This window comes from Nanorana parkeri, unplaced genomic scaffold (genome assembly GCF_000935625.1).
Source record: "Nanorana parkeri isolate BGI_ZX_2015 unplaced genomic scaffold, ASM93562v1 scaffold119, whole genome shotgun sequence".
NCBI lineage: Eukaryota > Metazoa > Chordata > Amphibia > Anura > Dicroglossidae > Nanorana > Nanorana parkeri.
Genome location: NW_017306387.1, coordinates 148,390 through 220,478, shown reverse-complemented (window position 1 = coordinate 220,478; position 72,089 = coordinate 148,390). Strand labels below are relative to the sequence as shown.

Here is a 72,089-nt window from a genome sequence, read left to right as displayed (position 1 = left end):
CAGACATCAGGTTTTCATGCTGTAATTCACCCATTCACCCTACACAAGTCCTCTACTTGTGTACATGTTTGCTGCATACTGGTGTGTAAGCATCTTGACCCTGGTCCATTATGGATCATGTTCATTTGGACAGCTGCTTACCTCTCCTTCCTGAAAAGTTGGACAGGTACCTGAAGACCAAAAACATTGGAATGCAAAAAAGCTTTGAGGATATTCATACATAGAAAGACTTATCAACTGATCTGGTTATAGTAAATAAGTCTGGTTGTTAAGGTTTCTGTTTCATATACTCACAGCTTTTAGCACTGCTTTACAGAACAACGCCAACTGGGAGCATAGATTAGGGATGCACTGATAACGTTTTTTCAGTATCGAGTACCGATATTTTTTTTCGGTACTCACAGACACCGAAAACCGATGGTTGAAGTTCCATTAAGGAAGCCAGGCGGCATGTAATGACCCGCCGCCCGGCTTCCTGATAAGCCGGGAAGCCATCTCCATGCTGCCTTGTCACCAGGTGAGCTCCAAATCACGGTCTACAAATTAATCAATGGTAATTATAAGGGCGATAGCAATTTGATTAATTTAGGTCCCCAAAAAGGACAGGAGGACACAATTTAATGTTGCAGGAAAGATTTAATCCAAACTGTGGAGGGGGAACTTTATAGTCAGGGCGGCAAAAAGTGGAACTCCCTTCCCCAGGTAGTGGTAAGAGCTTGGAGCATTGACAAATTAAAAAACTTCCCCACCTTAGCAGATGGCACTGCCTGCCAACATGACATACTGTATAATTTTCACCAAGCAGAAAAGCTTCATAGCTGCGGCAATCTATACAGTGCTGTCCGGCCACAATTCTAACATTGCAGCGGGCGGCTAAAGAGCGTTAAAGGAGAACTATGGGGTTCTATCTTTTCTTTATTATTGCATCCCTTAGGCTAAATAAGTAAATTGTGTAATTTACAACTATTAGCTAAAATGCACCCTAAGCCTGTAAACCCTTCTTTAAGATGGTGGGCGGGGCTAAGGGCCGCAATGAGGAAAGATCTGTAAATACTGTCGGGATCCTCCCCACTAATCTTCGTCACTGTGACTGACAGTGATTCTTGAGAGCTGCTGTGCGTCCACGAATATATGGACATGCGCAGCAGCTCTGTGCACGCAGCTCTCTCCTTACCTGCATGTCCCCGTCCTCTGTGCCAGCCTTCCAGACACGCTGCTGTGTAGCCCTTGATCCCCTCCCTCCTCCTCTCCATCTGCATCGCCTACTTCACGTGTAGTGTGCAGTGCACTGAGAAGATCTTGTTCCGGGTCAGAAGCTCTCTCTTCATAATTTATCACAGATGGGCAAATCCATATATGGTGAATGATGTCACTGGAGATCCCTGCTGATCGGATGCTTGCCAGTCTGCAGGGATCCCAAGTGACATAATTCACCAAATATGGACTTGTCCATTTGTAGTAAATGCTGAAGAGAAAGCCCTCTTTCCCCTCTCTCATCAGCGATCCCCAGTGATTTGATTGATGTCAGCGTCACACAGGGCAGGGAGAGAGAGATAGGAGAAGGACCCCCTCTCTCTCTCTTCATCATTTACCACATATGGGCTAGTCCATATATGATGAATGATGTCACTGGGGATCCCTGCTGATCGGATGCTTGCCAGTCTACAGGGATACCTAGTGACATCAGTCACCATATATGGACTTGCCCATTTCTGGTAAATGATGGAGAGAGGGATGGCTCTTTATCCTCTCTCTCTCTCCCCGTGTGACGCTGACATCCTAATTACTGGGATCGCTGATGAGAGAGGGGAAAGAGCACTGAAATGTGCAGGGAGGCTGAGTCCGTTTATTTCTTTCAGTCTCTTGCTGCTGCCTTTTCACTTCAGACTTAGCGCCCCCTAACAGGAAAGGAGCTCGGAGCAGGGCTGAAGATGGCCGTTTACTACAGGTTTTGAGAATTTTATCCGTGATGTGCTGCGACTTTAGAAAAAAGGAAGAATGCTACCGTACTACAATCAAGGTAAGGGGTATTTTTATTTGCCCTTAGGTCATAATTCTCCTTTAATACCCCGGAACAACCGCCTGGGTTTACTGCCCCTCAGCCACTGGTCTAAACAAGGCCTTAGACAGTTGTCACCAGAGAATATGTCACTACTGAAAGATTTGCCCTCACCGTTTTGACATCTGTACAATTTTGGATTTCCTATTACTTTCGGTCCTCTTGAAAATGGTCACAAGAACAAACCAAGAGGGAGTATGTCACCACTGGGAACAAAGACACATGTTAATTAAGATAACAAAGCCATTATTAATGATGGCTATAGGTACCTTTATTGTGAGCATGATGTGAGTTAACCCCTTTAGCACTTCAACTGCCTTGCTATGGCTTATATCTTCAAAGTTAATTCCATTGGCCCCAAGAACCTGATCGCCGACTTTAATACCCCTTTCTTCTGCTATTCCACCCGGATCAATCCTGCAAAAAAAGAAGACACAATTGTTTCTATATAACTGTAAACACATTGCTTTGGATTGGGGAACCTAGAGTAATACTTCAAGAAAACAGTGGAGATAAGAAGCAGTCACATTTAAAAAACTAAAATTATGTCAAGTTGTAGATATTGACACTGCCCAACCAGTAATAAAAAACAGAATTTATACCAGCCCATAAGAAAAGTACAGTTTATGCGCTGGCACTGTAGTCAGCTAATTACAGTATAAAAGCGGAAATACAGGCAAGCAGTCAAATACACAGATGCAAAACACACATATACGATTAGGGTCCATCCAGCCTTGAGATTTACAAAGCTCTACCACACAGCACAGTTCTGCTTTGCAGAGGAGGGGACCTGATCTGATAGACACTGATGAACTTATCTATCTGACATTCCGCTCTTTCCCTATCAGTATGCTCCTTGCACGGTAACACACCTGCTTGTGCTGCTCCTACTTCCCTCTCTCTGAACTTTGCTGCACAGGGACTGCAAGAGGCTGATACCAAGTCATATCCATGAACTTACAATGTTTACATTTAAAAAATACATTTAAGGATGCATTAATTATTGCATAGCAGCATTTTTGTTATCTGTCTGGAGTTCAGCTTTAAGGTCCCTATGCAGAATGTAATACAGGGGTAGACAGGACTCACCCTACATTATTTGGCTGCCTCATTATGTGGATGCCCCAGAGGGTGGGCAACCTTTGCACTCCATCTGCTGTAATACTACAGGTTCCAGGAGGCATTGCAAGACTCTGACAGCCACAACCATGACTCCCAGAGGCATCATTGGATTTGTAGTTTCACAGCAGCTGGAGTGCTGAGGTTGCCTATTCCTGATGTAATACAAGAATGATTATGCCATGAGGCATTGCGGCCTTTCTGACAAATGCCAGATTTGGAACATTCCCTTCCCCCTCATGCCCATAGGGAAGTAATACAAGAAAATGACTGAACTGTCCTATGAGATACCTGTCAGCAGCTGTAGAAAGATCTTCAATATCTTAAGTACATGAAGATATGTCTATTCTGCCAGGCTCCATTATCTAAAGCATATAAACACACAAGTAAGAACCCCAACATTAAAAAATGCCATACACATGTACACACATCATTGTGCCAACCTCATGGCCCATGCCCGGCACTGGATTGGTAGCACAAAAAAGCAGTGCTGATATACAAAGAACAAGAAAGTCCGAATAATTTATACATTCTACGTCCAGTGAAATGGCATTTATTTACTGTACCGCTGTAAGCCAATGAATTATTGGAGTGCAGGGTACTGTATGTACATTTTGCAGCCTCATTTAAACAGGGATGATTACAAGAAACTACTGGACAACCCAATCCTCCTGGGGTTTTTTTTGCCAGGGTTGCCAACTGGCAAATCCAGGCATTGCAGGGTATAGTACCCAGCTGTAAGTGGTTTGGATCGGTCAGTGTAGCATACAAATTATTGTGCATTGCATGGGAAGAATGCTTTACCTAAGGACAATAAAGACAGCCCAAGTGCAGTGCCATATAACACTAAGACCTGATCCTCAGGAACTTGTGAACCTGTTTTTTGGATAGTGAGTTTTTATAAGGAAACTAATGCATTACGATTGGATCAGGACTTATTTAACCACTTCAGCTCTTTTATCTGTATACCCTTTATGGTTCAGAGCAATTTTTACATTTCTACTATGGGTCTGTTGTCTTGTAAAAATGATTTAATTTCCTATGCAATCTACAGACAAAAAATGCACTTTTTCTTTTTTTACTTTGAGCAGTGTTAGTTTAAAAAACAAATGTATATAAAAAGCATAAATGTTTGACTATAATTTATCCTGCTAACAACGACACTAAAATTACAATACTGGTACAAAGCAATGTAAAGTTATTTACAAATTAAAGACTTTTTATTTTGTAATTTTTTTAATGCAACACAAAAAATTGAGGAACAAAATAAATAAAAACGATACAAAAAAGTGCACCTTAAAGGAGAACTATCGGGTTAAGGCTTTTAGTAGCCGACCTGTGACAGTCTCATTGTCACAGGTCGGCTAGAACTATGAGTAAACCTCATACAGTAAACTCCCAGTTATCCGATACCCATGGGGATTGGTAGATGGCGGATAACTATAGTTTGTGGTTGCTTGAGAGTTACTATTACCTCTCAAACAACCCCCCCCCCCCCCCCTCCCCTTTCTTCTCAAAGCCATCCACAACTCTGCTCCCGGCTATATATCAAACCTTGTCTCAAAGCATCATCCTAACGGTCCCCTCCGCTCTTCAAAATACCTTCTGCTTTCCAGCTCCCTTGTCAACTCCTCCCATGCTCGCCTCCAGGACTTCACTAGAGTCTCTCCCATCCTCTGGAACTCTTTACCCCAACCTGTCCATCTGTCTCCCACTCTGACTGCCTTTAGGTGATCCCTTAAGACTAATCTCTTCAAGGAAGCCTATCCCACCTCAAACTAACCGCTCAACCATCACGTTCTCAGACAATTAATCCCTACAAAGCTACCTCCTCATGTATCACTTCCCCCTCCCTTTTAGATTGTAAGCCCTCAGGGGCAGGGCCCTCCTTACCATCTTGTCTTGAATTGTATTGTGATTGTAATGTCTTCCTTATGTTGTAAAGAGCTGCGCAAACTGTTGGCGCTATATAAATTCTGAATAATAATAATAATATTGCACACACCCACTGCCCATTGTTTACATTCACCTACCAGCTGCGGAATCTAGCCGTTGGCTGCCGCAAGATGTAAACAGAGAATTTTCTTAGCAACTAAATACATTTAGTGTCCACATGTCTATCAAGCAACTGGCAAAAACATTTTTTTTCTGAGTGCTTGGGAGTTCTGTTTGCTTGAATCCTGGGTAATGGGGAGTTTACTTTTAGATAGGGGGTGGGGAAGATTAGAACTCCTATCAGGATTTTTACTCCTACTCTCTATCCTGGTCTGTTAGAGAGATTTACCCTCACTTCCTGTCCTGCTGACTACGGTTTCATGGGGAAAATTTAGATACGATGAAATAGGAACAAATTATATTTAAAAAGAAAAAAAAATATCCAAGCACTTTTTTTTATTACTTGCAAGGTTGCTTTAACTGACATCATATGCATATTTAAGGTCACAGCACAGGAGATTTTCAGTTTTCCGAAAATATTTTCTTGATAGAAATATATTTTTTCTTTAAAGGAAGAAAAAAAAGGAATTGGATTCAGAGCATGGACACATGCTGTTCAGTACATATAACTGCTGATGTACTTGGCTCTGTGCGCTTTCGTGGTTCCCTGGCATCAGTGCTGGTAGTTAATAGTAAAAATAACTTTTTATTCTCGTAATTATTACAGTACACCTACTTTGAAACAAAGATCCCCAGTCCAAATTCCTTCCCTCCTCGGATGTTAAATCCCCAACAAGTATCATCAGATGATGTATAGAGGTGAACAATCCTTCTCATTCCATCCTCAGAGCTGCTGTCTGATGGCGTCGAGCTGCCCTTCTCTACTATTAGCCTCTTCCGCAGCACATCCACCCTGGATTGAAGAAGATGTTATAAGACAGATCACCATCTAACAGACTGTGGTGGAGATTTCCAAACAGTAACTGGGGAGCTACATGCATCTTTCAGCATCTTATGATGTCTCTCACAACAGCCTGTCATGGTATAAAGAAGCTTATTTTATTTATTGTTTTACTAAATACAAATAATATTTTAATTGGGAATAAGTAAATCAATCTGCAATACCTAAAGTGCCACTAAACTCAGGAGTTAAATCTTAAAAATGCGTTCAAAGACCTTAACTATGAACAAAAATGTATTTTATTTGTGCATCACTCAACAGCCAAGTGATGGCCGAAAAAGTTACATTTTTGTTAAAAGTTAGTGTACTTGAATGCATTTTTAAGTTATAGCTCCTGAGTTTAGTGTCACTTTAAAGGAGAATCATGGGGTTAGGGCTTTTCCCCATAGTTCTCCTAAGGGTAACGGGAGGACACAAACTAGCGTCCTCCCGTCACCCTAAGCTCAGTATACCGCGAGCTACAGCTCGCTATATACTGAGACGCCGCAGCTGAAGCGGATCCCGACAATTATGTCTGGATCCGCCCAGCTGCGTGAGTGACAGCTGGCTCTGCCTATCTAGAGGGAGAGCGAGCTGTACCCGCCCCCTCCCCCGTCCGTTCCGCAGTTCAGTGCTGGAGGATCGGAGCGGGGAGGGGGGAATCCAGTCCCTCCCCTGTCACGGCTCTGTGCTGTGACAGGATCGAGAAGTGAGCGAACGCCGGTATGTGTTCGCTCACTTCCCGATCTACTGAGCCGACCTGTGACAGTTTCATTGTCACAGGTCGGCTAGAACTATGAGGATGAGTGAAAAGCACTCGCCTCATAGTTCTCCTTTAAGATTCGGGGAATCAGGGGAAAATTGAAGCACAATTTTTCTAATCTGCCATGGATTAACCAGGATTTATAAATGTTTACATAGCCAGAAAGGGAAGGGAAACTCTCCAATGGAGACATAAACATTTAAAAAATAAACAACAAGTCTTTTCTATGCTGTGAACTATGAACAACATTGTGTATGCAGTCCAGTGCAGTGAGGAGTGCTCAGAATTGTATGTCGGTGTAACAAAACAGCAGCTACACCAGTGTATGGTACAGTGACAGCATAGAAGAGCAAAACCCTCTGGTCAGGATTCGGCAGTATACCTACATCTAAAGGAAAAAGGTCACTCCTTTGAAGACAGTCAAGTACGCATCCTAGACAGGGAGGATGACTGGTTTAAAAGCGGTGTGAAAGAGGCCATTTATGTAAAAATGGAGAAGCCAAGCTTGAATAGAGGTGGTGGTGGGGGGTGAGACATCTATTGTCTGCCACATGCAATGCTGTTTTAACCCCTCTCTCTGGGAAGGTTAATAACACCTCCTAGACTCCAATTATTGCATTTGCAATCAACACTTGGTTGCGATTAACAGATTATGTGGATTGGAGCAACATTCACCATATTTATTCCCAGATAATTTTTGTACAAGTCATTCTGAATTGAGAAAGCTGGTTGGATGACCAGTGAAACGTCTTCAAGAAAAGTACAGCAAGTGAAGTTGCCTTGACCTATTTTTTACAGATATACCATGACCTGGAGGAATGAGAACCTTCACAGACTTAGATAAAATAGGTTCCTTTAATTTCCTGTCAGTTTACAGTGTTAGGGCAATCAATGTAAATCTGTGACTTGTTGCCATGGGTAACCTACTTCCATTTTATTAAATAATAATTGTGTATAGGGGGAAGGTCCAGGTGACACTGCAAAGTGTATATAAGCTGCATGTCATCCGGTCAGAGTTCACACAGACACGAGCCCTTGTGGTGAAACTCAATATTGTGATCCTCTAATGAACCTGACACGCTCTCTTTGGTCCATAGAGGTGATACATTGTGATTTTTGGTTACCTAGAACGGCTAACAATAGCCGGTAGGATGTGAATGAAGAGGGCAGCTCTGCTTACCATGTGGTCTTTTCTCTGGAGAACTTAATCCCTGGCACTTTTCCCATCCGTCTCACCATCATACGTAGACGGTTGTTCCCAGTGAGTACTTTGACTGCACTACCCATAGTTATACTCTCTAAACTAACACCATTCACCTCGGCGATCTTATCTCCGACACACAGACCTGCCAGATCTGTAAAGAGATCAGATAGATGTTAAAGCTTAGTCACAACAGGACATGCCATATCATTATTTCTAAGTAAATATTAATTATTCTTGAAGTAACTAAATGTAATACATGGCTTACTTACTACTGTATATTATGAGGACACAAGGATTCATTGAGATTTTCAGCAACTATATAAATGCAATGGGCCACAGGCCAAGAGCATGTCTACAATTTAGGGAACTCCAAAGGTAAATCCTCTCATCCTCCAAGCTGGGCTCTGGGCTGGAGAAAAAGTTACCCTTGCAGTGGGGTCCCCACTGCACCGCAAGGAATAAATGCTCTTTTTGTCTATGGGGATATAAAAAAAGGTGAAATAATTACATTTCTCACTCCTAAAAACACTCTCCTCTTTGTACGACTGGTCCCATTAAGCAGTTCATCTTTTATGACCGACCAGTCGCAGCTCTCCAATGTCATCATGTACAATGCAGGATCAGTGGTCCTGTGTTGTACAGGGGTACGGCGAGGACCCCTCCATATCTCAGGAGTGTTGGAGAGAGGAGCAGAGAGCCAGCTGCCAGGTGAACAAGACATAAGGAAAGTATTGTGCTCATTCTTATCCCCCAAAGACAAAATAGACATTTAAAAAACAATATTGTGCCGAGCTAATAATCATACATATCTAATAAATTAAAACATATATAAATGAGTCACATATATGAGCCTTCAAACAAATGAGGCATAAGAAATATCTACACACATACAAAAAAGCAATATAGGCAAAAAAAGTCCCAAGGAAAAAAACAAACGCAAACAATGGTGATTGTGCAAAAAATTCCTCAGATGATTCGCAGCCAATGTGCATATAACTCTCAGGTAAGGATGATCACACAATGCAGGCAGACCTTCACCTCCACCCAGTGAGTGATGATAACAAGTGAATATGTTTTAATTTATTAGATATGTATGATTATTAGCTCGGCACAATATTGTTTTTTCACATTTTACAGATATTTAGTTATATCCTTAGTGCTTGGTAGCTCATATTTCCACATTACACTTACTGGCGCTGATCACCTTTAGTGTTTAGTTTTAAAATAGACATTTAACCTTTGCAGTGTGGAAGCCGCCCCACTGCAAGGGTCATTTTTTCTCCAGCCTGGAGTTCAGCTTTAAATAAGAAATCCAATCGGCATCGACACTCATTGACTCATTTTGTTCTTCCTACAACTGTGTCCCAAGTTTTGATGGGGCCGTAGACTGCTGCCCGAGGAAGCCTCAACTGGAACTCCAGTTTGCTCCATACTACTTTGTACTGTTTATTCTTAGTGGCCTAGTGGCCATTACTTGTACTCTTTGAATTTCCTGAGCACTTTTGTTCTTATTGTTTTTTTTACATTGTTATACTTTGTTGTATTTTGAAAATTTGAATAAAATCAGATTGGACTAAATAAGAAATCCAACCTTTACTAGATATACTGAATTAGAAAACTGGTTCTCCTCCAACCTTGCTTCTGATCCCTGTGCTGTTCTGCAGAATGTAGGAAAATCAGTAGATCTCCATAGGCGTCAGTAAATGGCTACTTTTATTTAATCACTGCAGAGCGTGGCAGGTACCAGAAACACTGCAGGCATGGGGAAGAGCCAAGTGTATGCCTAATCAGTTCTTGACAGGATCTGTGAATAGATAGACTACCACAGCAGAGGGACTTGTACTACTCAATGCTTCCTCCTGTCTCTTAGCTGAAAGCCCCCCTCATTTCCCCCTCCCTTTCAGATTGTAAGCCCTCAGGGGCAGGGCCCTCCTTACCATCTTGTCTTGAATTGTATTGTAATGTCTTCCTTACATTGTAAAGTGCTGCGCAAACTGTTGGCGCTATATAAATACTATGTAATAATAATAAAGTCTGTACCTCGGTATGGACGTGGGCTAGGAGGAAGAGTCTGTGGGACTCAAAGCATTGTAACAGTGATCCACTGATTGTGGTTTCAATTAGGGATGCACTGATACTGATACTACTACATGTAATGACCCGCCTCCCAGCTTCCTGATCGGTCAGGAAGCCATGCTGCCTAGGAACAAGTGAAACCGGTTTCCTAGCCAATCAGGGAGCCAGGAGGCGGGTCATGATGCGCGGCCTGGCTTCCTGATTGGCTAGGAAGCCAGCTTTACTTTTTGGTAGGCCAATCAGGAAGCCAGACGGCACCTCATAACTCGCTGATTGGTCAGGAAGCCAGGCAGCCTCAGCAAGTGAAGCCAGTGTTCTTTCGCTAAAACAATGGCTTCACAGGCAATCAGGAAGCCGGGCAACGGGTCATGATCCGCCGCCCGACTTCCTGATAATCTGGGCACACGGCACCATTACTCGGTATTGGCGAGTACCTAAATTTTTTTTATCAGTACTCGTACTCGATACCGAAAACTGGTATCGGTGCATCCCTAGTTTCAATGCTTTGCAGACTTGGATAGTCTTGGATTCTCAAGTGCAAAGATCTTGCCATATCCAAACATATGAAAAATAAGCTCTACTTATTTTCAAACTCCACTGCACATTACTGGAAGTTTAAAATAACCACTACATTTGCTACACTTAAACTCACTTCACCTTCAGTCCACTCATATGTGTATATTGCTAGCTTCCAGATTAAAAGATGGAGTTGTGCAGCATTAGAGAACTACTACCATAGTACAGCCCACCAGTTATGCACTGTATATGGCAGACTGTACTATGGCTGGTTAGCGGTTACTACTTTATAAGGAGCAGTTTAAACTCAGGATTTACAGCTACAAATAATTGTTATGCTCTGCTCTCAGGATGCGCAGATACCAAGTACCATACTTGCTACAGGTACAAGTGCAAGTACAGATACTTTCCCAGCTACTAGACTAGAGAAAAACCCAAAAGTTAGGGGGCAGCTGTCATTTTTAAGGATACTGAGCTCCTGTGATTTGTGCATTCCTGTTTTAGTGTATGATTTGTTATATATACTGTACATATAGGTATATATATCTATAGATATATAGATATATATCTATGGATATATATCTATAGATATATATATATAGATATATATCTATAGATATATTGTTCACACCAAATGCAGACCAGATATGCATGAGTTTCTGCACATGCAGGGCAGTGTGTTATACCGCGTTTTTGATGCGTTCTGGGCCGTTTTGTTTTTTTTAGTTTAAAATGGGCCTTCAGTGCGTTCCAGGGCGTTTGTATGCAGTTTTGATGTGTTTGCATGCGTTCCAGAACATTCCAGTGCGGGTAAAGTAGGGCTTGCAACAGTTGTTTTACATGCTCTGTAATGGACGCTGCTATGTAAACTAGAGCCCAAAATACCATTAGAATACATTGGACGCAAGTTTTGATCCGGTCTGTAACTGCTCTGCTCCTGAAATGCGCATGGTGGGAACAAGCCCTAACTCTAACCAACCACAACATGCACAATGGCTGTGAGTGAGGCATAAATAGATTTAATACTATTTAACTTCAGATTTTATTCTATTTCAGAAAATGCACAGCTGTACGACAGACCACTATAAAGACATACCCTCCTGTGTACTGGCATAGCAGCTTGTGTTAAACTTTAATACATAAGTCTGTTTATATTGTTCATTGGCTCATTTAACACCAGGCAACCAAAGGCACACAGGGCAAGCTGAGTGATGTGCATGCTTGAAGGACAGTCTTTAGCTACCATGGTGTATTTCTCTATTCCCTAGGTGGTCAAATTGGAAACAAAGAAAGACCCTGGTAACTGGAGATTCCTTCTCTTCAGCATCCCCCAAGCATCACTTATGATGAAGCCCATTTTGTCGGTAGCCAGATACAAACAAAAGCAAACAAAATAAGAGATATTCACATCAAAGAAAGCTTTAAAACATGATTGTGTATACAATGAGAGACAACTTATGGGCACATCACTCATTAACATATACTGTTTGTCTTACCTGCACTGCTTCCTTCTTCCACTTTACTGACAAAGATCCCAAGGCCGTGCTCTGATCCCCCTCGGACGCTGAACCCCAATTTTCCATCTGGAGTTTTGTCAACTGTGATGGCAAGGATTGAATCACTCTCATCACTGTTGGCTGCAAAGCAATTAAGACATATTAATCTATATATTCTACTAATACTAAAGCTGCCCTATTACCATGCATTATACACAAAGTATTGTAACAGTAAGTCTGGCCATAGGTGGGCAGATCTATCATTAACAGGAGATCTAATCATCAAGATAAGGTCATCACTGTACTATCATGACTTTCCTACTTGATTCTGGCGATGTTTGATCTCTGTTGTGCACTTGGTGAATAGAGTATTTAATGTCAGAGATTTTCCACCACACCAAACTGGACTGGCTATGAAGAACCTTGCTGCCAGATGACATAGCTGATGATACAGCAGAGATGATTTAACTATGCTTCACAGTATGGCTGGTTTACAACCATCAAAGCAGCAGAGATTGCCATGGATAACAGGTGAAAAGTTGAATCAATCTGAAGTAAGGAGGTCATGGTTGCCAAACATGTAGACTAGAGGCAAACCAGCAACATCTGTATGTATCCACTCACTGCCAAGTCACCGAATTGCCAGGCAATCACACATCCCTGATGACCAGAAGAAGTTAAAGGCATTCTTAGTTTTTCCAATTTTGAAATATCAGCCAGAGAGTCAAAATTCAAATGAAGTCGGCTACATGTCCTTGCATGCTGCAAGCTCCGAGCATGAGAAATCTGTGTATGAGTTTAGGCAGTTAACAGGCCAGCCCTTGTCATTCCTCTTTAATAAATCTTTCACAAAGCAGGGCAACTCTATCATAACATATAAGAAAAAGATGCAGAAGCAGAGCTATAGATTCACTGTTAGGCACAATAGGCACGTGCCTACAGGTGTCAGACATTCAGCTTTTTTCTGTATAACTATTGGACACACATTTTCTTCATTAACAGTAGTAATAGTCAAATAATATAAGGTTATGTACTCATTTTTAAATTATTCTGTGAAGGAAATGTCTTCCTGCAAAAAGGTGATCTAACATAAGGATGTTACTAAGGGTGGGAAATATTGTGTGGCTAAAGGTTTTTATAATGTGAATCTGAGCAGAGGTTACAAAACATACCAACTCCCTGTAATGTGCCCGCCACATTAATGGATAATATATATATAATATATATATACACACACACACACACACAGTATCTCACAGATGTAACCAGATTATTTCAATAGGGACAATTGTTCCAGTGACAACTATCTAATGAAGAAATCCACCTTACTTTGTGGAGATTTCCGTTTTACTTCCTATTGTGTCTCCAGAACCGACAATTAATCTCCCCAATGGGACACATACAGCAAAAAAGAAACTGACAGGGGTTTTAACCCTTCCTTATTCTATCCAACAGTTTTGGCTATACTAATTTGGATAGCCCATATAATCAGGACATCAACACAAAATAAAAGCTTTAACTTACCGATATGTTTTTCAGATATTTCAACTCTGCTAATTAGCCATAAGCAAACACAACCCAACAGTCTTGCATCTGCTGGAACCATACTGGGTTGCTGTGGCTGGGAATGTGCTCTTAAATAAGCATTAGTAATAATCTAAATCTCTAATCTTTAATTGTTTAACAGTGCAGGAATATCTCTCATGAATTGCTGTTTGTCCAGTCTTAGCAGAAGTGACCCCTCATTCTCAAGACTGACAAGATGTTATCTGCACTAAACTGAGGCAGGAGATGAAAGAGACAGTCAAGAAACTGCCATCTAAAGCCCAATTAAACTTTCAGTTTAAACCAGCTAAACACATTCCAGGTGCATCAAAGCAAAAGGTGTGCAGTCTTGGGAGTCAATTTATCAATGTTTTACGAAAACATTGATAAATAGAGCTCTTATAGTTTGCTTTCTTTAGAAAGCAACCACAGCATGGGTAGAAAAGTCTATCTCCAGCCAGCACGATGCCAAATGGGACCCTTGCTCTCTGTGGAGAAACAGTGATGTCTCTGCAGAAGTCAGACATGCCCCCTACCTTTGCTCTACAATCAGCAATGCTCATGCCCCCTGCTGATTGAGGGCTCTGTAATTATTTCAGCAGGAAGTGTTAGACATCTGCAGACAAACCCCTGCTTACACACAAAGAACATGAGTCCCACTCTGCAGCATGCTGGCAGGGGGCAGGCTTTTCGATTAAGGCTGTGGCTGCTTTTTAAAGAAAACACACTTTAAGCCAATTTAAACTGAAAATGTACCTTGGCTTTGACAAAGGTCATGTCTAGAGTGCATGAAAGAAACCTAAATGATCTGTCAATTGACAGATTTTCTCTAGCCTAGAGATAGTGTTTACCTTCACACGGGGCTCACACAGGAGAAAGGACAGCCTTTGTTGGACCGGCAGTCACACTGAGAATGCACTACACTGAGAAGAAAAGAATGTATCTCAGAATGAAAGCAAATACTGTAGGTATCCTTGGTTAGGCTGCGGCAATAATCTAACTATTATAAAGTATTACAAATGCCCTTAAAGGTTTCTTGAGAGATCCTCTTTATGGGAATCAAATGTACTCTGGGATTTGATCCAGTAGTGTTGGCAAGTTTTTGTATGATTAAAAATAATCGTACAATAACTCACTACGGATAAAAGAGGAGTTTACCTTCTAACGGTGAGTTTATCAGGATGACCCTTCCCATTGGTGAAGTAGCTCGAAGCCCTTTGGGGTGTCCATTCCCCGGCCTGTTCAGCCTGCGGAATAGGTGGCGGGCCTTAAGTGAAGAGTCTCTCCTGGAGCTTCCAGGGTAATCATCTTGGGTCATCTCATTGTCATCCACTTCAATAGCATGTGCCATGACGGCAGTATGTGGCAGCAACTCATAGGGATCCTAGAGCCTGATAAGTGATCTTGATGGAGAAATGAACATCAGTGCTGTTAAATGTGGAACCCCTTCATGTTATCTCCCACCAAAAGAGGTAAATAACGAGCATACTGAAGGCAAGCATGTCTTCAGAACATTTCCTGAAATTCAAAAGATTCCATTTCGCTTACTGGAAATCGAGATCCAGCCTTTCTTGACCTACAAAAACAGGCAATACATAGTTAGAATTTTCTTTTCAACAGGTATATGCTCTTTTTCTATTTATTTTGCTTTAAATTAGCTTTTAGGTATAAATTCAGTACAACGGAAGTATATGTGGACTTATGTATTTAGCTATTTGGTGTTCACATCAGTGTTATATAATAAACCTTAACGTGAATTTGCCACATTAACTATTAACAATCTATTAATTGTAATGAAGTTCAGACACCAAAAGGAGTCCCTCCTTCCCCACCAGAGCTAAGCACCCGACATTCACAATTTAGTGGTTCTAACATTGGACTTTTGAATGTTTTTTTTCAGTGGCCCCACTGAAAGTGGAATCTTCCCAACAGGTAAACAGAGTTTGTAACATTTTCCCTTTCTATGATAAAAATACCTTTTATTGCTGTTTGTGTGTTAAAGCAACCCTGGCACAACACTCAAATATTACAACCGTAGAAACAGGCTTTATATTTACCTTTCCACTAGGTAAAACACAGTAGTGACGTATGGGTTGACTGCAGGAACCATGATGCCCATTGTAGGGGTCACTTGTATCATAAAACCTAGCCTTTAAAAAACAAATATTGTTTTCACCTCAGTGTTGCTGATCTCCCAGACCTGCTTCCTGTCCACATGCATGTACTCCAGCGATGGTATTGTTTAAGTCGGATTTCCTTAGAGCAGTGGGCCATGCCTTGCAGAATGTGTGTTGAAATGGCCACTTGTAATCTCCATCCTAAGTTCCTGTGACAGGGTAACAATCCAGGTGCACAATTGGGAGGCAGGTACAGATTGTTGTCACCCTATACAGGAAGTTCCTTAACATTCAGGGGAGGATCACCAGGTATTATTTTAATGAATGCTGCAGATTTAAAAATATTGAAATTACATTAAAGGTTAAAGCCCAACTCCAGGGAAATTGAAAGTTTTACTTTTCTGCCTAGGTGACAGGAAAAAGCTGATTTACTTACCTGATCCCTACTCACCTGTCAGTCAGCATTCTGCTCTTCTCCAGCCTCATGTACAATGCAGAGATATGGAGCCTGCATTGTACTTGATGACGTCACCGGTCCTTATACCTCTGGAGTGCAGGGAAGAAGATGCTGTGGGACAGGTCTAGCAGCCTAGAGGGAGCCGGTGGGAGTGGGGATCAGGTAAAACAGCTTTTTCCTGTGTCCTAGGCATAAACAAGCAGTTAACCCTTGCAATGCAGGGGCAGCCCCAAGTTTAATTTTCCTGAAGTTGGGCTTTAAAGCTTACATGATAATTTAGTGATTGGGTTTACATATAGACAGTATGACAATTTTGTTTCATATGTCCATTCAACCTCTGACTTAATACAGTATATCCACTGCAAACTGCCTTAGTTTGCAACTTTGAAAGAACAGCCTGGTCACATGTAGGAGAGGTGCTTCTGGAAGATATACCTGACCGAATGGATTATTAATGAGGAACTTTGCCTTGCTGTACCTGGCTGTAAGCAGAGCTGATCAACAGCTGTGTTTTTGGTTCTAAAATGTGCATTACAACCCACACTCTTACATATCAGCTTGACCCTGATCTAACGTAACCAAGTACATATCCCATGCAAAAAATCATTACATTGTAGCACCATCTTTCTAACGAGTCTGACATTTTAATTACGTTTTGTGAAATAAACTTTGTAAACAGCAGTTATTAACAATTTGGTTGTCTTACGAGCACGCAGGCTCCAAAAGCATTTGGGTATACCAGCCAACGTTATGAGATGAGAAAGAGGGACACCTTTCACTACAAGGTTTAGTGTGGTATAACATTTTTGGTAGATAAATGGAATACTTTTTATAGAGGTTTATAAATCATCACAGCAACAGAGGACAAAAGAGGGACAGAAAGATTGGGCTCCAAATGAGGGATAGTTGGGAGCTATATCTACTGTGCACAGTGAGGAATGTTTCCAATTGCTTGTTTCTGTATGGAAACTATAGACACATGAGGCTCAATTCACAAAGCTTTACACATAGACAAGCCCTGTGGGAAGTTGTAAAACCTGGCTACACTGGATATGATAACACTAAGATAATATGTAAGTTCTCACCTAAAGATGTTCTCTGGACAGATGAAAAGTTAATTATGGCCATGTTTATACTCTCTGAAAAGTGATCTACAGTGGAATGTTTTTTAGAGGGCGGTAAAGCAGCAGCTGTCCGGCGTTCAGAAGCTCCTGAAAGCGCTTTTTTTAAATCCAAAGTGGGATTTTTTTATGGAACTACTGCCCTGTAACTGCATTTGCTACATGGTTGCGGCGCAGTCCCATCCTCCTCTATAATTGTGTTAAGCAGACAGCACCTTCTGAATAATTTTTGCTACGTTGCAAAGCAAAGCATCATGGGCACATGATAATGTGTACAGTAACGTGTACAGCACTGTCTGACTACAATGCTGACTTTGCAGCAGGTGGCCAGGGAGTGATAAATACGTGATCCAACCCCTTGCTTTTAAGACCCTTCTGCCACACATGTAAAAATGGCCTTCATGAAACAAATTGCTAACCTTTTCAGAAAATAATATTCTTTTCTATGTGAGTGCATCCATTCTTATGAAATCCTTTGTTAGAAAGCTGCCTGCTAGGTGTCCTGGTCCTGCATTTTCTGTTATGGGGACTGGTAACCTCAGTCTGGTCTCTGCACGCTCGGTGACCAATCACCTCAAATACCCCTTGTAGTTCTATTCCCCCCACACCTGCTCCTCCTTACTACACCTCCCCGTGTCCCTGTGCGAATCGTTGATGTGGGCGGGCGCTGAGTATGAGGCGGGAAGGAGGTGCAGCGTGTAGAGCGCGGATGCGGGTGGGTCTGGCAGCGGTGGCCGCAAGTTGGGGTGCGCACGCGCAGGCAATCAGGAAGCCGGGCAACGGGTCATGCAACTAATCGGAAGCCGATTAATCGATTATTGAAAAAGTTGACAACTTTTTCAATAATCGATTATAATCGATTATGTCGATTAGTTGTTGCAGCCCTATACTTCAGGCATCAAATCAGTGCCAGGCAACATAGGACATGGCTGGCAAATCACAACAATCAGGTAGCCAATGCTTCTTTACAGCTGTACAGCCTTACTTTAGAAGTTTTATTTAGTTGTCATTGAGTTGGCCCATACATAATTCCTGCTTGCTCCTGGATTGGACACACTGGCTCTTGAATTTAATATTAAAGTAGTATTAAACTCTCAAGCTTTTTTCCAGTATAATGAATCCAGATCAAACAAATATATTACCCAACAAAGTATTTCTTTACATTTTTGCCCAAGCACTTACAGTCATCAAGTTTCTGAACAGCTCCAACTATCTCAGCTCTGCTTCCTGAAACGTTCTGTCCAGTACAAGAGAGAGCAGTCTCCTGCTTCTGTCCATCTACTAGCTTGGAGAAGAGAGGGGAGTGGATTGGTTTGCTGTGCTTGTGTTTGTGCCTTGTGGTGACATGCACAGCTTACTACCACACACAAGGGTGGCTCCATAGAACCCTGCAAGGAGAGGCACCCCAAAAAAGGATATCAGAGCCAATGCTCAGGGGACCAGCTAATTCTGCAAGAAACTAAAACCTTTAAACATCAAGGAGCAGCATCCATTGTAAGTGATTTCACCAGCATTTGAAATAGCTTAAAAATTCTTTGACTTTAATATCACTTTAATTTCCACCCCTGAAGGAGGTTTACAGGATGCAAAGTGCCAGCCTTTCTCCGAGACCAGCTCTGCTCCTATCCTCACCTGTCTCTGGATCTCCAAGCATTTTCTTATCACAAGGTTCCTGTATACAGCGCTTTCCTTCCTCTAGCTCTATCCCCGCAAACCCAGCTCTCCCTCCAACTCTACTGATAGCTTCCTCAGCTCCCCGGTACCTAGAGAGGAGGTACGCTGAGCAGAGAAGAGGAAAACTGTGGTAACAGGGGAAACCTGAACAATAATAGACCCACCAGAGAAAACCTGCACATTCCACAATAATAGAGCACAGTGCACAGTGGTGCCCTGCCGTTGGCCTTTACCGCTTTAAACACATCTCTTCCCTCGATGTCCTCTCCATTTCCTCAGCATATCTCAGCTTCTAGTTGTCAAAGAGGGTTTCTCAAGTTTGTGGGTTTCTCAAATTTCACTGCAAAGGTTGCAATACATTTTAAGGTGGCCATACAATGTGGTCAGGTAACATGGGCTATTAGTAAGCAGTGTAGGCTCACCAGGTATTCAGTGTTTCCAACCAATGCATAGTTCTAATTCTAATACATCAATCCACAAAATCCCTGGGAGTTCATATCACTGTTATTCTGGGACTATCCACATTTTTTATGTAATCATGGATCAAAAACTGCACAACGTCTTGGGTAAAGTTATCCCTATATCTGGTGCTTAATACACTAAACAACCTATAACTCCTAGAGACCCCCTTCAACCTCCATTAAGGAGTGGGCACATACTTCTCTCCAGAGACCTCAGACCGACTGGAAAAAATAAGAATGTTTATACAAAAATCTACCACTGTATGGCCAGCCTTAGGGTGCTCAAGCTACAGCATCCACAAATGTTAGTACTCACATTCATTGTATAATGTATTAAACACTGCTGAAGGGCCAAATTTGCACAAAATGTTGTGCAATTTCGGACCTGGTAGACAAAATAAATCCGATAATCCTGGAACGGCTGTGATGTACTCCTAGATTTTTTGGGTTGACTTTAAGGTGGCCATGTATACAGAGATCAGCCAAGGGATCAACTCTGACAGGGTGCCCATTCTACAGCAGATTTAGCTATCCATGTTTGTTCAGTACAGATGCTGTTACTCACATCCAACGTCCGGACTATAAAAGGGATAACTGTAATGATTGTACAAGGAAACATACGAGTGTCCACGTGCCTCTCCTAACAGCACACTGACCTTTCCAGCTAATTGATACCTAGAAGGATACCTGTCAGGTTCAAAAGTTGAGGATAGCCCATACACACCCTAAGTATAAAATGACCTAGCCTGTCTGATATTTTCTACAGGGCACCCTTAATATCAAAGGATCAATATTTAGCAGTACTGCACCTAGAGAGCAGGATGCACCCAGATAGAAAGCTTACGGCACTGCAAACTGACATCTCACAGGGATGACAAGTCTGTATCATATGACAGGTTTCTGTTACACTGAATAGCACTGTATACCAAACATCAAACATGGTGGCAATTTATCGATCATCTGGTAAACATGAAAACAAACTTACCTGCTGGCTGGTCGTTATACACTGTGCGTGGACACAGGAGTAGCAAAGGGTTAACAACAGTCACAGAGAGACAGCCATTTTCTTTGCATATTTAGTTAGTGCCAAAATAGTACACATTGACCTTTACAGTGTATACAAAAACATTCCCATCTGTTCTTAAAGTCTAATATTCCAACCACTCTTATACAAAGACACTAGAGCTGTTTGGTTAGATGCCAAATAACCAACCGGTATGTCTTTGTCTTGTGAGATTAAAAGCAGAGCATCTGGAAGAAACCCACAACAAATGGGGAAAGCATGCAAATATCATGCGACGTTGTCCCGGTTTGGAGTAAAAAAAAAACATCCCAGAGCTACATGTCACCAATGCTAACCCTTTAGATGCAGTCACAGGCACAAATAATACACTGGGATAACCAAGCCTTGAGAAGGTTGGTATTACTCCAAAGAACTCAATCAGGTCAAAATGAGCAATGTCGCTGTCTACTGCAGCTCTAAATATGATTGGTGGCTATGAGCAACTACACACAGGTCTTAATAAAGACCAGGGATGGGCTGAAGGGTAGGTGGAAGAGGTGGCTGCCTTATGTGTTTCAGCAGGAGGGGGTGTAAAAATGGCAGGACCCTTCTTGACAATTGTCCGATTTGAACTGATGTGCTAAAATAAAGCAAGTGTTGTGAAGGAGTTACTTTCAAGTTATTAAAACCAGGCATTAGGCCTACAGGCTCAATAAAGGGAAACTTGGATTCTTACACCCACCAGTGTACTGAGCAAACTGAGTCAGTACATGCAAGTAGCGAAGTGATGTTTGCCTTGAGGGATACCAAAATGAAAGTGGCAAACAGCACTCAAGTTGCACAGTGATTTCCTATAGTTTTCCTCCTTTGACAGAATGATTTGCCAGGAAAGTACTTGGGTTGTGGAGCATAAAGTGGCCAAAAAACCACATCCAATGCTGGCTGCTCTTCTGAATCCAGACTAGTGTGTTCTACACCAACTGAAAGCCTTACACCAGACATCAGCCACTCCTAACCAGCCGTATGACTGACCAAACAAATCAAGGTAACCTGCCACCAGTCAAAACCTTTTACTGCCACCAAACTACAGAGCGCATGGCCAGCATACAAGTACATGTTTTCCAGCCCCATTCACATAATCACAGGTAAACCATTAGAGTGGGTCCTCTTGAAGGCTACTGTTACACCTGGACCTGGACGTCTGAGAAACATAACCTGACCTGTAAGTGATCCCTGAGGACTCGGATGGAGAAGGACTGAAATAACAGAAAGAAGGTGATGGATATCCCATTCTAAAAATAAATATAAAACAGTAAATACAACATACTATAGAAAAGACAGCACCTAAATATTCTGGATTTTACAACTTTGCAAGTTTTATTACTATTCTCCAGTTCATGTTTTTTTTCAGCAACAACAAACAAACTTGCTAACAAGTGACTCAAATCTCACATGATAAAGACAAAAGTTAAATTATTGGTAAATAGTGTCATATTATGATACCAAAACACAGTGAAATCTATATATGTATTTCTATCTATCTATCTATCTTACACACACACACACACACACACACACACACACATTTACATCAGTCCCTGCCTTCAAGGAGCTTACAATCTATGGTCTCTATCTCTTATCTAGCATACATATAGGGTCCGTTTGTACAGAAGCCAATTAACCAGCCAGCATGTCTCTACCTCAGGCCTGTCATCCATGCTGCACCATTGCAGTAAATGGAAATCTGCTGACCTGTGTGCACTTGAAATACATGTCAAAGGCAGGAAACCAAAGCCTGTCCACGCAAACCCTAAATTAGCCGTTTGAAATAAATATATGGACACATTTGTATTTGTAAAGGCTTCCTCTGATAAGATGATGCTCAAGCCATCTAACACTGGTCAAATGGTGGAGCGACCATATAACTACAGGCCACACCTATCCTTCAGATACCCGCCTGCTTACTGTTCTTGGGGGAAGAACTGGTTGTCAGGATGGATTTACCTGGACCATCACTATAGTTCCCCCGTGACTCAAGTCTTCACTGGAGTTGTCTGAAGTGGATGTAAACATGCATTCATGACTGCTCTGATTATATATATATACAATTATTGTTAAACAGAAGATACATGTGGTGGTCATATCTTTCAACAGCTTTTGTATGACCCAATACAAATGATTTTGGGGTTCATATTTAAAAGCACCATGTATAGCCAGGACAGATGCTATTCACACGGCACTAGCACCTATAGGAAATTCCTATATTTATAAATGAACCCGTTTGTGTTTAGCAACAGTCAGCTATTAGCCTCTTTCAACCTAAAATGGTCACCTACAGAACCGTACAGAATAAATATGTATATCACTAAAAAAAAAATACATTTTTTTTTTTACAATATGTACAATATGGTATGTCAAGTCCTGCGTTTATTGCAATAAAAATACCTGCAATAAAAAAATAAATTGCAGGCAAAGCAGGTAAAATGCTGCATTGGCTGCATTTTGTCTTCAAAGGCAGTATTTGAATAAATAAATAAATTGCAGGCACAGCAGGTAAAATGCTGAATTGTCTGTGTTTTGCATTGAAACGCAGAATTTGTGCAGCACTGCAAACACAAAATGTAGCAACAACACCCGTCTGCACAAGCTCTTATTTCACTACCTCTTCTGCGCCATATCGGCCAGATGGCCCCAGAACCTTCTACTCTACAAATATACTTTGTATCAGAGCTGAGTCTGTGTACAATTAGAAGTGTACAGAATTAGAAGAGCAGATATCTGCTAAAGGGAAAAAAGTTTTCTTCTAGTCTCCAGTGTTCAGTTGCTTTGTTCAGTTCCTGTGTATCAGTTCTCATATTCAGCTCCAGATCAGGCGCCTCTAGAATGTACTGGCACAATCCCTTTACAATGTGCAGCAACAATAGATAACAAATGCCAAACAAACCCCATAAAACTCAAGCATTTATCTCAGTTTGTAAATTCTTCAAATGTTTACAGACCAATCAATCACACTTTGCTGATATACACAGGATTGCATGTGAAACAAAATACCATCAGCTGCTTTTTATGATATTCTAAACATGAAGGATTATATTAGAGTTGTTTAATAATATTTTACTATACAGGTGTCATAGGGAGAGAGCAAGCAGCACAGCATAGGCGAGATGAATCCTGCATATGCACTAATAAAAGTCTATTCCTACAAGATCATATCTCTAGAAATGAAACAAAGTTAAAGGAATGGCATGCAGGTGGAAAGCACACTTACAGTAGGTGGATGTCCGTCCATGCAGGAGGATAATCTATTGATGTCCTGTGTGCACGGAATGCCATGACATCACTAACCTGAGATGAGACTCACAGTCAGCGCCCTCTAGTGGTCATGACATAAACCTGATGTATTTGGAGAACTGCAGGCAACAACATCCATTCAACTGATGACATGGCTGTATCTAGAACTCTTGTCCCAAATTCATAAAAGGATTGTGACAGTTCTATAGTTAATGCAGACACTTGCAACAGGTTCACAAAGTTCTTATCTGTGACACTTTTCTAATATGTTGCTATTGCTATAGCTGTGAAAATTCATTAACAAAATTACGCCATTTCAAGGTTACGAAAAATGAGGGTAATTGAGACCGATGTGATTTTGGATTAAGCCGGGATAAGCAAAACTCCCCCCTGTTACTGGTTGGCTTAGATCATTATGGGTTTCTAGGACGCTGCCGGTCCACAGTGTCATTGGTTGCTAGGGCACTGTGGGCATACAGCATCACTGGTTGCTAGCATGCTGTTAGCCCATGGCATCATTGGGCATTGGGTGTTAGCATGCTATTGGCCCACAGTGGCACTGATTTCTAGGGCGCTGTTGGCACACAGCAGCACTGGTTGGAAGGACACTGTAGACCCACAGTGTCACTGGCTGCTAGGTTGCGGTCAGCTCATAATTTCAAGGATATTGGGACATCTCAGGGTTAGATTAAAAAAAAAAAGACGGCACATTTAATCTCCATATTGATGAAAAACTTGCCGGGATTGTTCCCTATTCAAATAAGTTTGGGAGGGGATGTTTGAATGGGTGGATTTCCCTAGGAGGTAATGTAAGCAGAGTGTCAGTGACTTTTCCTATCCATTAGTTGGATTACAGTGTCTTGGATGAGTGACTCGGGGCTAATGAATTAATCATTGTACTCCCCACTAAGATCTCAAGTGCAATGCATTCTCAGACGCACTAATACAAAGTGCACAACACAGCCAGTGCTTCAAGAACGCTCTTGTCAAATCAATGGCACATGGCATGAGCAGTCACGGCAATCATTCAGTGGAGGCAATACACTTATTGTTCCAATTTGTGATGTAAAAGTAAAACAGGTAACATTACAGCATTTTATCAATATTTTTAATTGACATTATATATTCATTAACAATGTTACCAATAATATTAACCATGCCCCCCCCCCCCAAAAAAAAATTGTGCAACCAAAGTTCCTTGTTAAAAGGACGTTTATTCTGGGTTATGATTACTGCCCATATTTCTATAGTAGCAACAAATATATATTACACAGATCTTTATAAAGTACAAGCAACCACTTCAGCTCACAGTCTAATATCTGTGCTACACTCATGGAGATACTGGGCTTGTTTGGGAGGACTCTAAACCCATAAATTAAATTCTTACCCTTCATTGGCTGTTTTTAGTGTATTGTTTTTTTCAGCAGGTTTGCTTTTCCTGGTGTTCGAGCCTATAGAAGACTTCACAGCAACTTCCTGTCCTAGGGTGACAACGCTCATTGAGTGTCTGTCTCTTCAGCAGCAATGTTGCAGCAGCTAGGATTTACACTCATAATATGGACTACAGGCAGATGGTGAAATGCACTACATGCCTGTACATTTTGCCTTAAAAAAGAACTCCGGGGAACACATTTTCTTAACCCTTGCAGTGGGGCCACCTCCGCACTGCAAGGGTTAAGTGCTTATTTTTGTCTAGAGACAAAAATAACAAAGAAATACTCACCTGAATCTCAGAGCCGGCTGGCTGCTATGCTGTTCTGTGCAGCCTTTTTCCCCCTCAGCTCCAACGATGGAATGTCCCTAGGCATCCTTATGTCCAATACTCTGTATTAGACGTGATGACTCACAGGACCTTAGACCGCTGGATCAGATGGGGAGCAAGGCCAGGTGAGTATAACTTTTTTTGTTTTACACCCTACACAAAAACAAGCACTTAACCCTTGCAGTGCAGGGGCAAGAAAATTGTAAGAAAATTTGTGCCTGGAGTTCTTCTTTTAGCTGGCCATATACACACAATTCACCCATCCACGCTAAACAGTGTGGATGGGGAAATCTCCCATGATGGATAATTGTATTCTGACAGCTGCTGCTGTCAGAATACCTGAACAGTAACTGCAGTTGATTGGCTGCAGTGACTGATCAGCCAGCAATTTTCCACCCAACTTCATAGAGAAAAGTCGACTTTTCTTGAGCTGGGTGGTATTGGCAGGACCACTCACAATTTCAGCAGGAGTGTTTGTTATAACTAATCTAAGAAAAATGTTTCAGTTTAGATAATAAAGTCACCAGTTCCCACTCTCTAACCTACTCTAAGCTAACATTACACACACACACCACACACACACACACACACGCACACTTAGATTTGTCATTTACTATAGGGATAGATTTGCTGGTAAGCTTTTCTAAATGTTACTAGAGAATGTTACCAGGTGAATTCAGGGTTATAAATAGGTCCCCTTGTTTTTTTTAAGTACGGTATAGCACACTTTACCAAGATTATTTGGCCTGTCCACCCCAAACTAAGATTTCCATCTTTAGCAGATGCTGAACGCACCTGATAGTTTGTTATTTCTCTAAGGGACTCGTAGTGATATCTGCACTTGAGTTCATATGATTGTACATACTGTGCTGTGGCCAACGTAATGGGGTCCCACTCTCCCGGTTGGAATTTGTATTTATTTTATATTATGGAGAATGCAACAGGAGGTGCTTGAATATGCAGAGGTGAGCCAGACCATGCCAAACCACCAGGTGGACAGGTACGGAGCCAGGCTTTGTTGGAGTATGCAAAACATTGAAGAAACAGGACCGTCCCTATATCGAAGCAGCAACCTCAGGTGGCATCTCTTTGGGTCACATGGGGGAGCGGCAGGCAGAACGGCATGTTTGCTGTGTGCCTGCTGCCCACTTTCTGGTCAGAGCATCCCAGGCTGCTAAGAGCCGGGCAGGGAGATAGGTAAGGGCCATAACATCTCTCCGTCTGGCTCTTAGCAACCTAGGATGCTCTTGCTGACTTTTCCAGGCTCCGGGCAACCAGTGACGTCACTGGTTGCTGGGAACTTGATGGGATGCTGCCTCCCCCTGCTACCTCAGGTGGCAAAAAGGATAGTGACACCCCTGGTAAGAAACAGGAACAATAAATAACTAAAATATCACTTCTGAGCAGAATGACTATTTAAGCTGACAACATTTAGGCCTCATTCACACGGGAAACGGCCGGCACGTACAGCTCCATGCTGCGTGCATGGCAGTATCGGGCCGCTCCCAGGAAAGACAGGCGCTGCGTGTGATTAGTACTCAGCCTCTGTCCTTCTGTGTGGGAGTACACGGCCGTACGCCGCCTTACGCACACCCCAAGTGCAGGTCCGTGCGGGTGTCCTGGCTTGGACACAGACAGGATCCATCTTGTCAGCGCACGAGTAAGCTCACCCGCACGGACATACAGGGCAGGTGAGCATAGGGCGGCGTACGGCTGCGTACTCCCATAGAGAAGGACAGAGGCTGCGTACTAATCACACGCAGCACCTGTCCTTCCTGGGAGCTGCACGATACGGCCGTGCACGCAGCACGGAGCTGTACGTGCCGGCCGTTTCCCGTGTGAATGAGGCCTTAGATGTATAAAATAAAAATGCTCTTCAAATTCCCTTTAAATATCTTACAAGAACTGGCAGATACAGACTATATAATTGATATACTTTGTTTAGGATGAAAATCTAAGTGGTCATTATGCACAAGCTTCACATTATAAAGGTGTCCCAGTTTTACTTTGAAAGTCATTGGAACAATGATCTGTATACCGCATGAAAGGTCTCCAGCATCATACAGCTTTTCTCCTTGTTAGTGAGATTAAAATCAGTTATCTTGTAAAGGTGATGGATGTCATTATGCTAAAAATTGAAGGGCTCACTGACAGGAATGACAAGGCTGGAGAAAGGTTGGACCAGATTGTTCAGTAGGCAGCTGCGTCACATATATTACAATATGCTTCAAATAAACTGGCCACGGAATGCATGCGATAGAAGATCCCAAGTGGAAGAGAGATCTTTACCACGATCACCCAGAGAGTGAACCCATAAAAGGACTGTTCAATCTGGCTGACCAAGTGTGGACGGGTACCATAGGCATAGAGGATCCAGACCTGCAGAGAGGGGTACAGAACAAGATATTATGACTTTAGGTCACATAACTACTTTCATTGGTACAAAAGACTATTAGAGCTTATGTGCTAATCAAGCAACACGGGAAGGCATGTGGCAAGCTGCTAATCTTATCCAGTAAACACTGATATTGTGCTAAAATTAGAAAAAGTTTACTCAATTTACTTTGATATGATTTATTTGCAATTAGGATCAGTAGGAAGGCAGTAGGAGTGTAATTCCTGAAAGCCATACTGGGTATCTTCTCTTTTCTGCTCTCTGTTCGGCTTTCTAAGTTTGAATCTGATTGGTGGCTTATGAACTTCTTATTATTGGCATTCTGTTTACATCAGGCTTTCTGTGTGTGAGAGATAGCAATGGGGTCATTCTAGCATCACACACAGGTGTGTTTCAGGATCACCAGATGATGGAAAGATGACAATGGATGTGCAGAGTAGTGCAATACAGCAAGAGCGGACAGCAATTAAATTTATTTTGCCGTAAAATCACCAATTTCGCCATCGGTAAATTTTTGCAGGAGCTGCTTGGGGTGAAATCTTGCGGGAAAACTTTTTTTATTTATTGTATAGAAGAGAAGTGCCTAGGTACTGCTATTTTTCAGTTGAATTCATAACAAAAGGTACATTTTTTTTGGAGTACTGCACAGACTCAACTAACATTTCTAGATCTTCCATACAACAAAGCAAATCTTCATTTTTTTTATTTCAGGTCCACTTGAAGTTTTGGTACAATAGTTATTGGTAAAAAAAACAATGCAGGCTGGAGTAGTTGGAGTTGTAAATTACCTTATCTGCTACTGCCTCCTACTGTTTCTCTAAGATATATTGCCGTATTATGTTCTAATGTCCTTTTATTTAAATATAAAACATGTCTCACAGAAGTCCCTGATGCACCTAGCCATTCTCTTTCATACTTTCAAATAAAAACGTAATCACTTCTAATATCCTTTTAATTGTATGCTTATAATGCAGCTTACCGATATATTGTAACAGATTAAAAGAATTGAGATGTTTTGGAGAATCCTTCTTCTTGTTCTGAAAAAGCACTCCTTCCCCTCTTCTTTTACTATTTGTCTGGTGTGAGAAGTGTCTGTCGCAATGCTTCTAGACAGGAAATTCTTGGGGGTGTCTGTACATAGGTCTGCCATAACTTTAGAGCTTCTTGGGCTTGCTTCATTCTCTGAAAAAGACAGCTTGTGGCCACACACTTTGGACACATTGCTTATTCCACATTGTGTGCTTTCAATCTCTGTATTTTGGGATATGAAGAAGACCTTGTCATCACTTATTGTGGATTTAGTTTGTGCTGGCTCAGAGTAAAGTGCCTCGGTAATAAAAAGATTCTGACCAAGCACCTGGATGGTTTTACATAGAGAAAAGCAGAGATCCAGGATGTAGAGGTTCCCTTCTATGTGCAGGAAGAAGAGTGCCACTAAGGAGAACACGGATACCAGTAATGGACCACATGAACTTCCCATAAGAAGCGTAATGTCAAGACTTCTTACCACGCTCTTGGACTTGTCATCAAACAGAAACCCTCTCTGAAGTCTGCAGGTGACAATGCCAATCATAGAAGCGATGAACATTACAGACAGGAGTACAGAGTTAAACAGATAATAGATGCGCAGTGCTTCTGGAACTGTTGTTGGGGACTTGGCAAGGACGCCAAAAGAAATCATGACTCCAAATGTTGCCGAAATAGCAAAGGCTCCCAAGATCAACCCGACAAAAGCTCCATTTATGTGAAGTGTGCCCTTAGTATGTCCTGAAACCGCTGAAATATGGGCTGTCTTTCCTGTGTTCTTCCAAATAACGTACAGCATTGTTGAGGAGAACAGGCTAAACTCAATATTGAATGGGTGTAGGTAAGCGGCTCCTTCAGAGAATATATGGCAGAGGTCTGTAGTACAGACACAGCTGTTTGTGTGCTGCCCAGGAGCTGAAAAAACAACAGAAGTGAATCATACATGTTCTAAATAACACCAGTCCAAGACCTTGCATATTTCTTGCTAGCCTGGGTGTCACGTCTGCAAGAGACTTCTATAGGAATGTATGGAAGTTTCCAGGTCCAGTCAGACCATCATCTCTAAAATATAGATTGCCTTGAGCACTGTAAGCTTCTCACTGATCAGAGATGTTCATACTGATATGATATTTTATGCTTAGATATTCTCCCCATCATGGAAGAGAAAAGTTTTAGAGGAGCATTCAGGGGCCCCGTACAGCCGTTTACCATTCAAGGTTACTAACTTTGTTGCTTCCTTGGATATATATTCCAGGCCTTTTACTCTACTGATACATCACCTATCACACTAAAATATCAAAGCCCCACACAACATGATTCCTTTAGTAAGGCTTTGTTTGAAATAAAAAAATGAACCAAAGAGTTGAAGAAGACTAGAATTACATGAGTATGTTTGTGCATTCAACAATTATCCTTCAGTCATCCTTATACCTTTATATCATGTGTTATTACTTATATCGTTTTTACTGCTTTGTAATAAATATTCCTTGTAAGGTGCAGCTGAAGTTCTTCATTATAACATTAATAAAGCACACCCACCAGCCATTGCAGCAAAGGCACAATGTCTGCTACCATACTCTTCCTCCATCTTATCTTATCTTACTTTCAATGATATTCATCTTCTTTTTTTGTATGTCATAAATTTCTTCCAGCTGTTTCATGGACTCATCAAGGACAACACTCATCCACATTAATATATTTGTAGCAAGTGTATGCATCAGACCGAACCTGTAATCAAGACAAGACTTAGATTTGAAAGTAATTTAACATGACATAAACCTAAAATTGAGTAGTAAACTTAAAATCACACATGCAGTATATGATGTCACAATTTCAGGCAACAAGTGAAACAAATTAGTAAAATATTAATGTTATCCAGCAAACACAATATGATCACACTATGTTAAAGTTAGAATTTATATGGTAATCTGATAGCGCAGACAGGGAAGAATACTAACTAAAATCAGATAAGTAAGTTGCTAGAGGTTGTGCACACAACCTCAGTTGCAGTACATTTGGTTCTGGCCACTACCTGTTCAGGGACTGTTTTTCCTGAATGCATACTTTAGCATAAAATGAAAGCAGAGAGACCTGAAAGAAAACAAAAAAATTGATGAAAAATTTGGATTTGGGTCTTTGTGGCTTGACGTAAGGTGATTTAAATGTATTATTATTGCTATATTATAAACTCTTGTTGTACATATTGTATCTTAGGTTGAAATATGATTTTGATTTCTCTATAGACTCTATATAAAGTATCAGGAAAAGACAAATTGTTGTGCTCAGTTTACCTACCTGTATGACTGTGAATACGGCCTGGACTATAGGAAATGAAGTGACCACTATGGATGTGCAATGATGCAGCTCATGGTAATATCCAAGTGTTAAACAGTCTAGTACCAGTGTGGCTAAAGCAAAGAGGCACAGTCCACCTGCAACGTGGAAAATGGGTGAGTCAATGACTAAAACAAGGAGCAAGTTTATTTAAATACTATTTCTAAGTAAGGAGAAGACAACATTGGTACAAGGCTTGCCAAGAATAGGCCAATTAGGCAATGACTGCCAGCTTTGAAGGCATCACCAAATGCTGCAAACCACTGTGGCTAATAGTGTTTTTAAGTTAACCAGGTAGACACTTAGGACCCTTTCACATGGGTACTCTGATCATTTCTGGCTGTCAGTTTTTCAGATGGACCTGATCTGATGTTAGACTATGGGCAGCCAGATCTAAATGGACATGCGTCCTTTTACGTCTGATTACCCCTGGCTCCGTCTAGGTTCAGAAAACCAAACAGAACAGTGTTTATAAAAGCTTTTTTTAAAATGTATTTCTAGCCAAATGTGTAGTTAGGGGTTTTAAACCTTCCTCGGTCTATCCCTAACAGGTTTGTGTTACCACTGGGGAACCACTGTCATTGAGAAAGAAAATAACGGAAATCCAAAAATTGATGGCTGTCACCAGAACAAGTGGTGAGGCAAATCCTCCAATGGGGACACCTGTTGCAGTAACAACTAAGGATTTCCTCTTACTTTGAAGAGATTTTCTTTCACTCCAAGTTTTAACCATACAACCAATGCAACTGGATTTCAAAGAATTTGTATTGCTTAGAAATATTTTATAGTGTTTGGTCAGCCAAAGGATGAATAGCATGTAAGGGACCACAAACCCTTCAACCAGCTGGCTCCAGCTTGGTGATCCTGGTGCATCTTCATCTTTTTACTTTTCGCAGATGTCCACCCGAACCAAAGCATCCAAGCTGAAGAAGTTAACATCAATACGGTGAGAAAACCGTGTACGTTGTGAGTCTGTTGGCTGTGGCGATGCATCTCTGCCAACAAAACTGCACTGCCAAAGAAAGTTAGGAGAGCCAAGTAGAGCAATGAGAGTAGGATGGTGGTTCTGGGGTTGGCAGAGCTGTGCCAGGCCTCCTTCTCATCCTCAATGCCGTTGTTTCTGATACTGGAATCTGGGCAATCCGAAAAGCAATTGCCACTCCTGGTAGAGATATCAGGAACTTGGAACGTGCTACCTTCATTGGGGTTCATTGGAACATTAATTGTTATCCTACTGGAAAAAAAGTGTGTCACATGCATGTCCACTTATCAGTTTAACTGTACGGAATTAAATTTCTAATTTAATGTGCTACTCTGAAATCTAATTCTAAAGTGGAACTCCAGACAGAGAACCTTTTCTCTTTTCTGTTTTGTGCTAAATAGCACAGCTTTTGATGCATTCCTGCCCACTGTGGCCATGAGAGCTGTGGCTTATGCTAGGTGTCACAGAAAGTACAAAGTGGTTTGTTAATATAAAGGATACTAGCATGAGCCACAACTCTCATGGCAGAGATGAAAAAAGGTATTATTATTACTGTAAAAAGAGGGATCCAGATGTGGGATAAACGTCAAAAAAGCAAATTTTTTTACTGACAGAAATGATAAAAGGCTCAGGAAGGTATAATACATTCCCTGCATATTAGAATGCAGGATGGCAAAAAACAGTACATATGAAAATTATAATGATGTTATAGTGTATCTAAAGCCCCATTAAAAAAAAAAAATTTGGATAGAGTAGGGAATAGTAAAATCTGTTAGGTTGTTTCTGCCTTATGTGTGCCATTGGGGAAATTGGATTTCGCTTTCTGTCCTGTAGATACTACAGAAAATGAGAGGAGATATCGCCAAACTGAGAGAATCGCTCTCTTAAGCTGGCCATACACTGCTTAGATTTTCGAAATAATTTTCTTTTGACTTTCTATTAGTTGATGGGGTCAAATCGATGATCGATTCCAACCATAATGAAGAAAAAACTCAAAGAAGCAGGATGGAAAATTTTTTCTTGAACTAACGAATCTCTAACTGTGAATGTGGTGTTCATTTGGGAAACTCCATTCCAAAAATCGAATGTTAAAATCGAAACGAATTTCGATTGGCATTTGTCAAGTGTCTGATGGCAATATCGACTGGTAAAGAAAGATCTTCCATTAGAATTTTGGCCAGGTTTAGACAGCTCTCAAGGCAACAGGTGCCCCCACTAGAAGTTTTCCCTTCTATTCCTGTTCTAGTGATTCTAACAATAAAAACCCGATTGGTTTTCTAACCCCACAGCAAAAAAAAAGAAGGTTCAGTTTAGGATCTACTTTAAAATGCTTCTAAATGTTAGGTCATGTAAATATTGATGGAAAGTATACATATACAAACATGTAAAAACTCATTAGAACTATATTGACTTGTTTAAGTAAAAGTGAATAGTCCATACAGAATGGTTACATAGATATCAACAACTGAATTTTTTGTGAATTTGCAGATGGGCGTAGTACAATGTTATATGTGTATATATTATGAGTTTTAAATATGGATGACGTGAAATATAAAAAACGCAAACATAGACACATATAATTCTATGGAATAAGTTCCTAATTTTCGTTACAGGGTCTATTTGTGTGCACTCATATTTTACTTTTTGCATGTACTCTTTGTTGTGTTTTTTATTATTACAGTACATGTTAACTCTATGGTGTCTCTTCATAACACATTTTATGCTGACCTATGTTTTCCTATACTGTCATAAGATTACTTGCTGAATATCTCATACACTATACAGTATTTTGTTCATGCATTCATTAATCACGTTTGAATCAGTGTAGATAAATATGTGTCTGGTGTACCAACCATATGAGCATATACACTAATTTTTCAGATACATTTTGGTATATAATTGTCATTAGGCTTTTACTGTAAGGATCAACATATAATTCATAATCTAGAGCTATAGAGCAATGTATTATTTTGTCTTTCAGTTGCACACCATCAAGGAGGATGGACTGTAACATATTCCATTATAAATGTAGGTTTGCACAAGCTAGTTTTGATTGCTGTCTTACCTTCCTACAATGTGTTTCTTGATCTTGATACTTTATTCCACCGTTCCCAATACGTTGGATAAACTTCTTGGCTCTATTCTGCACAAGTGCAGGGACTTGATTGAGATTCTAGGTATATAAATACGAGGAGGGGCTCTCAGAAAATGATCACCACCTCCAAGTATTGGATATGAAAGGTCTGTTTATGAGCACATTGGTTCTCCTCAGTTTAGGATTAGCCTCAGCTTTTATGACAGCAGTGTGTTCAGTAGTCTTTCACAATGCATTTGCAAAGCTTTCAGCCTTCAGTAGCTCTCCTGAAGGACAATTCCACCTTTTGCAGAAAAATGATAAGTACAGACTTCTTCATAAAAGAAAAAATGGGCATTTATTATTTTTATTGCACAGTAGCAAGGGAAGCAACCGTGATCAGTATATCGCGGGTGCAATGCTCTGGCTACCATGGACTTTTCCTCCTGTCCACGTCTATATTGAGATACAGACATGCAGTAACAGGGACAGGAGAAACTGCCACGGTGACTAATGGGAGTTGTAGTTTCCCCATTTACAGGTTCTGTCAAAGGATCTGTAAATGGCTGATGAAGCTGAGTGCATGATTTAACTGCAATTACTGTATTTGCATTATGCAGAACTCGAGTCATTATTTTTTACAAGACTCAGTGATGTGTAGGCCAGAGGAAGGAACCTGTGTGAGTGTGTGTATGTGTGAGTGGGCTTTTCGAGGATCAATACTCATTAAGTCCCAGAGGACTTTTTTCAGAAATATTATACATTCAAAGGGCTCAGCAGTGATGTTTAGGTCAGGTCAGAGGAAGGAACCCTTTAGAGCAGGAAGGAAGGGGGCGGGGGTCTTTGTGGGGTGAACCAGGGTACTGACACTTATTAAGTCCCCACAGACTTTGGGTTGGGCTTTTTTCAACAATAGAGTGGAGTTCTGTGGCCTAGGCAGCAGGAGAGGTAAGTATTCCCTTTCTTCATTACAAGTGAATGCTTTCCGCAAGCTTTTTTTTATGTACAGGCTCATTGCAACCAGTGAACAATCTCCTAATGTAGTAGCTGGTGTATACAGCAGATAGATAGAATACGGTCATGTTTTTTTTGCAGAAGCTTATTCATTTAACCCAATAGGCAGACAAATCTAAATTCAGTGTCTTCCTTTAGCTAATATTTGCCATGTGAATGGAGATATGAGAACCTGTATCAAATGTTCACAAAAATGGGGGGAAGAAATGAACTCAATGTAATTGGAGCCCCTGGACCAAGTGCAAGAGTGCTACATTGCTATAAGGCCCAACCGTTACATAATCAGTAGACCACACTGCATAATGCAATTATATTATATCATATCATATTATGAATGTGAGAAATGCAAGTTTTAACATAAATTAATTCCATGTCCTATAAAACTAAGACAGGAGAAAAAGTAATACCTATAGGTACTATACTTGAAAATAAATTTGGAAAATACATATTATTTGTAATCCTATTTATCGATTTAGGAATGTTGAATAACATTTTTGTAAAACCTATAGGGAAAAAATAACAAAAAAACTTAAAACCTGGAGTCAGCTCACCTATGGAAAAATAATAATAAATGCACCCACATTGATAAAATAAAAAAAATATGCATTTATTCATTTTTTTGTAGACCTGTAGAGCATTACAACTGTGATCAGGGCATCCCGGGGCAGAGGGATGCGAGGGTTGTGACTTGCTCTAGGTGACACCATCAGACACCATCTGAAAAGTCGGGCACTTGGTCATGGACCAAGGCAGTTAAGTGCACATGAGGTCATTACGTGCTTGCGTGGTGTTCTCACGCGCATGCGTAATAGCATCCCAGTGGGTGACACCCGGAAGCAGCATCTGGTAACACTACACCTGGGGACGCTCTTACGCAGGGGCAATGCACAGACTTCTGCAGACTCTTTCCACAGCCACTGGTCCGTATGGCCCTACCAATATAGGGCTGGAAGTAGTAATCAATGCACTTTAAGTGCAGTGAAGTCACTGTACTTATGCTCCATTTTAATCTACAATCTATCTACCTCTGCTGTGGTGATAGATCCTTGTGAATGGATGTTACAGATGTGCAGGTAGAGTCATGCACAGCTGCATTGAATTAAAAATAAAATAGAATGCTGCGGAGCAGCCCCCTAAATCAGGAAGTGGGGTGCGGTTTGAGGTGGGACGTGGGGGAATGTGACCACATTTCATGATGCACCACAAATATGAGTGGGACGTCAACCTTGGTCACAAAGACAGGCTAAGCCTTTAAGTAAAACCTGTGGTAAGGAGATAAAGAAGCTGCCATTACTGGCCTCCTCCTATGGCTAGTTCCCTGGCTATTATAATTAACCTTTGGCTTCAAAACAATTACAATCCAAAATCCAAAATATATATGAGCAAGTAAAGTCACAGAAAGGAAGAATGGGAACCTAGGCAATGTGGGAACTTTGCCCCTTTCCTTTATTAATAAGGATCACAATGGAGACAGAGAAGCCAACCTGTTTGCATTGTCTGTAATAACATGACTATAGACAATAGGCTATAGTAATAATGTGGCATCAGACAGGTACAGGAAGGCACACAGCTTTGACCACTTGCACTATCCCTCTGGTTTTCTGCAAGAGCTTGAATGTTGTAGCTGGGCCCCCTGGACATTCAATCGGGCCCTTGGCTCCTGCCTATGTTGCCTTGTTGTGGATGATGTCAGAACCCCTGGCTCTTCCTAGTATTTCCAGGTGGCTTAGAAAGTCTTGAAGCCAGAGGATCAGCACAACAGACTGACAGCTAGAATTTTTAGAAAAATGCCAGAAATGAGAGTCTCTGAATACAGCTCATGGCAAGCTTCATTTGAAGAATACACATAACCCTGGAATTACAGACGAGAAGCTCACAAACATTTTGCTAGGTGACTGTGAAGGATCCACAATAGCTCTACAATGTTATGCTTTAAACAGTGTTTGTGACCTAGCAATGACTAACAAATACAAGATCTGTCTGCTGTCAATCACAGTTCTTTCCCTCTCATGAGATGAAGGACTAATGTAAACAGTTCTCACCAATGCAATAACAAAACAAACTAAAAGGTTAAATATTATTGAAGTGCTTATAAATAACTGGACATGTTTTTACATTTTATACTGGTACTGCTTTTTGTTATTTCCCTGTCTGTTGGAGTCATATTAAGAAATTAGATTGCTTAAGCTAGCCCCCTGCTCAGTAAACTGCGTACACTTCAAAGATATAATCAGTAAATCGTAGTGGAAGACAGAAAATATCTCTAATCCGATTGTTGCTATGAAGGGACTTATAGCAGAAACTTTTCTTCCAGAACTGTGACAGTTCTCCCAAAGCAGAAACTGAACACTTCCCATTGGGAATGTCAACAAGGGCCATGTTAAAATGTAAAGCTGAACTCCATACACAAAAACGTTATATCAAATATATTCCTCGACAGCCACATATCATGCATACACAGGGGCAAAGTGAAGGAGTTGTTTCATTTTGTAGCATCCCAAAGTTACCTTGTTAACCAGTTGCCAGTCAGATCCTGGCTGAGCGTCTCTTTCCACACTGCTCGGCCACCCTGGATGACAGCTCCCTCTTCTGCTCCCCTTGCTGGCTGCAGTGCTCCATTTCTCCTCGGATACCTGCTGCCTCTGCCCATACAGGCGGAGGGGAGCAGCGGGGATCCTAGGAGAAGCTGCAGGCTGTGCCGCCCCTTTACTCCCTGCCGCCCCAACTAGGTGTGTTGGCCGCCTAGCACCCTCGTTGCCATGGTTCCCTGTACTCGCACACCCCAAAGGCCGGCCCTGGCTTCGCTATCCTGGCTATCTAGCGGTATTACTACAGTAGATAAAAATCAGTTCCCCAGGGTAGTAGAGCTGTGGAAATCTCAGGACTGGATGGATAGAGAACTTTACTGATTGCAGACCTATAGCTTTGCAATCAGCAAACCTCAGGCATCCCACTGATTGGAGAGTTGCTGGCTCTGACTCAGCAGCGGATGTGTTGGACCTTTGCAGAGAGACTGCTGCTTGCCCACTGAGAGCAAGAGTCCCACTCTGCAGCTGCTGCCAGGGGACAGGAATTTCTACTCAGAATGTAGCTCCATTCAGTGGGATTTTAGAAAGAAAACAAACAGTCAGACGTTGAACAGCTTTCGTTTTCATGTACCTGGAATGTATTTATGTATTTAACTTATTTACACTGAAGGTTAAAATAACTGTCACAGTTCCATTGTGTTTCCTGGTTGCCCAGAGTCCACATAGCCTGCAAAAAGGTGCAACCAACAGTCTTTTTTTCCCTTCTCGCAGGATTTATTTAACCGACAGTCATTTATGTTTCTTACAGTTGAACTCATATCTTAGTCCAACAGTAAATTGCATTGAAATAAGATATTCCACATGTTTCATGTGACCCACAGTACTCTCAATGTGCTATCAGGCAGCAGCTGGTCCCAACCAGCCTCCCTGCCTCCCCCATGTAAGCCAGTTATTCTTAGCCAGCCAACCCATGTGAGTGCTTCACACTCCCACTGCGTCTACTGAGGTTTCCACTGACAGCAAACCGGCTCAGCCAGTCACAGGCTTTCCTTCTGTTTATCTCTGCTTTTCATACTAATGCATTGGCTGTCAGAGAGGGAGGGCGGCTTGGCAAGTTAGGTTGTCCTCTCTCCTATGTACAGTACAAGCTGGTGATGTCATTGAGAGGTCACTGCTGTCACTGGATGCTGTGTAGCATTTGACTTCTGAGCAAGGACGTAGAAAAGCGTAAGTGTTTCCTCTACAATTCTATACAATGGCTGGTTTGTGTCTGGCTGTATGCACAGCAGTCCAGTGCTTTGCAGTCATGTGGATTAACATACAGGCATGCAAAAAGCTGGACTGCTGTACATAAATCTAATGCTTCATTTGCTGAGATATAGCACTGATGGGGTTAAAGCACAGGTAGCACAGAGTGGGGGAAGTAGTTGTATGTCTACGATAATGACAGAGGATTCTAATTCTTCTATATTTGGAAGATCGCCTTTAGCCTTTGTTTCCTCAAGCAATTTAATTCCTGGGGCTGTTCTTAGAAAAAGGGATTACACAGGGTTTAGTAGCCCCAGGCGTGAATTTTCTGTCAGTTGGACATCAGCCGGTGTTAAGGGGACTGTCACAAGACAAAATGATAGTTTGCATCAATCCCTTTTGTATCACATGATGAAGTACAGTTTATTGAACAGACCTGAAGGTTGCAAGGGGAATGTACAATAAAACATAACATCAGATTAGCCCAGATGAACCTTTGTGGTATGCATGAAAGACCTTCAAATTTTTTATTGAACATTTTTATAACTTGAAAGGGGGGGCACTGATGTGAAAGGAGGGGAGCTCTGATGTGAAAGGAGGGGGGCTCTGATGTGAAAGGAGGGTGGCACTGATGTGAAAGGAGGGTGGCACTGATGTGATATGAAGGGGGCTCCGATGCGAAAGGATGGGGGATCTGATGTGAAAGGAGGGGGGCACTGATGTGAAAACAAGGAACTCCAATGTGAAAGGGGGCTCCGATGTTAAGGTGGAAGCGCCAAAGTCATCATTCTTTTGCCTGGGGTCTCCCTTTAAACCCCTAACAGACCCTTGTCAAGGATAAGGGTGTGATATTGATTATGGGATGGAACCAGACATAATTATTAACTTTTTTACATTTACGATTTTCGCATGTTAGACTGGGGTGCCTTGAGATTTTGCATACTTTTAAAAGGGTGCCCAGACTGAAAAAAGGTTGAGAGACACTGGTCTGAAGTTCCTCATTCATGTTACGTTGTATAATCTTCTTTAGATCTACCCACAACTGTCTTGTGCAAGTTACTATCTGATTGGATATAAATTGAATGGATAGATCAGGTAGGTCCTCATATAACATAAATTTGGTAAATCTAAAGTAGATTGTAAAAAGATTGTTTCAGCTAGATTGTAAGGTGTATGGTGCCCCTAAAAGGCGGTGCGATTAGCATGTTATAAAATAGCACATACGTGATGGTGTTTGTGGCTTTTTGCATGCATTTAAGAGGACATGTTGTCCGCACACTATTCAGCTTCAGAATATCATCTTTTTTGGTATGCCTTCAGCTTGACATAAAAAAAAAAATCCAACCTTGCAGGGTCCCTTCATCAGGCAAAGTGTCTTTTTTTTGCATGCAAGATACAATATATATATATATATATATTGTATTATATCAATGCATTATTTATATAATGTTCTAAAATAAGATATTAAAATTAAAAAAGATACGCATCAACACTAATGACTGCATTATATTTTAAACCACATATACGTAAAGGAACTGAAACGCAGATTTATTATTAGGACTGGTTTTGCAATAGAGCACAAGTCATATGCGAGGGTTTGAGGATAAAAAGCCATTTGTAAGCAGATAAATATTTCCACATTATCCGGCGCTGGCAGTTAGGGTGGGGTCTTGGCACGGGTGACTCAAATTATCCAAATGAAAAAAAAAACTAAGTTAGTCATAACATTTCTGCTCAACAGGATGTTAAAGACTCCATGCACATTCACCGCTCAGAGGTTTCATATCTGGTAAACGTAAAGTCTTATTTATTTACTGTCTTTGTGTGCATTCTACAGGAAGCAATCTTACACTTTGTGCTGAACGTTTTCTTGTTCATGACAGTGAGAGTCTGGAGAGCGCAATTGTTTTGTAACGTTCTTCATCATTGGAACACGTACAAACAAAGGAATTTTTCCTAAACCTGACACCACCCTCCTTGTGCTCCTTGTGAGAGCTGGGAAGCTCAGGCTCTAGTTCACAGTTGTCATAGAAACAGGACATATATTGATCACAAGACAGCGTAATATGTTTCGTTGTGATTATATGACATGCATAGGTCCTTTTTTGCGCAGGGACAATCCGAGATTTTGGCGACTGCGGTCTTGAATCCACCGTATTTGTTCTTTAAGATGATAATAAAAAACTGAATAATATATATTGAACTCTTAATATCTATTTACATTATTTTGATATTTGTATTTAAATATTTAGAGTATTTAAAGTGTAAATACCATTCAAACTTTTTTTTTTCTAGTCTTGGAATTGTGTGTGCATGTGTTTGTGTGGGATAGTGAGGCTCTCATGTTTTTTTAATGATGTACCGTATGTGATGTCCACTGGGAGAATCCCTTCAGTTCCTGTCCTGGAAGCACGGCAGTAAGTGAGTGGAAATCCAACTTGTAAAAGGGGAACTCCAGGAATAGTCTTTAAGGAAACTTGCATTGGTTCAGCAGGGCTCGATGTAAGTACCATATCTTATATCTGGAGGGCTGCTGGGGATTCTGGAAACCAATGTAGTAGTCTGTGCTACATACAGTAAAAGTTTCAATCTGCCGGGTGCTGCTCCAGCGGTTTCTCTTCTGCTCACTGAACACAGGAAGTCGTTCAGAGACGCCTTACTTTTTTTTTCTAATGAACACAAGGCATTCTTTGATTGGATGAGGTGGGGATTGTGATGTCATTTGCACCTCCTTTTCATTTTGTCCAATCAGAGGTCATTAAAAAAATACAAGGTATTTTTTGAATAGCGGCAGTGCCCAGCAAGTGACTCCCTGTGTTTAGTGTATATCTGGAGGGTAATCTGGGGGTGGGAGGGTTGTACCAGGATCTCTCAGTACTAGGAATGTAGGAATGATAAGGAGCACCTGCAATAAGGTTCTATGTTAAATGCAATATATAGCACAGCACTGTGGTTAAGTAGCTGTCCCATGGATGATATAGTAGGCCTGTGAGACTGATAATTTGTACATGACTGGCCAGCAACAATTAGGCAACCCAAACACTGGTAATAAGGTGCGCAGAAACATGCCACATGTCCACCAATCACAGGATACAGCAGGCATTATGTGCAGTTCTCTTTGTTTTGCATACATGCTATGTTATCTTGGGTCAATCATAGGAATTTCGGTCTCTACATATAAAGGGGAGCTTTCCATGGAAGCTACCAAACATGTGCAATTCTTTCCTTGCCTTACTATAATAATTGCATGTACTAAAGAGAACTCCTTTAACTAGTTGGCAAGCAGGCATATGACCATGCTCATGAGTAAAGTGATCAATTAATATAATAGTTATAAGCCATACTCATTTACGACTAATGGATATCTGGGCTTGCAGCTTTAATTTACATAGACTTCTCAGCAGAAAGAGTTACTGAGCCCACAGTTCTGGGAAAGCTGAAATTGATTTTATTTGCGGGATAAAAAAGCTTGGAATGGAAAGTCTGTGTAAAATGGTCTGGGCATGCTTTCAACAAACTTGTTTTGGCACACTGCAAAGGTCTGTAAAAAATGAGAAGTTTAACTATGTGTGTAGGAGTTAACAGATTTCTCTTCCTTAGCACAAAAAATCACGATGCTGCAGTTTTATACAGAGCTTTGAGGATTTGGGGGCCACTACAGTCTTAATGAGGGAAGCAACGAGATTTTATAGTAGTGGGCAGTGCCTTTAGTGCAGGGGCCCATATACAGACCAATTTTTGACTATAAAATGCAAATTATCTGCTTTTGCATGGGCTGTCTCCAGCACTGAAAGCCAGGAAATCTGAAATGGTGAGGATGGGAGGCGTGGTCCTATAGGGAAACAATGGTACATGTACTTGGGTTTCATATGCCTATAGCTATCATGTCCCTTATTATAGAAATGTTTCCTGTAAGTACCTAATGTCTGTATTGGTCAGAGTTGGCCATCACCATGAATGGCCCTTACACAGATGAGAAAAAGAAGAATAATTTGGATCAAGCTGCTTGTGCATAAACAGCTTAATGCACCTGTCCGTAATAGTCCGAAAACAGGGTTTCTTTATTTTCCTTTGTTAGCCAGTAAATTGCTTTATGTATGATGGCTGCACAGATATTACCGCATGTAAACCCTAACAGGCTAATTCAGTAAGCAAGTGCAAAGAGCATTGACCCATATCAACCAGACATTCCATTTGTCTGACAGTTCCATTTCTGGAGTTAAGATAGCGAATTATAACTTCTGAATTGCTGTGGGCTCAGAAACTTTGTAAAAACATTTCTTCATAAAATTAACCCAAAAGTTTTATTTGAGAAGTCAGCACTAACAGCAGTCTTGACCTTATAGCTACCTGGTAATCACATTACCACAACTACTTGAGAATGAACTCACTTGACTTGCTTATTAATCTTTATTCCAGACAATGCCTGAAGACCTTCCGTTCAACATCAACATTAAGGAACCACGATGGGACCAGAGCACTTTTGAAGGAAGAGCCCGACATTTCTTCATGGTGACAGATCCTCGCAATGTGCTACTAGGACCGAAAGTGCTGGAGGATGCAAAGAACATTGTAGAGAATTACAGGTTCATTTACTGGCAGCTTAACTAAACGAAAAATGTTTATTTTTAAAAAAATAGATTTTTGCTTATATTCTATAAAAAGCAAACTAACCTAAAACATTCAAAGGGGTTGCAATAACACTATACAGTATATTTAGCACTTATTTATAGTGAGCAAGCCCTGCTGAGGTTGATATTTGAAATTGAATGTAGCATGGAGGGGCCTTAAATTGGTTTGTACCAGATTTGGATTTTAAAATATTGGAAGCAGAAGAATCTATAAAGTTGGAATATAGAGTCTATAGAGGGCCTTCAATTAATTAGTGTAGAGCACATAGTTTTCTTAAAAGAAAACAATATTAATGAGTAAGGTGACATGTAGTTTCCTAGCCTATCAATTCTACAAAGGAAAGTGGACAATAGCAAACCTTCCCACATGAAGTGCCCTGTGCAACAATCCACCCTACTTTGGGCTACAATAGTGTTACCACTACTGCAAAATCAGCACAGGGGACCTCTAATTGATAAGAAAAGATCCTCTTCCTTGTGTCAATCAGTAGAATAACACTTACAAGCAGTAGGACATAGCATCATTTCATCACAAAAATGCAACATTTTGGATCGAAACTGACCCTGGGAGTTGAAACACTGTTGTGCCAATGGCATTCAGTGTGCTCCTGTGGATGAGGTCTAAGCTTTAAAGCATATTGCCGACATTGGGTGGGTGGGGGTGGGCTTGTGCAGCTGCCTATAATTTCTGTTCTTCTGGTGAGTTCCAGCAACTCACAGTTATAAAGAGGACCATATCCTCCCTAAGCAGAACAATAACATTGACAACAATTAAACTCTCTGTATGCATTGCAGTGGAGCACTGGGGCACCATAAAGTATACTTCAGCTGGTTATACACAGTTAGAATTTAATTTTTTTTAAATTGTTTTTGCACTGTTCACTTGGTTTTCCAATGGTTAGTAGGATCAAATTGACAAACAATTTTAACCATAGTGATGCAGAACATGAAAGAAGCAGGACGGAAATGTTTTCAGTCAATGTGGTTTACATTCGGGAAACTCCATTAATTTCCAAAACTGAATGTTAAAATCAAATCAAATTTTAAATGACATTCGTCAAGTCTATGATGACATTTTTCAATGTTCTGACAAAAATCTACCCGTGTATTACCAAATTTACACCTGTGGTTCAAAATTAGCTGTTGCTTTTTGCTTTGCATCTTTATGGCTGATTGAACTGATAATAAAGCGCTGTGCAAACTGTTGGTGCTATATAAATCCTGTATAATAATTAGGGATGCACCGATATATCGGCCACCGAAACATATCGGCCGAAAATGGCACTTTTGGCTAAATGCCGAAAGTGCCATTTTCCTGCCGATACATCGGCACATCCGTGCTTTCTTTACTCCCCGCTGGGCGCTGCTCTGTGTCCCAGCAAGGAGGAGAGAAAGTGACAGCCAGCCAAGCGCTGCGGGAGGAGAGCGCTGTGAGCGGCCAGTGTCTCTCCTCCCACACCGCTCAGCCGCCTATCACAGTCCGGCAGAGCGGTGTGGGGGCGGAGAAAGCCCACACTGTCACAGGAGGCTGAGCTCTCCTCCCTGCTCTGCTCGCTCAGCCTCCTGTGACAGCGTGTCAGAGAGGAGAGCAAGAGCAAACACTCAGCGATCCGTGAATGCTGAGTGTTTGTAGATAATTGAGGAGATGGTATGGTTACTATATCCTCAATTATGAATGAACAGGAAGTGATCTAAATCACCTCCTCTTCATTCATAGTTGTAGTTATAGTAAACACACAATGTTCTCAAGTTATGAATGAACAGGAACACTCAGTATAGAGGATTCCTGTTAATTGATAACAGGAGATACAGAAAAAGAGATTGAGGACTCTGTGTTCTCAATCTCTTTTTCTATTTTAAAAGAGAAATATCAGGGGTCTGTTTAGACCCCTAATATTTCCCCGAAGCCCCTAAAAGTAAAGTACAAAAACAAATAATTAATAAAAAATGAATTAATAAATAAAAATATAAAAAAATAAAAAAAGTTTATAAAAAAATAGATAAAAATAAAATGTTTACTAAATTTGAACAAATTAAAAAAAATTATTTTTCGGTTTCGGCCTGACAATTTTTTTTATTTAGGTTTCGTTTCGGTTTTTACATTTCTATTTCGGTGCACCCCTAATAATAATAATAATAATAATAATAATAATAATTTGCATTTTATACATCTTTGATTTGCAGAAACAGAATACCAACACCGGGACTAACTGAAGACCAACTATGGAGAGCAAAATACATCTACGACTCTGCTTTTCATCCAGATACAGGCGAGAAGATGGTCTTGATAGGAAGGATGTCTGCACAAGTTCCAATGAACATGACCATAACTGGCTGCATGCTTACATTTTACAAGTATGTCATCAGACATCCATGAAGCCAAGAAATATTAAAGGATAAATAGCTATAGATTTAATTTGCAAAAACTGAAAGAAAGGAAAAATGGAGCTATTACAGGCTTTATCTAATGTAGTGTAGTTATTTTTGATGAGAAAAATAACTATTTGTTCGTTATATGATTTTGTTCCCATAATACTTGAGTCTATCATGCATTTATTAGTGTAAAAATATGGTAAGGAAATATTTTCCTTAGTGTTTCATAAGTAGGCACAAGTAGAACCATTTCATGTTTTGAGATCCCTACATCTAGATAATCTAGACAGCAATATCATTTAAAGGAAGCCTATACTGAGAAGCTATGCAAACTGCCGTTGCTGACCTCTCTTTCAGAAAATACTACTTGGCTGTTTGCCATGCTTGTTCATTACCTTTAATGACTTCCAAGTCACTGATCCAGTACAGGACTAGAGAGAAGGAGTTCTGACTTTTCTCTGTCTTTTATTTGCTGTATGCCTGTTACAGGTCTGAAGCATTGAAGGCGCAAACAGCTATGCAACAAGCCTTATTTCTCTCTTGACATGTATACAGTATATTAACCAGTTGACATCCGCGGTGTTAAACCCCCTTCCCATCCAGGCCATTTTTCAGTATTCAGAGCTGTGGTACTTTGACTGACATTTATTCCTCGCCGATCGCCTACATGTGAAACACCCGGTAACGGGTGTTTGCTTTGGTCGGGTCTTTTCTGCCCGTGCGTGCCCGCCAGGGGGCGCGCAAGCAGTGCCGTCCGTCCGTTTTTTTACAACGGGCGGATGGCAAGTGGTTAAAGCTTTAGAAAAGATATGGCAAGTGTCATACAGTAAGACATTAATGAGGAGTAAAATACATCTTATAATACGCGACTTATATTCCTGGCTAGTTGAAATAAACTGTTGGTTTCTATTTTATCTGCAGAACAACCCCAGCAATTATATTCTGGCAGTGGGTGAATCAGTCCTTTAATGCCATTGTGAACTACACCAACAGAAGTGGAGACGCACCAATCACAACCAGGTAAACTAATGACCAAACATAAGCCTTTTAGTACATGACTGCACCCAAATTATTGGTTTTACTACATTGCAGAGATGCACATTTTTCCAAAGAACAGATACAGCAATGACATCATTACAACTGCAGACCTCTAGAAGCAATTGACATGACTACCAACAAAAACACTTCAAGCTGAGCATAAAGGAACCTTGAAATGCTTGTGCATACTTAATAAAAACAAAACAAAAAAAACAATATATTGAAATCTAAGGTTCTATTAGGGTTAGTATATACTGTATATTGGGATGTAAATGGGATGCGTTTACCTTGAGGCCGATGTACTAAAGGAGTTGAGAATCTTTACACGATAAATTGTGTAAATATTCACCTTAGGTATCCAATCACTGAAATGCAGAATCCTGTTTACTTATTCTTCTGCACATTGATTGGATGAAAGAAGTGAATAGTTAAGAAACTGTAGACCCCTTTAGTAAATCAGTCCACGTGTTTACAATACATTTACCATGCATTCACTTTGTCTTATATGGAAGAATACAAGCAAAGAACAAAGTGATTTTGAAAGCTCATGCACAGTAGTCCCTCCTCTGAAACCGAAAGTCAGTATTCCATCTGCAGCCCTGCCATTGAATTATATCAATACTTGTTAGCCTGGGTGCATCAGAAGTGCTAAAAGAATAGGATAAATAAGGCTAGCCATGCACAGTTAGATTTATTTCATTCAGTTCTACCAAAAGAACCAAAGAAATCGTTAGCTTCCCCCATCCACAATTAACAATGCGGATGGAGGGATACCCACTGCAGGCTTTTCTGTTCAGCAGCCACTACTCAGCTGTTTAGCCAATGTTCAGCCAATAATTTTCCATCCAGCGCCTTCCACAAAAGTTGGTTAAAGAAAAACAGCTTTTGATCGGGTGGAGCCAACAGCGCCAAGCCAAGGCTGGCTAGCTTAAGAGTCTAACAATAATTTAAATTCTATCCATTTTAGATTGTAAGCTCTCATGAGCAGGGCTCTTCTAATCCTCTTGTATGAGATTGCAATGTAACTAGATGGTCTCACTTTATTTAGTAAAGTGTTTTGCAAACTGTTGGCAGTATATAAATTCTTCTTCATAATAATAATGATAATAATACAAATAGTGTATCAGTTGCTAAGCATTCTGTACACATACCAGGATATTACTTATAATTGTCTTACATTTTCTTGCAGCCAGCTAGCAACAGCATATGTTAGTGCTACTACAGGGGCTGTGGTGACAGCGCTGGGTCTGAAGTCACTGACTAAGGTAATCATCTATGTTTTGTATAAAATGCATCACTCTTAAACCCACAGCTGTCCTTTATAGCCATGTTTGTTAGTAGATCTTTTATATCGCAGCCTTATTAGGTATAAACTATACATAGGCTAAGCTGTATCACTCCTAACCCCACAGCTGTCCTTTACAGCCATATTTGTCAGTAGATCTTTTATATTGCAGCCTTATCAGGTATAAACTATACATAGGCTAAGCTGATGAACTTGCAATTGAATTGGCTGCTATGAATAGCTTAAAAAGGAATATTACAGTGTTTTTAGTTTTATTGTATTTAAATACAATTTTTGCATTTTCCATTTGTTATGTAACTTTTGGATATAGTGGGGAAGTGTTTGAGATTGTTTTTTTCTTTCTATGTGTGACCCTACTGGGGAGTTTCTCTCCTCACTTCCTGTCCCTGTGACAGCCATACAAAATATGGGAAAGCATGGACAGTAGTAAACATTGTCAATTCATTGGATGTTGTAACCATTCCAAACTAAAAAAATGTTTTTGTCTGTGTCTATGTTTGACACATTTCTTAATCTGCCCAAAAGGGTTACCAAACTTCCCACACTATCTGAAAAGAAATCAAAAGTTTTGGCTGGAGTCGGGCTGTGGAGTTTCCTGTTTTTTTTTTTTTTTAAACAATAGATTTTTATTAAGAAATAGGTCAGCAATAGATGACAAACAATATAAAGAGATATAAAATGTGTACAAATCTTTCAAAGCTTACATATCAGATGGGAAAATCATATCTATATAAATGCATGATAAGTATCCTAAATTCCCAAGAACGTACAAGTTATGTTGCTTTAGGTAGGCATGGGCCATCTATATAGACCCTTTAAATCAACAATATAGTCAAAACCGAGAAAGAAAGAAATAGAGAAGTGGAAACAAAGGAAAAGAGTATCGGTCAGCACGATTCCGTGCGACCGGCGAAAGAAAAAGGGTCAGGATGGAATAGACAGAGCATATATATTATGGAATAACACCGGGGCTAGCTTCCTACAGCTTAGGCACATAATAATTCAACTAGGATTCCCGTAGGTGTTGGAACCTGCCATTGGACTGGGTTCTATAGGAGATTGCTTTCTCATATTCGCATTGGGAATGCACTTTTGATAGAGTTTCAGTCAAGGCACCATTACCGATTTCCAGTATCCTGCAATCAGCAGTCTGGCCGCAAACAAAAAATGCATCACCACCGTCCTAAACTCCAAGGGATATATTTCAATCTCCACACTGAGAAGCGCAAGTTGAATGGTCGGAGTGTTGAGGATACCCGTAATCGTCACTAAACATCTGAGTTTCCCTTTTTTATATGCTTGCTGAAATATTTAATTCAGTAACTGTATATAATATACAGATTTGTAAACTACCAGACCTGGCTGAAACCAAAACTGAGAAGGTGAACCATGAAGACAGGCCATGAAGACCCAAATCCTGCCCCGATTCAAAGGCCTAACGCCGCTGTCTAGGGCTAAATATGGGGTAATAATGGGTTTTTCTTCCCTGCTTGTGTTATTATTCATAGACATTTTCCTGTTTGTTGGAAAATCTCTTTGATGGGTCAGAGCCTTCCCTCTTCTTTCTGAGCACCTTACCTTACACGTGTAGCTTCCTCTCATTGGGTGATGAGCAAGAAACACACTGGACCTGCTATGTCTTCAAATGAATGACTAACGGAGACATCTGCTCCTCCATTGCAAGCCTTAAGCTGGCCATACACTGCTCAAATTTTGTCCGACATCTGCTGAATTGGATAAATTTGAGCTGTCAACACCACCAGGCTCAGCAAAAGTCGATTGATAAAGGAGTCGGGTGAAAACTTGTTGACAGAACATCCATTCAGATGCATTGACTGTTGGGGTATTCAGCAGCCATTGGTCCCTTTGGCTACTGAATACAATAGTCAGCAAGGGAAACTCTTCATCCATACTGTTTAGGGTAGATAGGTGAATCTAAAGGCGTATAGCCAGCCTAAGGCAAATCATTGTGTAGCATTAGAAAGCAGGAACCAGAGCCTGCATATGTAATGAACTGTATGGTTTCCCCCATGTTTATACATTATTACAAATAAGAATCATATTTTTTTCAAACATTACTGCACAATAATATGATTTACACCAAGCTGATTGTTTTTACAATGACCCGAAACATGCTTGTTTTAGGTCAGTGGCTGAAAGTATTAAAGCAAGAAGGTCAGCATAAAAGTCGGGCATCTAGGACTTTCAGTAGCATAGATCAGCAGTGGCAACCTTTTCAGCTACAAGGACTTAGTTTCCACTACCTGTGCATCATTCTCAGTACAGAAAGCCATGTTATGACACTAACTATAAGGCTTGTTAATGTCTTGATGTAAATGTCCTTGTACTTCGGTAACATATTTCCAGTGTGTTAAAAATATTTGTAATTGTTTGTTGGCAGCATTTGCCCTCCCTGGTTGGCCGCTTTGTGCCCTTTGCTGCTGTCGCAGCAGCCAACTGCATCAATATCCCTTTTATGAGACAACGGTAAGGTAATTTCCTTTTACTGCATGTGAACATTGGTGGTTACCATTGAAAAAAAGGCAAAAGTTTATTGTGTTCAGACTTATAAAAACAATCCATATGACCCACATAAAACCTGTTGAAGAATTAATGCAAAACAGCAACTATCTTGATTTGCAGGGTGCTGCAAGAGTAAGGTCTATCCACTTACATCTTGGCACAGCCTGTGATCCATGGTGGGGCAGAAGCAGGAATAAATGGCGAGTAGTAGTTGACAACTAGACTGTGTGTTGTATCTATTACATGCACAAGGGTGAAAAACTGTCTTTATAGGTTAAACTTTTTGGCCCACCCCTACAACTTTCAGGGTTACCAGAAGCATGTTAGCTTGCATAATTCCACACATTAGTGTTGTGTTGTTTTTCTTTCAAGGGCTTCAAACACATATGCCTTAAAGTAAATTTGCAAGGGGGTTTGGGGTGTTGTGGATCATGTTAAGTGTTTTACCTCAACACATAGGCAGCCTGGCACCAGCTAAAGACCACGACTCTGACCTTGCCGCTGAGTGAAAAACAGCCCATGTTCACCTCTGTGGGGAGTGCAGGCCTTATTTCTCTTGCAGCTTAGGCCATAATGCAGTGCATAATGGACATAGTATGCACAGAAGAGTGTTCTTATGTCCCTGCTTTGTTTGCTTACTATACTAAATGTATTGGGCATTACACACCAAACTAAGTGCAGAAGCTAATCACTGGTAAGGAATGTATTCTATTATATGACATGTTCAGAGATTACACATAGCAAATGAAATCCTGCTGTACAGAGGTGGATACCGAGACAGATTCAGTTACTCACATTGGTTGCACTGAAATGATTTCCAATCAGGTGTTAGTTGTGTTATTTTTTCTTTGTAGGTTTAAAGGAAAACTGTCGTAGATAACACATGGAGGCTGCCATTGCTTAGATGTCCTTCTGAAAATGCTAGTTGCCTGGCTGTCATGCTAGATCAGTGGCTTCAGCACTTTGAGGGCTGGTTCACACGAGCTCTGGTGCGTTCCAGCATGATTCACTGCTGGAAAGCACTGGAGCGCCTCCTGGCCAGCTTCCTGGAGGCCCCCTCCCCCAGTGTGATCGACCCACACCAGAATGCGTGGCGCATCAGTGCCTGCGTTTTGGTCCAGTGCGATCTGAAAAAATGCTGCAGGGCTCGTTTCCACCAGCCCGTGCGCTCATCGCACTGTCCCACGCCTGGAACACAAGGGATCGCAAACACAAAGTCTCCTTGCGCTCTGGAAGGGGGCGTGGCAGTGCCATTCATATGAATGGCACTGCAGACGCCCCCCACCCGCAGTGCGATCGCAAAAAATTGTGCATGTACTATTGCATGCGGGCGATCACACTGCGGTAGGGGGACTTGGTTGCTGTCTATTTGACTTCAACGCACTGCCACGCTCCCTCCTGCCCCTGAACGCAGGAAGCACGCCAGGATGCGATACCATGCATTTGAGCAGCTGACCACTCTGGAGCGCACTGTTTATGGTGGGAACGGGCCTTGAATCTCTGCACTGGTCAGGTATGCAGATCAAGACTTCCAACTTCTACTGAACTGCACACCTGCTAGGCCACTTAGTAGTCCTGATCTGCATCAGAAAGTATTGGAGTCTGAGGGTGAAGATGACATCCGGATAATTAGCATTATCGAAAGGAGGTCAGCATTGGCAGCTTCGGTGTTACCTGCATGACAGGATTCTATTACATATTGTTTTACTTCGAATCACAAAGTCAGACAGCAGCCTCAATCATTGATCACATCGATCTGAATGAGCACCTGACAGTCATTCATATCACACCTGAATCTCGCTGCTGACTGTTTTTCTATCATTACCCAAACACTATGGGGGGGGCTTAAAACGTGGGATGTATAGTGATCTAATAAAGGGTAAGCAACAGGTGTTTACCAAGCAGTGTGCTTGTCTTTCCTCTGATTTATTTTTAAATTGCACAGATAGTATTAATACAATAATATTAATATTAAGCAGAATTCATTTTTGTGTAAAGTGCAGCTGCTGGTTTTCTACCTCTGTTAGTTAATACATCTCCCCCAGTGACTGCATCTTATTTTAACTTCAAACTATAATCTCATTTTTGCTGGTAGAAAATCCTTATGAATGGATTTTCCTATTTATTGCCGCCACATCACTGCTGCATAATCCTCATGTCCCTAAAAATCCAATATGGGCACTCTCCAGATATGATCGGTATGTGAACCTTCAATCACAGTTACCAGGGTACCTTCAGTATATGACTGTACCAGAGTACCTTCATTATAAGACTGTACAGCACAGTTGCCAGAGTACTTCAGTATGACTGTACATCACAGTTACCAGAATACTTTCAATATGACTGTACAGCACAGCGACCAGAATACTTTCAGTATGACTGTACAGAACAGCGACCAGAGCACCTTCAGCATATGACTGTACCAGAGTACGTTCATTATAAGATTGTACAGCACAGTTAGCAGGGTACCTACAATATACTGTATAGTACAAGAACCAGGGTACTTACAGTATATGAATTTACAGCATAGTAACTTTAGTATATAACTGTACAGCACAGTTACCAGAGTACCATCAGCATATGACTGTACAGCACAGTTACCAGAGAACCTACAGTATATGACTGTACAGTACAAGAACCAGGGTACCTAAAGTATATGAATGCACAGTACAAGAACCAGGGTACCCTGAGGATATGACTGTACAGCACAGTACAAGAACAAGGGTACAGTACAAGACAAGTACAGTACAAGAACCAGGGTACCTACAGTATATGACTGACTGTACAGCACAGTTACCAGAGAACCTACAGTATATGACTGTACAGTACAAGAACCAGGGTACCTAAAGTATATGAATGCACAGTACAAGAACCAGGGTACCCTGAGGATATGACTGTACAGCACAGTACAAGAACCAGGGTACAGTACAAGACAAGAACAGTACAGTACAAGAACCAGGGTACCTACAGTATATGACTGTAAAGCTCAGTTACCAGAGAACCTACAGTATATGACTGCACAGTACAAGAAACAGGGTACCTACAGTATACGACTGTACAGTACAAGAAACAGGGTACCTACAGTATATCACTGTACAGCACAGTTACCAGAGTAACTTTGGTATAAGACTGCACAGTTACCAAAGATCCTTCTCAGGTCCCTTAGGTGGTTTGGCTTCTTTAAAGAGATTAGGACAAAAAGGAGACTGTGTTGCATATACACAGCAGAGTTACAAACCTTCCACATATGCCTCCAGCCACACTTACCATGTTTAGAATTGTGTATCTTACCAAGCGTTCTGTTTTCCGTGGTCTCCAAATACTCTCAACGCTCCTCCTTCTATAATAATAACAAGTGGGATTTTCAGCATTCTAGCACATTTATAGTAGTTGAAGGCAGACTGTTTGTTGACATTATTGGGTTTTCATGCTGTGAAGATCCTCCTGACTGCAGTGTTCTATGGACAGGAAGTCAGCTGTGCCCCAGAAAACATTGTCCCCCACTATAACCATTTTCTCAAGGGCCACTTGCTGTAGGGACTGGTGTAGATAGACCTTTCCTGCAGAGTGTTGTCTCAGTGAATGCTATATACAGACCTATAGTATGTTTGTTATAATGGCTTAGTGGTTAGCACTCCTGCTTTATAGCACTGGAGTCCCAGGTTCAAATCCTGGTCAGAACACCATCTGTATGGAGTTTGCAGGTTCTCCCTTGCAGTTGGCTCTATGTGACAAGAGATTACTTTAGATTGCAAGCTCCCTGAGAGCAGGGACTGATGTCAATGTGCGCTGTGTAAATTGTTGGCTCTATATAAATATGCGTAATAAATACTTTTGGACAGAGGAGGGATATGGGCTTCTAACTCAACATTTTAAAAATATCAGTTGCCTGTCCATCATGCTGATCCAAATTTGTGTTAACATTTTTTCCAAATCTGAGACTGTTCTTGGAAAGCAGGGCCAACCAGGTGTCAAAGGCAGCCCTGAAGGGTAGTTTTCGGAAAGCAAAAAGATTTGTATATTTAAAAAAAAAATGTGTGCTGTCCCTCCGTCCCTTGACCTAAACAGCAGTGCTAATGGGACTAGAGCTTGCTTGTTTAGTGGGACAAACTTTTAAAGTTTTTTTAAATTTAGGCGCAGCTGTACGCGGCTCTGCCCACACAGCTGAAACCTCAATGGAGAGACTACACTTTCCACAATGGCAGAGGCACTGTAGTTCTCAGTGAATTGTAGGACATTGTAGGACATTCGTGCCCTCGGCATTGGGAGGGTGTCCCCATGCCGATGGGGACAAGGGCCTCTTCCCCACAACCCTGACCCGGTGTATGTGGGGGTCTGCGGGCAAGGGAGCTTATTTGCATCGGGGTACCCCTTTAAATAAGGGGCACCCAGATGCCGCCCTCCCATGTGAATGAGTAAGGGGTACTTGTACCCCTACCCATTCACTAAAGGGTTAAATCAAATAGTTAGTAAAAAGTCCAGACTTTTGACAAAATCCTTTAATTGAAAAAAAAACCAACAGTAAATTTTTTACTATTCCTTTAATAACATTTTTTTTCGATCCAAACGAAAACTAGCCGCAAATAAACGACATTCAGTCCGAATGTCAACAGATGGGCGAAGCAAGCCATGACGTCACGGCTTGCTCTGCCCATTTGACATTCTCAGCCGTCAAATGCTACATATTGCATTCATATATATCAAATGCTACTATGGTTAAAAGTTCAGAGTCAATAGTGTAGTGGTTAGAGCACAGGTTTGCCATTGTCAAGGTTGCAGGTTCTAATCCAGGGCAGGGAGAATAATAGATAATGTTTTTTTTTTCTTTGCTTTTGAATTGGCATTCTCCTAATATTCCTACCAGACCTAACGGGTCTGGTATGAATTGGGGGGGAACCTCAGGCTTTTTTTTTTTTTTTTCATCTTCTGCAGACTAATAATAAAAAAAAAAAATGTTATTTTTTCCCCCCCTAATGTCCAATAACGAATTTCGTCCATAATCCGAATCCGAAAAACGAAACTAAACAATTTTTTTTTCTTTGTTTCAAAACAAAACTAACCTAAACAAATTTTTTGCTGGTGCACATGTCTACTAAACATTTCTAAAGGTGTATTTGTTGTTATTTTAAAGATATGGGTAAAGTTCCTCTTTAACCTCTTTAACTGAAAGGAACTGGAAGGAACCACTGATCTCGGTTGCAATGCTTTTCAGGTTCAAATGCAAATATTCTTTTATTAATATGTGTGCATTTGTTACTTTTTTTTGCAAATAAATATCACCTGTCAATGAATTCTGAAAAATCTCAGAAGACTCCTAACCTGATCTCAAATGCAAGCAGAATGAACCTGGAAGCAAGCTGCATTTGCCCATTGACACAAGTTCAGAGCCTGTCCACACAGACCCCTAATGACCGAAATTGTTTGCATCATCAAAACCAACCAATCAGATTCCAGTTGTATTTTTTTCTATGGCACAAGAATCCCGTATTGGAGCATCTGCCTTCTCATTAAAAACTGTTCTGCTTTGTTTTGAATCAGAGAACTGAAATTTGGGATCCCAGTTACAGATGAGAATGGAAACAGACTGGGAGAATCCACAAAGGCCGCCCAGCAAGCCATTGCCCAGGTGGTAGTATCACGGATCGGCATGGCGGCACCGGCCATGGGTAAGTAAGATTCCTACTCTGTTCCTCTGCTAGTTACTATTCATACACTGGGTACGGGTTACTCAGTCTTAACAAATGTTAAAATACTAAGCTAAATTCCAACTTGTATTGACTTGTTTGACATTTCAGACTAAATTGAAATTTTACACACTGCACATGTCTGTTAATGGTATTTTTCATTAATAAAGACTAGTAAATTGCTTTAAAGGTCAAGAAATACCAGCCTTGATTTCACGCTAAGATGACTTTAACGTATCTTTGTGAAACATAACTGGATTTCATTTTTCTGTAAAGAAAACATTTAAACAAATGTTCCACTTTTATAAAAAGGTGGACCCCTGCTTCTTACCTGTGCTTATAGCAAGACAGAGAACACTCCATGCTGAATTATCTCCTTTTTCTATAAACACAGAATGTAATGTTAGATCTCTACTGTATCCAGGGCTTAACAATCACTGGCAACTAAGGTAGAGCAAGAAGATCAATTCTATTTCAAAGCATTTGGTCATTCAGGGTCAATTCTAAGCCATTTTATATGTCAAAGTTTTCACTTGAGTTTTTCATTGCTGTGCATGTGGATTTAGGGGGCAGCACAACACCGCACCACACCACACCACAACATGCTTATACCGATGCATAAATGTGTTGTACAAAACCATAGTTTTAATGGGGCTTTAAGGGTTAATTTTATGGGTTAGTTAGGTGTTTGGGAAAGGGGTAGGCTTGAGGTATTTTTTTCATTTCCAAATTGTATTGATCTTTACATAAAGTATAGTCTGCAACATTAGATGGTGCATATGATTAGATAGCTGAATCAATAAACACATATGAAACAGACTTTCTGTGATGTTTCCAAATTTTTTCAAAAGTAGCAAACCTAAGATGATGACCTTGGGGATGATGAGTATGTAGCCTCTATACCAGTGGTTCTCAACCTGTGCAACCTCAGGATCCACATGTGTCCTTGATCATTAAGTTCCAACCCAAGTTGCAGTGCAATGGAACGCACAGCATCCACCCAGTCTTCCTACCTTACGAGAACTTGAGTGGATTCTCAGCCTGGGGTCCAGTGTGGACTGCTGTGCTGTGATGGAGCTCCATCCATATGTTCATTGCTTGCATGCCCTGTAGAAGTAGTGGGAGCCAGAATGTGACATCACTCCAGTCCAGGCACCTCTACAGGGCACACAAAGGAGCTGTAAGCAATGCACAAATAGATGAAGCTCTCTCGTGGCTATGATGGCCCCATCCCACCCCACCCCACCTCAAGCTGTCACTCTGCACCAGACAGCATATTTTGAATGGCTGCTTGGCCCGAGAACTGATAGTGCTGCACTAGGGGGAGGCTGAGGAACCTCTCACCTAGAAAAATAGAAGGCATGCGGTGACCCTCTGAAAATGGGGCCGCGACCTACTTTTGGGTTACGACCCACCGGTTGAGAACCAAGGATCTATACAACCTTTGATCTGAGAAAATAAGGTCCATCTTTGTCCAATTTAATGTGGACTGTAGTAGGGAGGTGGGGAACTTACGTTAAGGTCTTAACTGTAATGGATAGGTAAAGGCTAGGGTCACCTAGGGGCATTTTTATACAGTGTTAAATAATTGAACTACTATGAAATATATATGCCGCTCATGATGTAGTAATATTTATGTTATATGATGATCATGTCCAGGTATGGTCTACAGAGTATACTATGCAACAGGCATAAGTCTTAGAATGACTGTTACTGTTCCAAAGCTGTCACCTTGTTTTGAATACCTAATTCATGTCACTTTGTCTTTCTTAGCCATCCCACCTGTAATTATGAATTTTCTGGAGAAGAGAGCGTTTCTTAAGGTAAGATTTGAGACAATGTTTTGAATGGGTGTTTGTTTTATAAAGAATAATAACTGTACAAAATATTATTTAAAATGGACCTTCAAATTTGAGCCTGCAGCCAAAATGATTAACTAACCTGATTTTTCTGCTCATGTATATTTTCCATTTTTCATTACCAGAAGCTTTGTTTGCATATAGCTTGAGGGATAAATTGTAGGCAGCCTATCCATCAGGTTCCCACTTTAATCTTCAAAAATTTTTTAAAATTATAACAGTGTCCTCTTGATTTCCTGTATCTCCTTAGGTTATGAGTATTGCCCCTCGTTTTCACAGTGGAGTGCTTGTGACTTTGACCTTTTTGCCAACTGTTTTCTGGCTGGTCTGATGATGTCACAGGTCTTTCCTTTTATCATCTGATGGTGGTAGTCATAAGTCCTTACTGCTACATTGAATTACGTGTGATCGCCACTCAGTGCAGTAATTCTCTGAACCCAGGCTGCAGAAAGACACCAGCCTAAGGGGGCGGGTTTAGGACAGCTTGGGTTTAGAGGAAGTGGGTTGAATGATGTGACTGTCATTCAACCCTGAAGACTGGTTACACCTAGTGGTGAAAAAGTAGTAATGTGGGACTAAAGATGAGTATTGCAGCAAAAGCAATGTTTTATTTTTACTATTAGGCTATTTATTTTATGATTAGATTGTTATAGCTGAAGTTCAGAATTAAAAAAACAAACAAACTGTCTTATCTATAGAACTGCCAGGGACACAATGTTCCTTATTACAATGGTGGGGCTACTCTTGTTATAGTAAAACAGTAACCTCCCATTTAGAATTCATTTTTAGCAGTCTTTCTTAATGCATGCAGAAAATAATCAGTTAGAGATCTACAACAGTATGCTAAATCGTTATGTTCATAGTTAACCTAATAGGATTTTTTTTCCTTTTGAAAGGTCTTCTTTGCATATACAAAAATGTTTTATCCTAATCACGAACACCACATATTTACTTATTTTTTGTCTTGTTGCATACCTCAGCGTTATCCATGGATGAATGCACCCGTACAAGTCGGGCTAGTTGGCTTTTGGTAAGCATTGGCAATGTTGGTAAAGTGGTTCTTATATAAAATCGGGACAGACATGTGTACAATTGCTAGCTCAGCTGGCTATTGTATACTGATAGACATTTTTTGAATTGAAGGATCAGGGGTAATTAGGTCAACACCAATGTTTTTCATTTCCTGTTTTCTGTGACCCTCAAAATCCTTTTTAGACACCCAAGTAGAAACACAGCCTTATTAGTAACAGCTTTACAGAAACTCACTAACAATTTCAACTGGCAAATAACTGTTAATGGCTACCAGCACCAAAAACTTGTTTCCAGCGAGTAGAAAAATCTCTGTTGGTGAACATGACTGCTTCCAACATTGTAACTGCTCAGTGTGTTCCCATAAACAGTCCGAGTTTTGACCAAACTTAAAAACAGCCCGGGACATAATTAGATTATTTATGGCTACCCTTACTTCTGTAGACATTGTTGGCTGGCTTGCACAATCACTTTAGTGCCACTTTTATGAGATTCAGTAGTGACAGACAAACCCTTTAAGCTGCCACACACTGTAGGAATCCCTGACATGCAGATAGCCAGTTGTGTGGCTTCCCATTAAGAAAACCATTGGGTAAAGTAACATTTTAAGTTATGCCTGTCTGGTTAATCCCTTGCACAATTATCCTTTTGATGGTGTTAAAAACCATGGTGGTCACTTGACCTGCCTTTCCATCTCTACAGTATAATTGTTAAAGTTGCATATATCTGCTAATTTTATCCAGTATGAATATAAATGTTCTTTTTCTGTTTTTAGCTTGGTCTTTGCAACGCCGCTTTGCTGTGCTCTGTTTCCTCAGAAAAGGTGTGTAAAATATTTTGAAAGGAGATACTCTAATTTTATTAACCTTTGCTTTGAAAATTGAAAAAAAAAAAAATTTTTACTCTATCATAACTTTAACTTTTTATTACATGTTGGATGATATTCCGTATAAACATAGACTGTATGGCATGGCCTATTGCTACATCATCAGCAGGGACCAGTATGAAAGCAGCCATAATGGTCCTACCTGCCTGGTTGAGGTCCCAGTATTTATCCTTGTAGTCATTTTTATGTTTGTCCCATAGTTGAACAGTTGGATTACCATCATTGGTATCATCAATATTATTGCTTTTGACACCACCTTGCTTTTAAATATTTTGCCACATATTACAGGCGCCAACCACGGACCAAGGCTGCCTAATTTGTCTGGTTTCATCCAGCTGATAATTATACCTCTAATTTATTAATTTATATAAATATGTCAATCTGATTTTGAGACAATTGTCCCAACCATTTCCACTGATGCTGTGGCTACTAACCCACACACAATTTAATATTATGTCAGTGAACTGGCATTATTTCCCTATTATGTCACCTATTAATGTATCTGTTACTTTGTTTATTAGCTCCATGAAAGTGTCCAGTTTGGAACCAGAGGTCCGTGACCGCATCATGGAGAAGAACCCGAACTCCCAGATTGTATACTTTAATAAAGGACTCTAGATGAGGACAATCCCATGAACCATTATCAGTCAGTCAGTACATGAACAAGACATCTATACCATTCACTTTACAAGCTGCTAACAGGAAACGTATTGTTCTGCATGGGCATACACCCCAGTTCTCTCAGGTATAATCAGATGTGGTGTATGGCTTTGTGACTTAGTTGTGGTTTGGTGTTTTCCTGGAGAGTTAAATACATTCCAGTTTGTAGGGGCTTCATCCAAGGCATATATTAAGAAGATGCACCGGCCTTTGAAGTTGAGAATTAAAAACAGATGGCACAAATTTCTATATCCAGGACGAAACAGCGCTACTGTACAGTTATTTGTTCTTTTTTTTGCCTTTCTCTGGAAGGAAATCGTATAACCAAAAATGCAAATATAAAGATCTGCAGGGAAAAAAGAAAAATCCGAATTGTTTTTTTTTAAACTCACACTAAATGTGCTTTAAATGATGCTTCAGCACACAATGCAATATCTTCATGTTGTAGCTGACTAAAATCATGGTTATATGAACTTTTGAGGGTTATAAGAGTCACATTGTACATCTAACTCTTGCAGGAATGATCTAGAGCAGGGGTAGGCAAACTCCAACCCTCCAGCTGTGGTGAAACTACAAACCCCATTATGCATCTGCCTCTGTAAGTCATGCCCGTGCAGAGTCTTACAAGGTGTAAAGGGATTTGTAGTTGCAGCACAGCACCACATGGTCCCTTCTTCAGGCAAACAAAGAGTGAGTTGGGTGCCTGAAGAAGGGACCATGTGGCTCCGAAACATCGCTATTATGATGTGACACCACAGAGGTCAATAAATATTGACTAAAAATTATGTTGGAGTGCTAGTGACCTTCCTTTACTTTACATTGATCTGCAGAGGCATCTGCTGTCACTAGGGCACCCACCTGATACTTAAGGGTACAATTCGGTCAGGAGTGTGATGGGTCCCATCTGAATTTTGAATTCAGATACAAGACCAGTCACCCTGCACAATTAGAAAGAGCAGCAGTGACTGGTCTTCATAGCAGGAAGCTCCTGCACAAAGCAAAAATCGCATGCTGGATTACTGCACAGATCTGGAATAAATACACAAAACCCACTAAGGGGGTGATTTACTAACCAAAACACACGCACGCACTAGGTGCGTGTGATTTTTACACAGCAAAACGTATTTATCAACCAAAAAGTCTCTAAAAGCATATTTCCACTAATGCCATATATGGAAAAATCATGCGCATGATGCATATATAATGCTGCTTCACAGTTTAGACAAAAATGGGTAGCTCATGCATTTACATTCCTGCATTCATCAACGCAAGCAACACAATGTAGAGCTAATTTACACAACATCACCTTGCAATTCATGCAGAGCTTTGCACAACACACCTGCTGGGTGTGTACACACTACAAAGGTGTCTAGATTCCACCAATAGATCATGCTGGGAGGGAACACACTACCGAGGTGTATACTTGTTCGTGGCGTGTTTATAAGGTTAGTAAATCAACCCCTAAGACTCAAAGAAAAATACACATGACTCTTGTAATAAGACAATATTGGCTTATCCTACTGTTCAGCTTTAACACAGGCTGTAAAAAAACAAAACAATTTATTCCAGTTCAAACACTATAACATGCATTTTCCATACATTTGGTAAGTGTACTTAAACCCTTTTGATGTCAATCAGCTGTAAACACCTGCACAGACTTGAAGAGGGAGGGACAGCACTCTAGCAGCGATCTGTGACATTTCACAGGCCCAGCAGTTTAATACTAGAAGATTCCTAAATACTAAAAGTGCAAGCAATGATCTAATCAGTGTACTGCTGCCCATTATCCAGTCAGAGGATGGGGCTGGTCCAAGACTAGCTTCCTTTGCTTAACTAGAGTGTCATTTTCTGAGCGGTCTTGGGGTATGTAAAAACTGCCTGCATTGTCTGGACCGCTAAACTGATTGAGTAGAATTACAAATCCCTTGGCAGGTAAGGCAGTTTACATATATGTCGTTCAACTGCATCTTAGCTGTTTGTCTGCCCGTTATTTTAGTCATTGTCACATACCAGGACGGCAACTCCAATCTCAAGCATTGTAAAGCCAAGCCTTTTAGAATCTTAACTCTCTTGCTGCATTCTTTATAAGATGTAAACTTTTTTGGGAAATTAGACATAAAAAGTGTAATCCTGGGCTCTGCAAGTGACAGACAACATGACAATCGAGGTTACCCACACCATAATAGCCTGCTCCAGCCCAAAGAATTCCTGACATTCAAGCCTTTTTGGCCAATATCTAAATTGACAGATTGTTAGTGTCAGTCTGAATTGGACCCTAAATGTTATACATTATTGAATATATGACTGTATACTAAAACAACATTTTGGGGCTGCACTGGTATTATATGCTGAAACTGCAGTTTGAAGATTCTACAGAGATTTGTTTGAACTTCCATTTCCAGTGAGGAGAATTTCTTATTCCAACCCACCCTTTTGGAGTTATACTTTTATATGGGAGTAAAAACCATCATCCATTGTGAGATGGGGCCAGCTGTGATGAATAATACACCAATCCACTCTATATTCCTTATGTACTGAACCATTAACCTTTGTATTTTCATAGCCAAAATGGTAACACTACAGACTTCAGATGGAAGATTGTCATTCTTGCACGTTCTAGATGCCAAATGACCTGCCACACACAGGATAGATCTTCATACACACACTGGCATGGTGGAGAAAGACAAAGCTGACTTATGTCAGAGTAAAACAATCAAGCCAGGCTGCACAAATATAAGACCATAATTGGTCAGATTGGGCAAACTTCATCTTATGTCTGTAGGAACCCCAGATCCAGGTGCTTGGCAGAAGGGTCTGACTTCCAGACTGCACAGGAATAAGTGGAGCTACTTTTCTGCTCTGATCAATACATGTTTGTGACTTTGAAGAAAAAGAAAGACCAAAAAAGTGTTTTCAGCCCATAACTTCAAATTCTTGACACACATTTTCATGTGTGGTACCAACGAGATGCAAAGTGCTCTATAAACCATCTTATTACAATAATTTCATGTTTCCAATATTGCAAACATCTATATTGCTGCATATATATTTTAGGTAGGTAGTAAGTTAAAGTACAAATTTGTGTTTTTACTCAAATCCCAGCCCCCCTCCCGAGCCTCCTAAATATATTGAGCTGGCTCCCCATTCCTGCAGGTCTGTATTTACCCCCTTTGATGACTATGGCGACCTGCACTGTCTGCAGCCTGGTAAACAATATAGTGCCGGGTCGCCCACACCTGCACAATTATGTCCCATAGACTTGTATGGGATGTGCCTGTATTGCAGCAACAAAATCCATTCATGTCTATGGCATGTTAGTGTGCAGACCGAGACAGCCATGCTCTAAATTGTTACCAGCCAGGCTGTAGACAGTGTGGGAAGCTGAAATCTTTGAAGGAGGTAAGTTGCTGTTTGTTTAATTTTTCTTTTTTACGATTCCTGAACTTGTCCAATGTTTTTTTTGCATACCATAGTAATGGACAGCTACCAGTAAGTCCATTTTAGTAGGACAGCTCTCCACTTTTCCTTATAGACTGAAGTGATCTCTGTATGAGCACCAATGCAATGAAAACACATGGGGGGAATTTATCAAAACTGGAGCAGACAAAATCTGGAGCAGCTGTGCATGGCAACCAATCCGCTTCTCTTTTCAGTTTTTTCAGTTAAGATTTGGAAATTAAATTGAGCAGCTGATTGGTTGTCATGCACAGTTGCTCCAGATTTTGTTTGCTCCAGTTTTGATAAATTCCCCTCTTAGTGTATATTAGTGTTATTGATTCTTTTAATATGGTGCAAGTCTTGGAAGTTGAATTATCTTGAATGGAGGTGGGAAAAATAGGGGACCTAAGAATGGTTTTCCCATAGGACAACATCTTAATTCTAACCCTGCTGAACCGTTGTGCTTACAAAATGTCAAATTGTTTCAAATTATATAAGAAAGAAAGTAAGAAAGCCTAAAACTCTCAGTAATGATGTAGTGATGGTTACAGTGTGTGTGAAAGCCAGATACAATGATGTCCTTTGTGCAGTTCTGATATGTTACCAATAAATTCTTCTTTTACACAAGACGTTTCCTTTTTCTGTGTGTCTAGAATGTGCCTGGGAAAGCCTATGCTATGTGAGGTTCAACCTATCCAACCTATTTATACTACCCTTCACCGCTCTCCCCTGCAGCCCCATTGTTCCTTTTAAGTCCTGAAGAAATATGCAGTCTTTCTGGGTATAGGGTAGCATGTGACCTCCTCTCATGATGCAGTGCCTGGGCCTGTGCAGCCAGCTGCCAACCCTGAACACTATCATGAAGGGGGAGGATGGTGGGTGGAGGGTGACAGCATCAACACTGTCTGAGCTCTGATACCAACCCGCATGGGATGAAAGGTAGTATAAGAGGATCAGGGGTGGTCTAGCCTGAGTCTCCTTAAAACTGACAATCTATTATAGCATGTCTGCAGATTCTGACTATCTCTTATAGCACGCCCATAGTCTCTGACCATTTATTTTAGCATGCCCATACTCCCTGACCATTTCTTGTAGCATGCCCATACTCCCTGACCATTTCTTGTAGCATGCCCATACTCCCTGACCATTTCTTGTAGCATGCACATAGTCTGTGACTATCTACTCTTACATACCTGCAATCACTGACAGCTTTCTGTAGTATTACATTCACTTACAAGAGAACTATGGGGTAACCTTTTTATATCGATATCAGCCCCGCTGGCTGATTGACAGCGGGCTCTGCCTATCTGTTCTTTTACTGTTCAAAAAATGTTGTTATTTAGAGTCCCTGTGGTCAATACTATGTCGGGCGAACACTTAAGTTGACCATACACTGTAATATTTTCATCATTCAACCTATGGGCTGAGTGAAGAAAATATTATGGATTCCTTCATCAATGCTTATGAGCATTGGCTGAGGAATCCTCAGCTGTCTTCATTATGTTGATTAATTAGCTGCCCGCTATGTTCTTTTGAAGATTTTCCAAAATAAAACAATTCTTTACAGCTGGGAAAGGGTCTTTTCCTGTGGCTTCGAGACACTGGATGTCTCAGTGACAGCGTACACTGGTAGTGCTTGTTTGGTTGTGGAATTAATTATTTTCTTTTACAATTAGCTTGGCTTACATCCAGCAGCACCCCAATGTGATTCATTTCAGTGTGAAAAAAATGCATATATTCCCTCTTTTGCTGAATGCAAATAGGCTAGATAGGGAATTTGCACTTTGCAGAGAAATTTGAATTTCCCCTCTGCTGATTTCCAGCATCCAATAACGTGGAAGCAAAAATACTTTTTTTTATTATTTTAAATTTCCTTGCATATGATTAGGTATTCTTTGCAAAGTGAAATTTCTCCACGCATAGCTAAGGGCATTATTCCCGTGTAAGGGAACAACCTATTTGCCTTTAGTTAGTTAACCCTAATGACTAACTACACCAAGCACAGCAACAAAGCAGGATGTTTGTGCTTCTCTGAGCCCAGCTTGAGCAAGATTTGTTTGCTAGAGTATTATGCTAACTAAGGCCACAGGAGGGCGATCTGAAACAAAGCGAGGCACCTGAGTTACATACATACTGTAGAGATTAGAATTATTAGGACTACCAGGAGAAGAAGCAGCCCCTGTAACACACCACTCTTTTACATACTAATCAGCACAAGAGAAAATAACAACAAAAGTGCTAAAAGCCCATAATAACCAATCAAAATTCTTGTTTAATTTTTTTCCATTAAATGAAAAGCAAAATCTGATCATGTTGGGAAACAACTGTGCTTTTGTTCACATTTTCTTTTCTCTCCTAATAAATCTGCCCCCATTGTGTTCATAAGCACTTGCCAATAAATAAATATACTGTATAATAATTAAGATAAATAATTGATATAGCCCTTACTGCTTTTGCATGGCACAAAAATAATATACAAAGACAGATCCCACCACAACAAGGTGATGTGTACAATTTAATTGAAATTTAGTTATTTGCATAATTACACTAAACCATACTGTAGGTAGAGGACCCTGTGGGCCAGTGTCAACTGGCTTTTTTCACCCCAGGACTGCTTCTCTCCCCATACAAGTCAATAGGAATGCAAAGCAGCTCAGAGTAGATTGATGCAGCATAGAAAGAGGTCAAATTAATATCAGAAGGAGGCCAAGGGCAGGTCAAATGCACCTGTCAATAACCAAATCTGAAATGCAAGCAGAAAGCACCTGAAAGCAAGCTGCATTTACCCATCGTTACAAATTCAAGCCCAATGAGAAAGGCCTTGGTGGTGGTCATAGGTTTACCCCTGGTCATACAAGGACAGGTCTTGCACTGAGAGAACCATGGGCAGTAAGAGAGTAATAGCACTAATTCAGGACATGTACAGTGGACAGCAACAACTGCTGACTGGCCACAAAGATGTTTCAATACCATGGAAAATGTCTGTGCAATAAGTCTGTGAAGGTTCTCATTTATCCAGTTCATGGTACAGCTAGTAGCAGTCAAAGTCAACTGGACTATTTCTGTAATGTTGATGATGTTTCATTCACAGATAAGAGAGACACCTTCATTTAATCACCAAGGATTTTGTAGATGTTGATTGTCCAAAGACAGGATGGGAGATGTTAAAATTGTCCTGTGCAATATAGAGCAATTCAACAACAAAACAGTAAAATTGGGCTTTTTATGTGTTATACCAAAAATGAGAGGAACTCAATTATATATGAATTTTGTGAGTATGTTTTATATGTTTCTTCAATTCTGATCTTATTAAATTTGTCTGCACCAGGAAAGGCGCCCCTTGTTTGTGTTTTTTCCCTAGATTTACAGTCTCCCCGGATGATTTGGGGCAGCATCCTACAGACACACATCTTTTAAACGTGTTTTTAAACGTGTTTTTTATTTTACTCATTCACCAATTTTTTATTCATTCATCTATTTCCAAATAGACTTTGATTCTAATTTTATTCATGTGTACATTGGTTTGTACTGGTTGAGCAGTCCCCTCTGGCGCTTTTTTGTTTTTTCTGTGATGTACAGTACACTGTTAGGTACTGTACATAGGCAAAGCTATACAGTACTGTACTGCATTAGTACAGTACTGTATAGAGTTCCTCACTTAACGACCAATCCGTTTAACGACCTGGTCGTTGGAACGGAACTCGGTCGTCAAGTGAGGAATACCTGTATATGTAAAACATATCGCATATTTATTGAAAATACAATAAAACCTGTGTTAAAACATGTAAAATACCAATAATGCTGAGATCTATAAAAGCGGCATCTCACTTCACAGATATGTATTGCTTATATCCAGACATCATGCCTCCCTGGACCTAACAACCACATTTTATTTACAATCAACTCGGTAAACTCTTTAATCATCAATTTCCTCATAAGAACTATCTCAATATATTTATTTATAAAAAAAAACTTCCAGTGTTCATGTGCTTGTATTCATTGTGTTCATGGGCTTGTATTCAAGTTCTTGTAGTCATTTTAGTTTTGGATGGAGTGGAGAAGAACATCTGTCTGGTTTTTATTGCTAACATTCTAGCATTCTAACAAGGAACGCTGACTATTTCTGCTTCAGGTTTTTAGTGCTGTCTGTGCTCCCATTTGAGGAAACTTTCCTTATTTTCTGTCCAGTGTTTTCAGACTGGGAAAACAGTTTATAGGATGATAAAGAAGCAGCATATGAAGATAGTCCAAGCCTACAATGCGCCAAAGAATATTCTGACCTGTCAGATCGCCTACAGTGATGCTGATACTTGTCTTATGATACTGCTTTAAATGTTTGTAAACCATTAACACTTAGAGAAGTGCATAGTTGTATCCTAATCATCTGTAATGTATGACAGTCCCCTTCACCTTAAATAAAGCGCAGGTTTCACTCAACAGACTGGATGTGAGTTGCTAAACTTCCTGCTCATGAGTGTGATTGTGACTGGCAGCTTATGAGGACATGTACAACGTATGAAGGAACAAAGGCACACTCTCCACCAGATGGCATGTTTCCAAGGCACTTGAGCTCTGTCACAATGAACTCTGAAGATGAAACCGTCAGCTCCTTTCCAGCTTACCCTGACGTGACTCTGGCAATAATCGCTTCTATTTATTTCTCTATTGAACTCTTGAAGAAAACACCGGCGTAGCCTTTTGTACGTTTATTACTCCAGGGAGGCCTGATCAGAGTGTCACAGAACTACACAATCATCTCGTTATTTTAAGAGAAAAGACCTGCGATTCGAATACATTAGGCTGCGAATGTGGCTATCGAGTGACCCTGCCGCGCAACAGTCAATTATTGTGTGCGTCAGTGTCACCTTCTGTGATGAGCGCGAGATGAAATGTCACCCGAGTGTCGTGCATTTATTTAAATGCCACAGGGGCTGCATCTGGAGAAAATGAAATTACACATTAAAGGTCATGAGAAATAATAATTCCTTGGGGTTGTGTAGATTATCACTTAACTCCTTATTTGCCCTAAAGTCTGACTGTCTTTCGAGATGTCTTCACATGTTAATATTGGCTGTCTCAAAACCACCGTGGCAGCTTTTATTAAAAATGTCTCGAGCCTGGAGTGTAACGCAATAGTATAAGACAAGTCTCACTCTTTCATAGGCTTTCTTCTCTTATTGCACCACTATTATGCAAGAAGATGTTCTGAAATGTGGCTGAAGAATTTGTTACAAACACGTTGGGTGTTAAGAAAATTGGGGCGGGAAGCATCCTTAAAATTGTGCAGTATTATTGATCTGGCCATGTTTAAAAAATGATTGTTCTCTACTTCCATGTAACATATAGATGATGTGTTCATGATACATTTTGATTACTTTGGATTCTGCAGTTTAATGGTTGCTTGCCACACCTGGTCATTATATGACCAAATCAAATATGGCTGTGATTTTCATAGTCACCCGTAACTAGCATTGTCGTTTTCTGCTTATGCTCAGGAACTTGGCAATATCTGGGTTCCCCAAAGTGGCTGGTGCATGGCTTTAATACATGTGAATGTGATTTAGTACGGTACCTAAAGTGTGTCCCTAGCTGGTTGCCATACAATATCTCTTGAAGATCAAACTTAGGAACTTATAGCAAAATTCTGGAACTGTGCAACCTAAAAGGGGTAAAATTAACTTTATTGTTTGTCATATGAGAATCTACCCAGGGTCCTCCATCTTTGCTATGTTTCGCCCCTACTAGGACTTAGAGTAGAACTGAAGCCAAAAGGTTTTTTGAGTAAGGGTAGAGTAAGGGGGGTAAGGAGGGTATAACCCATATCCGTTTTTTTGGGGCCATCTTAATTTCCTGGCTGATAGTGGGAAGTGAGGGGAAATTCCTGCAAAGAGAGGGAAATCCATGGTGTCTCCATTGGAAGAATTTCCATCTATTTTCTGATGACAACCCAATTTTTTTTCCCCCACTGTCAGTGTTAATGGTAACTAGGACACATAGAGAGGGTGTATCTCCCTAAGGGGGGCACAGAAAGCAATAAAAACCGCTCTACTCTGTCCAAAACTAAAGAAAAAAGTTTAGGCTTCAATTGCAACAAGGGGGCATGGGGAGAGAAAGGAATATGCACACTCTCCCAGCTTATTGTCATTTAGTGCATAAAGCTTTACTAACTTCTCACTGATATCAATAATATTATTTCAATCATTACCAAAACCTTTCATTATATCTATACCCGCCTCCCACCCTCCCCGCCCTCCACATGGAAACCAACATATTATTAAAAAACTTAAACCCAACATCTATTTAAATTGCAAACTCAAAATGTATGTATATGCATGTTATTTCACAAATAGTCATATTTCTTTCATCTTTTTTGAGAACTTTTTCATATTTGCTTACAGGTGAAACTCGAATAATTAGAATATCGTGCAAAGTTCATTTATTTCACTAATGCAACTTAAAAGGTGAAACTAATATATGAGATAGACTCATTACATGCAAAGCAAGATAATTCAAGCCATGATTTGTCATAATTGTGATGATTATGGCTTACAGCTCATGAAAACCCCAAGAACCCCAAATCCACAACCTCAAAAAAGTAGATTATTACATGCAATCAATAAAACAAGGATTGTACATAGAACAATATCGGACCTCTGAAAAGTACAAGCATGCATATGTACTCAGTACTTGGTTTGGGCCCCTTTTGCAGCACTTACTGCAATTACTTTTGCCCGATATTCTAATTATTCGAGTTTCACCTGTATTTGCAATATATTCAATATTTTCTTTTTGTTTCTAAAATATTGTTAAAAAAGTCAAACAACTAAAAAAAGATTAAAAAGAATAAAAAAACTTGGAGACCAGGGACAAACTCACACGTGCTCTAAAAGAGATACAAAGGGGGAGGTGCTCTGTGATCAGGGGAGGGGAGATTGTGACGTTCATCTGTCCCTCATCCAATCACAGAACACCTTATATTCTGTGAAAAGAATACAAGTCATTTTATGAATGGAGGATGTGTAGAGTATGAGTGACCCACATAGCCTTCATTATATGCCGTGTATTAGATCCGGGAATGTAATTTTCAGAGCTGTAAGAACGGTTTTTACAGCGATGTCGGAATGAATGGAAATTTTACCTAACCAGCAGTGGGACAAACAACATTAAGGGTGATTCCTTTTTACAAAGCAAATGCGCAAATATTGTTTTTCCCGGGGTTAACCTATAAAAAGGGGGATTAGAAAAACAAAAACTGCTGTTTTTTTGCTAGTGAGAGGCTTTATCATATATACATATCATTTTTTTATTTTGCTTATAGTTTCACTTTAAAGTAATTATAGACATGAGATGGCAAGAAGTTATTTTGTGGCTGGATCAGGCATAGTTTTCTGTCCAGTGATGTCACTGGTGGCCAGAAATCGGGGGTAATTCTAGCCAGAGTGTCACAGGTTGGTAAGAGCCAGGCAGCTGTCTCCTTGGGTTGGCGAACCTTAGCTGTCCCACGGAGCAGCACCCCCCCTTC

At 40.6% G+C, this 72,089-nt stretch overlaps 3 protein-coding genes across 3 annotated transcripts in view; 1 reads left to right on the top strand and 2 right to left on the bottom strand.

The window, feature by feature from the left end:
• Nucleotides 1-15,019, bottom strand: part of PDZD7 (PDZ domain containing 7) — a 40,300-nt gene extending 25,281 nt beyond the window's left edge. The window contains exons 1-5 of the mRNA XM_018553414.1: nucleotides 14,812-15,019; nucleotides 12,109-12,249; nucleotides 7,997-8,171; nucleotides 5,850-6,026; nucleotides 2,329-2,476 (exon numbers count right to left, since the gene is read on the bottom strand). Of these exons, the coding sequence (XP_018408916.1) occupies nucleotides 2,329-2,476; nucleotides 5,850-6,026; nucleotides 7,997-8,171; nucleotides 12,109-12,249; nucleotides 14,812-15,004 (834 nt within the window). The 5' untranslated portion in view covers nucleotides 15,005-15,019. The remainder of the gene's footprint in view (nucleotides 1-2,328; nucleotides 2,477-5,849; nucleotides 6,027-7,996; nucleotides 8,172-12,108; nucleotides 12,250-14,811) is intronic.
• Nucleotides 15,020-27,687: 12,668 nt separating this feature from the next.
• LOC108784544 (otopetrin-2-like) lies at nucleotides 27,688-32,554 on the bottom strand. The gene is made up of 6 exons (XM_018553391.1): nucleotides 32,128-32,554; nucleotides 31,256-31,392; nucleotides 30,993-31,051; nucleotides 30,564-30,688; nucleotides 28,914-29,875; nucleotides 27,688-27,918 (listed from the first exon to the last, which is right to left on the bottom strand). The coding sequence occupies exons 1-6, from the start codon at nucleotides 32,552-32,554 to the stop codon at nucleotides 27,730-27,732; spliced, it is 1,899 nt and encodes a 632-aa protein (XP_018408893.1). The 3' UTR covers nucleotides 27,688-27,729.
• A 6,456-nt stretch (nucleotides 32,555-39,010) lies between these two features.
• Nucleotides 39,011-61,311, top strand: SFXN3 (sideroflexin 3). The gene is made up of 11 exons (XM_018553403.1): nucleotides 39,011-39,119; nucleotides 43,560-43,726; nucleotides 45,956-46,126; nucleotides 47,066-47,164; nucleotides 48,372-48,447; nucleotides 50,890-50,975; nucleotides 56,550-56,677; nucleotides 58,469-58,518; nucleotides 59,535-59,584; nucleotides 60,359-60,406; nucleotides 60,991-61,311. Exons 2-11 carry the CDS (start codon nucleotides 43,563-43,565, stop codon nucleotides 61,085-61,087), a joined length of 969 nt encoding a protein of 322 aa, XP_018408905.1. The 5' UTR covers nucleotides 39,011-39,119; nucleotides 43,560-43,562; the 3' UTR covers nucleotides 61,088-61,311.
• Nucleotides 61,312-72,089: the final 10,778 nt, after the last annotated feature.

Excerpts from the sequence above, each read along its gene's own strand:
- LOC108784544 (XM_018553391.1), bottom strand. The coding sequence starts at position 32,554 with ATGCATGTGACACACTTTTTTTCCAGTAGGATAACAATTAATGTTCCA. Across the intron at positions 30,689-30,992 it reads GAAAAACAGTCCCTGAACAG|GTTCGGTCTGATGCATACAC; the intron begins GTAGTGGCCAGA and ends TCTTGATTACAG. Across the intron at positions 29,876-30,563 it reads GAAGATGAATATCATTGAAA|CTCCTGGGCAGCACACAAAC; the intron begins GTAAGATAAGAT and ends TTGTTTTTTCAG.
- SFXN3 (XM_018553403.1), top strand. The coding sequence starts at position 43,563 with ATGCCTGAAGACCTTCCGTTCAACATCAACATTAAGGAACCACGATGG. Across the intron at positions 43,727-45,955 it reads AACATTGTAGAGAATTACAG|AAACAGAATACCAACACCGG; the intron begins GTTCATTTACTG and ends TTTGATTTGCAG. Across the intron at positions 46,127-47,065 it reads TGCATGCTTACATTTTACAA|AACAACCCCAGCAATTATAT; the intron begins GTATGTCATCAG and ends TTTTATCTGCAG.